This window comes from Bactrocera dorsalis, chromosome 2 (assembly GCF_023373825.1).
Source record: "Bactrocera dorsalis isolate Fly_Bdor chromosome 2, ASM2337382v1, whole genome shotgun sequence".
NCBI lineage: Eukaryota > Metazoa > Arthropoda > Insecta > Diptera > Tephritidae > Bactrocera > Bactrocera dorsalis.
Window position 1 is genome coordinate 104,136,951 of NC_064304.1, and position 72,089 is coordinate 104,209,039.

Sequence of the window (72,089 nt, forward strand, 5' to 3'; positions counted from 1 at the left end):
ATACCATTGGCGATGTAGATGGGAAAACACCAGCAACAACAACAACAATAGCAGCAACATAAACACAATTTAGTAGAATTGGCAAGGCGTTGGCGTAGCTTTGGCTGAGTGAAGGCGTGAGCGGGGAAAAGGAAAACAGTAATTTCATGTGAAAAACAACAACAGCAACAACAACTCGACGTACAGCTGTATTAGAACCATGTAAAGCGAAAACAACAACCACCAAACTGCTGGCCGTAATATCAACAATGCGCTGCTCTATGGCAAAAACTGTTTGCATGTGTGTAAATGTGTGTGTATGTATGCATATAGCGATATGCGTGATAGTGTGTGTGTCAACAATCGAAATAATTGCGCTGACACGTGACACCATGTGCGCCATATTGACGTATTGATAATTTAAATTTATTTATGAATTCATTTTGCAGGCGCATATGTGTGGCACAAAGAATAGCTTAGAACATACGTACATATTTACATACACCCATACATGCCGAAGCCTGTGTGCCAGACGCTGCCTTTGGTTACAAAATTTAACTTCTAATAAATAAATACATAATTGATAGCAACATATGTCAGAGTTAGGGGTGTGCGTTTTTCTTTGGGAGCTACTACACACACCCGCAAGAAGACAAGAGGAAGCTCTTGAAATAAGCTATTAGAAAAGTAAGCCGGAATGTTTCCTCAAATTTTGTGACGATGTTGCAAACAACGCCTGGGGGCTCGCATACAAGACCGTAATGGGAAAACTCCGCACGGGAAGTCAAATCATCATCATCAAATTTTGAAGGAATTGTTTCGGTTCCCTTCCCTACCTGACGCTAACTTTCTCGAGAGACCGTGAAGGAGCAACAAAGCCAGATTTTACCAAAAGTATGCAACGTAGAGATTATGGAGGCATGTGACCGGCTTGACGCATCTAAAGCTTCAGGACCAAATAACAAACCCAATATAGCGCTTAAAACAGCGATTGTTAGGAACATAGACTCCTTTAGAGCACTGTACAAAGCACAACCCAAAAAGAGAAAGCCAGAGCACATACGCTGAAACGCTGGCAAAAATGATTGGAAGACAGCCGAAATGGTCGGTGGACCTACCGACTAATCCCCACCATTGAACTATAGCTAAATAGATCACACGGTGAAATAGATTTTCACTAACCCAAATTCTCACTGGACACGGCTTTATCAGATCATATTTGAAGCGCTTCAAACACGAAGACGACAATATATGCGATTATTGTGGAGGCGAGATCACCGGGAATGTGGAGCACGCAATGTTCCATTGAGCGAAGCATGAAGAAAAAAGGCTAATTTGAAAAACGCATTCGGGATAGACCCAACCTCAGAAAACCTAGTGTATCAAATGGTGGGGATAAGTGGAAAGTCATGTGTGAAGTAGCAGCCAAAAGACAGAAACCATGACTGGAGCAGACAAGAAGGATTTGGAGACAAACAGTTTACAAGCGGGGTTATGAGACAAAACGAGGTAGTGTCAAGAAAATTCAACTTGTTACTGAATGCCCTAGAATCATCACATACATATGAGTAATACTCAATCATCCTGCCGATGTAATTCTTAACAGTGGTTCAGTGGGGGATCGGTAAAAAACAGTAGAACATTTAATTCAGATTAAAGTTCCACACGGATATGAGATTCAGGCTTTCGATGCTTCTTCCCCATAAAAAAAGAGACCTTGAGTCATATAAAAGGTTTTCCAAGGACTTGAGTTTGATCGGTCAATTTATATGACAGCTACAAGCTGCAGCAGTACGATATCGCGGTTCTGACAAATGATCAGCTTCTTGAAGAGCAAAGGACGTATGCATGATTTCAGGTCGGTATCTTAAATGTGAGAGAGTAATACACGCATATACAGACGAAAAGACGGACAGAGAGAAGGACATGACTCATCATGCTAATGATTTATATATATGTATACTTCATAGGGACACCGACCCACCACAGTTCAAACAAGTGGGGTATTCTTCCACACTTTTAAATATATAAATCTGCAGTTGCAGTCCAAGGAACGGCGAGATCCCAATTCAGACATAAACTAATAACCGTTCGAAGTTACTTCGTAAAGTACCTTTAGAAGCATAGACCTTAAAAATACTTCCGGACCCAATTTCTCGGTGAGATCAAAGATGTAATAATCTAGCTGTAAGTCCTAATGGAGCGTCAACTAAATTTAATAAGGAAGAGTTTTCCTTAAAAGTGCATAAGCTTACATAAAAAGACTCTACAAAAACTCCATCAGCACCTGAAAATTTAACGGAAATTTTGTGTTTGGTATACTATACTATATATGTATGTACAAATATTTGTTAAGTGAGAATAAGGTAAATTATTTAGGGACCACACTTTTGAGCTAAAGTATGAGTCATTTGCTAAAGCTAGTTATACTTATGACCCTGTGGCTCCCTGTTACACCAGCCGTACCAATTATATTGTTTAAAGCCGGTGGCGCGGGGCTGGGAAGGCGCATGTTTCAGCTACTAAACATGATTTGGTCGAATGGTGTGGAAGGTTTAATCTCATTGTAAATGAACTCATTGGACATTTTCAATGGGGATTTAAATCTGAGAATTCCACTATATACGCGAATTTTACTATATGTCAAATCCTAAAGAAGACCCTCGACAAACCGATCGCTTCATTATATATAAATTATGATTTTTTTTAAATTTATTTCAAATATTCATGGAGCTTGAGAGTTGAAAACATTAATTCTGATTTCGTTTATGGAAGAAGAAACTTGTTCTAATGTAGGCAATACCTCATCAGTATCTGATAATTATATCGGTTGTGATCACCAACTTTTTTGTCGAGGTTTAGAATCCATTTTGTAAAAAATCTTACTCTTGTCCATGTCCATGCTCTTTCGCGCCTCGGATTTATGGCCTTTCCGATTACAAGCATAAGCTTTTATGATCCTGTCATATTGCTTCTCACCATGACAGTTATTCTCTCAAATCGTCCCAAAGCCATGGTGTCCTAGTGCTTCAGCAAAGTCTTTGGTCTTTTGCTGCAATAATCCTGATAAAGGAAGAGGTTCATTTCAGCACTGCTTCATCAATAGATACGGTTTGTGAGGGAGCGTGGAGAAAGTGGGAGGGAAGGAGACAGAGTGTGAGAGAGAAGTAGGGAGTAGAGTAGAGAGGGACATGGTGTTTAAGATCAATTCGAAAAAAAATTACTAAAAATTAGATACAAAACGGTTAACTAACCTATTTGTATTACTATACATAATTTTCATTTAATTAATTACTGTTCGATGATTAATTAGTTCAAAGCCCCAAATGAGCCAGAAACTATTTCTCAACCAGCTTGCATCTAAATGTATACAGGTATATACATATATGGTATATGTTTAGGTATAACTGTGTATGTATACTCGTATATCAGCGCGACACATTTGTCAATAGTTAGTTAAATTGTCAGGAACCTAATTTCAAAACGCATTTGAAGCACGCAAATCAATCATTACTCGTTACCGATGTGGCACGTGCGATACGAAAGCCCGTAGCTAACTATGCAATCAAAAGTAGCAACAATAACAAAGGGCCTTCTCGATAAGAACAGCAACACCAAAAAGCAATAGGAGTCAATCACTTTCGCATGCAAGCCATGTCAGCCCTATTTATTAAACGCCGTCAATTTACTTACATACAAACATTCAAGCATAAGGGCATATATGTACATACAAGTATATAAACTTACAATTCATAGAAACATATACAAGTAAGTGAAGATGTCTTAGTATAGAAACGAGGCAACTCAAAAATCACGATTTCAAGAATTATGAAAGAACTTTCAGAACTGAAGTAAATTTTAATATTTGGAACCCTTCGAAAACAACTTTAATGTCAAAATAAGTGGTCTGTCTGACCACTAGTCAAAATATATTTTGTAAGACACTGAGTGCCTCTTAAAGACTGATCATTTAAGTGTTTGTTTTAAGTTAGCCGTATTCACAGCTTCACATATTTTCAAGAGTGCTTCCCAACTATCAGTAGGAATGACTTCATAAGCTTGCCTTTATTCTAGTTGGCCCAAATACCTTGAAAGTCTTGTTAGTTAGGCATTCGTCTGGCCAGGATCAGTTTGTCGCCATACAGTGCAATGGGTTTTTCATTAGTTGCAGAGCTTTCTCATGAGCCAAAAAAATAATTATCCAATCTTTCGCCGATAATCGGTTTCACATACCCATACGGATCCAAAAACGGTCATCTGAGCAGAAAGTCCTATTAAGAACTTCGCGAATTAGGTCCAGCCAGGAATCTGTCTAGGATTCAGAGAGTCGAATATAATAGAAAAATATTGAGATATGTACTGTGTCTTTAACAAGTCTGGTCTTTAAAAAAAGACTTTCTTAGTCTCAGCACCCTTACAAATTCAAGAATTGAGTTAGGTACTAGAGAATAGAGGAGTTCCCTGCAAGAATACGGGGATTCCATGGTTTTGTTTCCTACATCTACAAATTTCTACGCACTCTAGAAGCGATACTCCGGAGATTGAGGATCCGTGCTTGAGAATATGAATGTTTCTTGATCTTGCTTTGACTAGGATATATTGAGACAAGAGTACCGAAATTGTCTCCAGGAAGGTCAGCTATTTACTGTGTAATGGTTATATCCTACTAGTAGCAGCTTTATTTGGCCCGACTCAGGTGTTGCTGCCAATGATAGTATCCCTCTGCACTTTCCTCTTTCCAGAAGGTTCTCCCTAGGATTCCTCCATTGCACAGCAGGCCTCTAACTGTCGCCTGACTATCACTGAATAAAGTAATGCCCACAATCCAATAGTTGCGCTGTAGATTGATCTCTGCACATCGACTTTTTGCAAAAACTTCTGTTTGAAAAATGCTACCTGAAAAAATCTAGGCATTGGCACGGAGATCTTGATGCGAAGACCTTCAAATGTCCTTTATTTGGCAACTTCATCCGCTCTTCGGTGGATAGAGGCAGTGTATATTATAGAATTTTTGAGTTCAAGTCTCGAAAAAATAGTCTAAATATGAAATTAAATCGTTATAAAAGTATGCAATTTCGATTTATGCGCTTTTCCACATTCAGTATACAATTTGTGGTACACCTATACGTAAGTAATTACACATTAAGATGGCCTACTTTCCACAAATATTGCATTATTAGTTATCGCTAATACATTCACCTTATCTAAATTAATAACAATTGCGGTCAGCGCAGGAAATGTAATGCAAAATGATTTGCAGACAAGGGCAACACAAGCAATTCGAACATTGAAGCGGTAATAATGGGTGTTCGTGCTAAATTTGCCTCCAGACCGGAGAACAGATACACATAAACACTCGCGCATACAAAATCTTTCTCAGTAATGCCCCAAATATTAATGGCAACAATAAGAAGACACCGCAAGCAACAATAGCAGCAACACCAGCACGTAGTGTCAACAGCAATTGCTTGTCCAACCTGAGGTTAATTATGCAATATCGCTGCGCCATATTGGGGTCGTGGCGCGCTGAGAGCGCGAAGCTGAGGTGAGCACGCGTGCGATGATATGCGTTTGATTAGGTAACAGTTGTTACCGTCACCTCGAGCTTTTCAACTCACATTCATATTTACATACATGCATATATGCGCAGTTCTATTGTCCGAGAGTAGTGGGCTGCACTTGGCGAATAAACAGGTAGATCTCGTACTCATAAGGCAATGGTTAAATTGAATTTGTTTCGCTAGACAAATTTGCTTGTAGTAGACGAAGGCTAAAGTGACGTTAGCAAATCGCGAGACAACATTTTACGTAGATACGTGTATTAGGTATTCTCAAAATTCTAAAAATAAATAAGAAACTATCTGAATAAAGCTTTAAAATGGTCCATGAGGCTTTAGAAGCAGGAAAATCGGAAAAATTTAATGTTGAAACCACATAGCTTTACCAAATTTGTTATTTCCGAATCAATCGTTTTTTCCTCGACTCCATGCCGAATACCTTTAATTAGACGGTTTAATATTTTTAGTTCCATTTACACCCTATTTATCTACCAGATTGATGAAAACACCAAATTTTTATAACCAATGTCGACAAGCACTCTAATGTGTTGATGTTTAATCTCTCTTTGATATAAACCAGAGAGGTCATAACTGTTTCATATCACCTTGTCATGTATGCTGATTATAGAGCGCTCAAAGAATGTAAACATTTTCCTTAATAACGGGTGATTTTCTTTAGGTATGTGATGTTCATGGGCCGTAAGAGACTTTGGTGATCTCAAAGCCGGCTGGCTATCTGTATAAAGAGATATATTCCACGTTGTGAGCACTTCCTTGACAGAACAATAGGGCTTTCTTTAATTGTTGTGATCTCCGCTCTGACACTACGGTCGTCTGGTATACGGCAGGCGATTTTGTCTTTCCATCGCCTACACCCTTGTCTACATCGTCCCCTTTCCCACACTTCTTTGGAAGCAAAAACAATATTAGGGATCCTAGCCAGTGTAGACTCTGCAAACATCCTTTATAATGGAAAATTTAGCATACTCGTATGCCATTCGAGATTCGGTAAACCGCCACAAAAAATTACAATTTTAGAAGAACTGAGCTTGTAGTATCAAAACTGTAAATAATGTAACGAGCATATGCAAGAAACAATACTATATCTGCACTGCAGACTTCCTAATATCTTTTTCGAAATACTCCAAAATTTTTATGCCACATTCAGCAAAAAAACCATACTGTATCACTTTGTAGTGTTCCACTGAGAAAGACCGCTCGCGCACCCCGCTACTGCACGGCTACTATACGCCGGCAGTGCTGAGGCGGCATACGCGCGTGCTTCGATGTCACAAGGCGACAGCAACGGCGCCAACAGTAGGAAATGCACACATCCTTTTTTAGGCAAATTATCTAACAATCAGCAAGCAAGAAGCGCGCCGCAACTACACCGCAGACACGACCGCGCGTCCACGACGGACGGTGAGCAAAAACTCGTGTATATGGAAATATGGCGAAATCTGTATGTATATAAAGGAGTACATATGTAAATACACATGTTGGCCAGTGCCTAAAAGGCTAGCATATATTTACGACTATATTTGTATATCTATAATTGTTGTTGTTGCAGGAAAAAATATCGGCGACGTGATTAATTCATCGCCGGCGCTTAACAATTGGTTGCTTAACACACGACACGCTGCGACGCCAGGAGACACTAGCGCCAAGTGTGGCGTCACACTATGCTCTATGGACTACGGACTTGGCGTCGCACGCGTATGACAGGTGAAGCGAGCGGGCGGTCACGCTGTTGCAACACGCTGTGCGGTAGACGTTAGTAATCATATAGCGAAATATGATTATGAGTTCGATATTTGTGCGATTTAATCGCAACATCGTCATCATAAACGGCGCGCTGTTAGTCGACAACACACGCTACAACAACAAAGCCCATTTTTGGCGATTTTGTCGCTTGCTTATTGATTTCTTATGTTCAACGTTGTGGCGTTACCACGAATATGTGGTTATTGACAAAAACAAAAAATATTGAAATAATAAAATGAAAAGACCAAGCCGAAAGACAAGCAGCAGCAGCGGCATAACCTAAGTGGCGGCAATATTGTCAGCAACATATCGACAACAAACAATAGCAAAAAAATATATAAATAAAACACGCGCAAACAAGCCAACAAAAAAGCTGACAGCCAACTGAGTCAATAACATGGTTAATATGGTTTGTTGCAACGAGGGCGCTCCGATAAGTACAAAACCTGCAAAAGAAGACCAAAAGTTTTAGGAAAATTGATTATATAATATATTTCTCAAGATTGTCTGTATTCAGCCATGAAATCCAACGCAGAGTCACTCTTGCCAACAGGTGCTTCTTTGGACTGAGTAGGCAATAGAAAAGTTAAGTCCTCTATCTACCAAACTCTGCTAGTTACTCATCATCCCCCATTTGCTATATGGTGCAGAGGCATGAACGATGACAGCACCTGATGAGTCGGCCTTAGGAGTGTCCGAAAGAAAGTTTTGCGGCGATTTTGAACAGCTTCAAATAGGGAAGACAAAAATCTGTCATCGCTAATACGTCTGTGGGATTGTAGATAAAGATTTTAAAGATGTCTGATAGAGTTACTTTGTCATACAAAATTTGAGCGAGTTTTTTAATCTACTTCTCCATCCAGCTAAGCGTACGAATACACGGCTTAGTTTCTAAGCGTTAATCATTTCAATGTGATTTTTTTTCAAATCCAGCAAACCCAGACGTTTTTCTTGAAGCTTTGAATCCAAAAATTATTCTTAATACAATAGATTGTACAATGTCCTAGCTCAACAAATTCACTCATGCGGAGTTTTTTTCTGCAATTTCCTGTCTTGGAAATCATACTTCGGCACTCGAAGTGTAAGTGTAAAAAAGTGATCAGCGATGGAACTCAAACGTAATACTGTGATTGCTTTATAATTAGCTGGAAAATCTCCGCCAGCAATTGTTCGTGAGCTCAAACACCTTAATGTGAATAAAGTTTTTGTTTATCGCACCATCACTCGTTACAATGATACTGGTAGCATCGCAAAACGCCATGGAGGTGGTCATCAAAAGACTGCAACGTCACGTGAGATGGTTCGGAAAGTGAAGAAGCGACTTGAGCGAAATCCATGACGAAGTGCCAATCAAATGGCTAGAGAACTGAAAATATCCGACCGCAGCATCCGACGGATATTGAAAATTGAGCTTAAGGTTAAGCCTTACAAGTTCCAACAGGCCCATGATCTCCCACCGAAACCGCAACAAGTGAGACTTGAGAGAGCGAAGCAGTTGCTCTCAAAACGATAAGGTTTAATTGACGGACCGTTCATATGAGAATCTAAGTCATTGGCTGGCCACCAAGAGGCAACACCCACCACAAATAATGGTTTGGGCCGCTGTCACCGCAGATGGGTGCTCTCTAATTGTTTTCATCGAGTCTGGCGTCAAAGTAAATGCGACATATTATCGGGAAAGTGTTCTGGAGGCTACTTTGAAGCCGTGGGCAAACAAATATTTTGGTCGCAAACCATGGCCGTTTCAACAAGACTTAGCACCATCGCACAAAGTACGAGTGAACAAGAATGGCTAAAAAACGACGTTCCGAACTTCATTACGACCACAAAATGGCTCTCGAATTCACCAGATGCGAATCCAATGGATTATTCTCTCTGGACCTCTGGAGAGCAAGGTCCGAAGTAAAAAATACACCAGTCTCGAGTTGCTGAAGAAAGCCAGTTGCGAGTTGCCCGTTCACGAGGCGTAGATCCCTACCCGGGCTTAGGAACCTCACACTTGGGGGTAGAGAGATCGAGATGACCAGCAAGGTAAAATACCTTGGTCTCACGCTGGATTCCACTTTGCGGTGGAAGTAGCATGTGAACCAAACCCTGGTCAAGGCGACAAAGGCACTAATGGTGTGCAATCGGCTGGCAGGAAAATCCTGGGGTTGCAAGCCAAGGACTGTCAGGTGGTTGTACACCATGATTGTGCGACCGATAGTCACATATGGAGCGGTGTCCCGGGCCTCTGTGGCGGCACAGGCGTCGGTGGTGATGAAACTATCGAAGCTTCAGCGGCTAGCATGCGTCTGCATGACGGGCGCTTTGCGAACCTGCCCAACGGCGGCGCTGGAAGTCCTGCTGGAACTCACACCGTTCCACATAGTGATAGGTCAAGTAGCCAAGCATTCACTCCTGCAAATAACGGCAGAGGGATGCGGCAAAGGGAAAACAATTTCGTCCTAGAGGATGGAGATGATAAGTGGCAACAATCCAATTACCCTCCTTCCGAAGGACGGGATTACAAAAACAATAAATTTCACGAGGAAGTTCAAGGTTACCCTTGGCAGCAAGAGCGAGTGGAATGACTCCACTCTTGAGCTGGTGCTGAGGGATAGTACACTGCAGTGGTACACTGACGGCTCGAAGATGTCGGAAGGTATTGGTGCAGGGATCGCAGGTCCACGCGCAAGGCTATCCATACCGATGGGCAGATTCCCCAGTATCTTCCAGGCCGAAGTCTTGGCCATAAGTCGGTGTATAGAGATAAACCTCCATCGCGGTTATCGAAATGAGCGAATAACCATACTCAGCGATAGCCAAGCGGCACTAAAAGCGATCTCCGCTTACGAGATCAAATCGCTGCTAGTGCAGGAGTGTAGAGAACGGCTAAACAGCCTAGCTGAATTGAACCAGGTACACCTAATTTGGGTACCTGGTCATAGAGGCATGCCAAGTTGCTAATAGGGGGGTACAACCTTAATAGGTTTAGATCGATAATCAACCTCCCAAGAATTGAGCTCAGGCTCTTGGTCGCATTCTACACCGGCCACTGCAAGTTGAAAAGGCACCTATTCAACCTAGGACTAGCCTCTTGCGCTAACTGCCGGTTCTGCGACAGGGAACCTGAAACCCCGGAGCACCTGCTAATCGTCTGCAGACGCAGGGATCACATCGACTCACTAGCTCCCAGCAAAATACTAGAATTTATCGATTTGCTGGGGCTTGGCGAGTCCCTGTGAGTTAGGAGAAGGTACAATAGACCTCAATTAAATTCTATTCTACCAGCTTACTAGAGAGCAACGTTATACCAAAAAAGCTCAACCACATTCTTGAGCATCTTTAATTTTAAATGGATTTAAGATATGAATACTTATTATTAAGCTTTACGAAGCAGATCCAATAAATAAAAAAATATTTAAAAAAAGCATCTATACCGGCTCAGGCCCAGGCTCTGCAATTCTCAATAAATTCATGAATTTCAGTGTCAATCTAGAGATAGACTTCATCGGACTGCATCGATGCTTTCGAGAAAGTTATGTTGAAAATTCTGTCCATTTTTTATTTTTATATTTATTATGTAAATATTCAGATGCTCTAGGTTAGGTTAAATGGCTGAGCTAGAGGGAGTACGCGTAGACTGTGAAATGTTATTCTTTGAAAAGAATTAATTTGCAAAACGCTTGGTGGGCAATATAAATTTGCACTGGCGTTTAATTTCACGCCAGTTCGGTAGAATATCTGAGGGCATACGCTCCCAAGTATTTAAATCTTGATCTCCCAGATGCGGGACATACAAGAAGGATGTGTTGAGACGTTTCGACATCGTCGTACAGCATAGACGCCACTAGGGAAATGGTCTACTGAGCCACTTGATTTGATCTGAGTTCCCGACAATTGGAATATTTTCGGAAACGAAAAAGCTGACTTGTTGGCAAAGCAGGAGCTTCCCTAAACGAATACAAGGCAGAGCTTATACCAAGTCCGCTAGGATCGATCAGGAGAGAACACAATATAGAATTTTAACACATTGCAAATAACAGATAGAAAAATATAACTAAACAGTTATGGCCAACATATGACAAGAAAAGAACTAACGGCTTATTAAATATGTAGGTCCAGAAAAAGTATATACAGATGAACTGCTACGATAACTGGGAGAACATGAGTCCAAAATGGGTATGCCCTACAGCAACATCTGCCGATGCTGCGAAACAGTAGGGAATAAGGAAATAATTTTCCACTTTCTCTGTGAATGTCCAGCCCTATCGCAGATCCGACACAGAAAATTTTAGTAGAAAAAAAGGTGTTTTGTTGAAACACTTAGTAGTAGTGGCATGTTGGGAGCCGCAACAACTCCTCAAATTCTAGATCAGTATCAAAATGAACATGACATCGAAAGCACACAAGACCAGCGCCTATCCGCGTTGTAAATATGTTTTGTAGTACCTTGTACTATTCAATTGAATCATTATAATTATTAAATTGAAAATTTAGTTTGATGTCTCTTTAGGTCCTAATTCGGATATAACTTTTTAAAAACGCTCGAACGCGAAATCGAAATAAAGTTCGCGCGGCGACGGCAGTGAGTTGTTTGTAAAGGAAAGGCCGTATGCAGCAATCGAGGAGGAACTTCTTCGATGACTGATACTGAAAAAGTTAAAATACCAAGCTTTCGAAATAGTAAAATACGTGAACGGCTAATCCATCTGCTGGCTCTTAGGCGCTACACAAAAACGGAATTAAACGCAGTTCTAAAACAGGAAGGTTAACAGGATTGTGAGCGCAGGGTAATGGATATCATGCTGAAGGATATAACACAGATACGCCAAAAGGCATTTACTTTGCGTTCAAGGATGTGGAAAAAAGTGGGGGAAAACTGGTCATTTCAAATCGTAAAATACAATAACGATTAATCCATCTGCTGGCTCTTAAGCCCTACACAAATGCAATTTAAACACAGTTCTGAAACGGGAAGGTTTACTGGATTGTGAACGCAGAATAATGGGTACTATGCTGAAGGATACAGCACAGATACGCCAAAATACATATACTTTGCGTTCAAGGATGTGGATATATGTATATAACCAAGGAACAGCAGCAGCAGCAGCTGAAATGGCACAAGGAACAGAACTTACGACCACTAAATAGTTCAGATGATGTAACCTCTATTTGTAGTTGCAGTCCGCCAACAAGAACTAAAAACAGCCCACAACAATTGCGCGAAAGTGACCCGCTAAGAGGAGGTGACACATTAAAACGCCCTTGTGGGAATAACCATGAAACACAACCGTCGAAGCAAAGAGAAACTGATCATACGAATGTCGATAAATATTTGGATAAACAGCACACCAACTCTCAACAGCCTAGAACTCAAGTTTCTGGACATGATTGAAACGATTATTGATTACATATTATTAATGAGAAAACACGTGCGGCCAAATTCTAAGCTTGAACCGCCTGCAGGACAAGCCAGCGGCAGAGTTCAGCAGCACAAAAAAAAAATAATAAAAATAACAAAGCTTTCAAATTTCCTTGGAAATTTGTTTTTGGGTAATAAACAAAAAGCGCCCAAAAGTATGCACCACACTGTAAAACAAAAACTAAATTATTATAAAATAAAAAAAAAAATAAAAGAAGAGCTAATTGTGCAAAGCATAAAGCCTGATCTGCCGCTGTCCGATAACGATACTTCTGGATCAAACCAAACAGGATTAGATCGCCGAAATACCGATCCTCTGGGGCGGTAAAAAGAAACCGGGTCCATTCCGGTAACATAAAGCCACTCATAAAAGAAGAAGACTAAGTGTGTACCAACTACGGCGGCGCCGACCTAAAGCTGCATGAGCTGAAAAGGCGTTTCTGGCTCAGTAGAAGAGGAACTCAATTTTATGTCACCGACGGACGACGCATGCTTCAGCTAATTTTGAGAGGCCGCAGTGAGGTCCATCAAACATTTCGTCGTACATGAAACCGCCAACATGTTATTTACAGCCGAAGAGCTATAAACACTGCTGGCCGAAGGGAAGGGCGAACGCCCTGCACAGACTCATTGTTTTGCTGGAATGACAAAGATTCTGCTCAGGGTTTGCTTTATATCTATTTTTTTAAGACTTTTAATATTTAAATTTGTAAATAAATAAATGAAAATTAATAAATAAGTGACAATTAATATTTCATAAAACATTTTCTCATATATTCGGTAGCGCTTTTCATAGGCAAATAATAACCCTAGTAGCAAAGTGAATTTTAGGCGCTAGCAGCATTCTTTATTTTTTGTAAGTAAAATTGAATCATTGGTTGAGAAAGCAGCAGCGACCTCTGTGGTGTTATTATCAAAGCAGTGTTCAAATGCTACTTATTGTGGGAAGAATTTTCATATATAGTCATCATTTTACTTTTATTGGATAACGACAGTTAATATGATAACAAATGTACTTGAGTGAGGTGAGGGGCGGTGAGTTTTTTTACGGATGGATCAAAGCTTTCGGGGAACCAGTGCAACGTCTTCCAAGCGGAAATGGTTGCCATAAATGTAGCAGTAGATCTACTGGTTCTTCAGAGGAATGACACAATTCACAGGACAGGCGGTTTTACGTTACCGGAATTGACCCGCCAAGGACTGTTTTTTCGGATATCTAACCCTGTTTGAATCGGTAAGTTTTAGAATAGATTTGTCTTCACTGAAGCAACTCTTTGCAGACAAACCCGTCTGCGCTAAAAGGCTCCATCCAAACTCCACTTCGGTTCGGTGTAATACCTGCCATGAATGGAACTATATTAAGACCTGCACAGGCTGTAAGACACATCGGGGATGAACCACGAGTTCAATGTATCGATAGCTGTGGTCCAAGCCACCAAGTTAAACAGCCGCTCAGATCTTCTGAGTTCTACAGGTCTCAATGTCTTTTGTAAGGATCTCGATTAAGATAATGTTGACGGTCATACTGCACAAGACCATTCAACAGTGTCTTATGGATAGCGATATCGACCGCAGGGACACTGCTCTTTAATGTAAGGGTATAGTTATCCGGTCAGGCGAAGTAGAATTCAAAACATTTAATATATATAGCCCTTCAGTTATATGTTGCCTTACAGGGTATCACCCGAACATAGATGTGCTACTTCGTGCTGAAAACCTTAAGTACTAGATGACTTTAACGTGCATCAAGATCTTTGGCATTCATGTTCCTGATCGTAGGGGACGGACCTGCCGGAACAGATAGACGTTTCGACATTCTGCACAATGAATGGTGAACCCTCCACCTAACTATCGCATCAGACTATCTGCTCATAATTATCTCCATCGAGAAACCTCCCGACTTTATTTTTGTGGACAACCGTACCTCCCTTAACTTCCATAAAGCTAAGTGCATCTTCACCGCAAGGTGATCGCAGCTGCTAGCGATCGCGGAACTTCGCCCCGATTTCCCAGTCGAAGCAGTTGTTTTAGCTAATAAGCGCGACACCTTATACCTTATACCATGCCGACTCTGTGGTCCTCAAATAAGGGATCTAAATTTGGAGATTCGGCAAATGGTAACTCAACATAAATGAACAAAGTTGATAGAGCATCTGAAATCTTGCAACCTCTTCACTGGCGTGAGTAAGCTTTGGACTACGGTCAAGGCTTTGTCTAACCTGAAGATACATGATGACCGAGTTGAAATTCAATTCAATGGACATGAGTCTTCGAACCCGAAGAAGTGCGCGAGCTATTTTAGACGGCAATTCACACTGCATCATGCTGAAAACAGGATCCATCTTTCATATGAATTTACTAAGGGACTCATTAAGGAAAAATACTCGGCAGATTACAAACACACCAACGCTAAACAACCACTGGGTCATAATTTTTCTGGTACTGAGGAACTTTATATTGGCATAAATCGAGAGAAGGCTTGTCATTTATTGTAGGATGCCGTTTGCCATTAGAAAGACGAGTGCTGCAGCTCTACAATTTAGAATTTTTAAGCTACAGAGCCCGTCATATATTTTCGAGGTCACACACATTTATTATGTACTCCTACAGCAACATATTACAACTACGATTGTGTGCCATTGCGTCATTGTGTCACCATGTCGCCATGCTGTGGCGCTCTCTAGGACACTGTTTGATCAGTTTGGTCATTCGGCCAACAATTTTTTATGTACATTGGTGTTGACTTTTCATCAAACGCTGTGAGCCTACGCCATATTTGGCGAAATCAATACTGAAGACGCAGGCGACCATACTTACGGAGGTTTGCCTTGAGACTTTTTAATTGAACAAAGAAAAAAATTCATAAAATCGAATTTGATTTTTGAATAGGAGTGAATGTGCATCAAAATATATCATAAAGCTAACAATTACTCCCTTATTCGACTTAAATTATTGTGTTGAAAGGGACTTGTTCATGACTGGAAACAGAAACCTGAACTTTTATTTACATGAAAGATTCTATTTTTAATTCATTGTATAGAAATTTTAATCTAGAAGCCAATCATTTCTAACGGTTTGCAGCTAAATTTGCTTTCCAGCTGAAACCTGCGCAGCAAAATCACCAGCACGATTACTGGTGGAGGAAGAATTTACAGGCATATCTCGGAGGAAAATAACAATTTGGCAGGCACCGACTATGCAATCCCATTTTTCAATTATGAAGGAAGAGTTGAAGAGGAAAGCGAGTTTTGCAGACAGAAAAAGGCAGAGGCCGAAATGCGTGAGTATGAAGAGACAAGTATGACAAGCTGGCCGACAAGGGTAATGCTCGAAAATGCGGCGACTAACAGAAGGTTTCAAGACCGGAGCAAACTCTTATAGAACCCAAGTAAGTGATCTAGTAGCCGATGCCCGTATCATACTAAAATTATGGAGGGAACACATCTGCGGCCTGCTGAATGGCAGTGAAAGCACAACGAACCCGGTTCCCCAATCGATGACGATGGAGCAGACGTTCCATTGCCCTATCTTGAAGTTGGAATAGCAATTACCCGTCTGAAGAACAACAAAGTGGTGGGGACGATGGATTGCTGGACAGCGGCGAAGAACTGATTCGTTTCAGTCCTTTGTAAAATACAGTCGAACGAAAGCATGCCCAACGATTGGAATTTAGGTGTCCTCTGCCCAATCTACAAAAAGGGAGACATCACAATCTGCGCTAACTACTGTGCGGAAAAGTCTCCTAAACATTGCGTATAAGTTTCTTCTGTTTGGACCTTATCAGTGTGGCTTTAGACCTGGAAAATCAACAACAAATCTTGGAAAAATTGTCCACATGTTTTCGAAGTGTCACCACAATCTCCGGGTTTAAATATAATAGAAAATCGATGGGTCTGTTTCGAACAAATTTTCGCAAACATAAGATTTCGTTGAAAAAGGACCTTTGGATGCCTCAACACGCGGAATGGCGCGGAATTCCTTCCACATATAAATTAAAATTTTTGCAATCGATGCCCATCGCCTACAAGCCGTACAAGCTAAAGGTGGTCCAAGAAAATATTAACGTCTTATTTATGTGATTTTCAATATGTGGCTAATTTTCCTTGTGAGGTAAATTTGTGAAAATCTTTGGTTTTGATTAATTTGTTTATACTCAAAATAGATGCTGTTTGAAATTCACATTGAATTACTACAAATTAATATTCAGACAATAAAATAATAAAAAAAACACCTTCCAATACTTACGAGCTGTCAGTATTCCACTAGAAAGCGCTGCCCTCAGTTGTAGGCGGAGCGTGGAATCACCTCCTTTATAGGTGAGAGTAACTTTAAATTTCTTAATAAAGGTTACCTTCTTCATATCGTCGACTCTTGGAAGAAGAGCCAATGGTGTATCCTCCCCGAAGGCCTTCATTTGTTAGAACCTGACTCACTCTACTTATATTTAATCCTAGAGTTTATCTAAAGACATGACATTGCTGCGTGATCGAATTAAGACTTCTTACCTCCTCTAGGATTGATTCTATGACTGACCTTCACCCCGTCCAGGAGCTCCGGTATGAAAGCTAGCACCCCTTCCCGCTCGTTACGAGACATATTTAGTTCTCCTTCGACGACAGTGGCAGTAGCAACCTGCTCGACTGTGTTGATGGCGGAATGAGTAGTTTCCTCAAGCAGCTGTTGTTCTCGGCTGTCCTCCTCCGCCTACGCTTTAGGCTTCCAGGGGCTCATATTTACCGCTCTGAATCTATACTTCAACCGAGATCCCGACTGCCAGATGAATATTGTTAGACTCATCATCAATTGTGATGTTGAGTTTCCATCCAGCGCCCTCAACGCTGCTCCCAACTACCCTCCAAGCCGAGGTACTGATGCCTTCGTTTTGGTCCCTGATTACGCCAATCTGCAAACTCGTAAGCTCTTCCTGCGCTCCTGGGAAGAAATACCGCTTCCGAGCGATATCCGCTAACCTGACCTGACCTCATATAGACTCGAAGGAGGAGGTCTTAGGGACGTTATCTCCCCGGTTTTCCGCTTCGCGGTTTGTCTGCTTGCATCTGGAGGAGGAGCTCTTTCGCCACCTCGCCTCTCCGACGGGGTTGCGTTAAAAGGCGAAATATCTCTGTCGTATTTGAAAGTAAATTTTCGGAAGTCTGTATCGTCCGTTTTTAATTTTGACGTTAGACAACTCTTTATGTCATCGACAGTGGTATCCGCAGCATGTCTTGAGATAAAAATTGCCTTTTTCCGCGGTATTACAACTAAGTTTTTATTAGCTGACTTGGAGGTATTTGGAGGCGGATCTTGAGAAGTTTTCCGCTTACCGTGTTCAGTAACAGTTTTCTCAGTGTCCTGATCAGACGGAACCTTCTCTCCTTGAGGACAAGGGGATGAAAGATTGATGAGGTCAATAGTGGGTGGGGGCATTTTTTTAAGGAAGATGCAGTGGTATCTTCATCAGACGAACGTTTACGTTTAGATGAAGGTTTTGGATTCTCTTCTTGCACATTTAGGCTTTTAAATGATTGAAACAACGTTTCATAATGCCTATATTTTTCAGTAAGGGTTTCAAGCTCACGACTTTAAATAATTCGTTTTCTGTTGGTCTGAATTTTATGCAAGATCAGCGGTTCAGATATCCTGTCTGTCAGTCCAGCACATTTAAGATGGGAAAGCCCGTCACATAGCCAGCAAAAAACAAAGCCTTGCGACTCGCCTTTCAAAGAACAACTCGGGAAATTGCAAGTCATAATGATAAAAAAAAAACAATATTACATAAAAATAGAAAAAATTTAAATAATTAAAATGAAAAGAGTAATGACAAAAATATTTACAAAAAATAAATGTAATAAAAATAATTGGTTATCAAAGGTAACAACCAATGTAGCGAGCAGTTTGAAATGCACTGTGACATACGAAAAGTAAGAAACTCGCAAAATAGACAGAAACGAATTAAAACAAGAAAGAAATTTGAGAAAGCAATACAAATTAACACTAACAATTGCGCTATTTAAAAATGTAGCAACAAAACGAGAAGGGTTGCCAGAATGCAATATCCATCTGTTTCTTATGACTATAAGCTCCGGTGTCTGCATTTGCAGAGGAGTATTTTAAACTGCCGAACCACTATGTATATATGATATCAAAAAGGTGTTTTTGCTATTTAAAAATGCGCGGAACTAGCCTCTCACATAACAGCAGGTAATTCTAGCCCCACGTCATGAGACATTGGAAGAAGTAATGAGGTCACAGAACCTATTGAAATTCACACCATAAGTTTGAATCATAAAGGTGGACTACCCTTTCAGTTATTTGTTTAAATTGCGTTTTTAGCTCCCTACTGATCGTTCCAAACAGGCACGGTATTATCTTCGCCTCAGCCTCATCTAGAGAGACTCTTGACCTGGCCAACTCGTCTGCTTTTTCGTTTCCGAAAATGTGTTTATAGCCGGCAACCCAAATTGTGGACAAGAAGAGTTGACATGCCCAACGATAGAGTTTATCTTTCAATTTCGCATTAATCTCGACAGCTAGTTATTGTGGGATAGAGAAATTCTAGAATCGAGTTATGTTAGAAGACGAATGTGAAATAGCAGGGTAGCAATAAAATACGCGCGCCTGCATATCTCATACACATTATAACGAGTTACAGAAGACTGATTTTTGATACGGACGAAGGCCCACTATTATGGAACCTCATGTATGACGGAGTGCTAAGAAGACAGCAACCAACGGCCATAAAACTAATAGCACATGCGAACGATCAGATGGTATAGCAGTGGCTAAGCAATTAGTCGATCTAAGAAATAAATGCAATGAGTGCTTAAATGGTCTACACCAATGATTCTCTTCTGTGAGTTTGGAACTGGGGGAGCACAAAACAGAAGTTTTACTCATAAGCACCAGAAACGTTGAAGAACGAATATAGCTTACCATAGGGGAGTGCGATATTCAGTATTTTTATGGAATCTGATAGTTGTCGGAACGGAATTGAATTCTATAAAAAAGTAGTAGGTGTCATGAATTCAGATATTATTGGTTTTTCTAAATATCAGGTCATTCAAAACGAAGAAACTATTGTGCGTCTTTCTCAGTCGACTGAGAAATGGAAAGCTGTCGGCGAAACGTCCGCTTTCATTATGACAAAACTGAGACTTTTCAACAGATAAGATGTCCATCCGTCAATCCTCACAATAGATGAGACTTAAATGTCCTGTCCCCTAATACGTGGTTTGTTGTTCATTAGTATTGATCTAATGTAGGTCTTTCAACATGAGGGAGGTGAGGCATTTAGGTCTAAAACCTTTAGCATTTTCTTGCATTCTTCTACCTGGATTTGGTAGGAACACAAACTTGACTCTTGACCGGATACATGACATTCCTTTGCAGCCTTGGAACCATAGTTTTCTTTAGCTTCTGCAGCATTTGTAGTATGATCCCGCTGCCTTGTACGGGAAGCAGCTTTTAATGGCGTATACGTACTACACTTTGCTCACTTTGCATACTTTAGCGTACTTTTAGTGAAAATATTCCTTAATATCCGATAAGTTTACGAAACAAATATTATCTTTGCTGAAAATGTAAATTTCACTTAGTGTCATTTGCTTATCTCGGGCCTCATACCACATTACAGCCACCCAGACACCGCCTTCAAAAATTTTGTGGTTCAAATTCCGCCATTTAGATTAGTCATGCAAGTCACTCGCCATCTTTTCGAATTCATTAACAGCAAAATAATATCGCCATTAACTTGATTATATCAGGCAACGCGCCGAGCGAGTTTCCATTCAAACGAAATGTGCATATTCACTTGCGGCAAAGCGGTAGTGCTTAGGAGTATCGCTAATTTAATCTTAACTACAGCGTGTTGTATGCCGTGTCTTTGTGTGTGTATGCGCGTGTTCGTTTGTCACACTGTGCGCTTTCAATTATTGCGGTTACAAATCAGAAGTTATGTTCGCTTCAAAAGCCGCTGTTGCACGAGTAAATAGTAATTAAGAAGCGAAACGCGTACAAAATTCGATAATTTCGGTTAATTTCCAATTTGTGTTAAATCTCTACTTAGCACTTATGATGCGGCCGCGTTGCGCAGCGTCGCTCGCACCGATAAAGGCGTAATGTGTTTGCGGGTCGCGTAAGCCGATTATTTCGGCGAATGTTTATCAATAAATTCAGATGGAGATAAACATTTAGAATTAATGCTGCGACACCTTCCACAGAGTAGCCGTGCGTTCTAGATGTGGCGGGTTGGGCCAAACAGTTATTTTAAGGATTGAACTGAAATCACTTCAATCAACGGTGTGCCGCTTTTGACAAGAAGGTGTAGAGAGAAGTTTGAACTGGAATGGAATGCTTAAATATTTCGAGGATTCTCCTTCCTACGCTCTTAACAGTAGCGTGCGTTTTGTGTTTTAGGAACCTCCGGAAGACTATTTTGATCGAAAAATCATTATTTTCTGTATTACATATTTTAGACAAAGAAACAGTGAACATGTAAGGACAGATCCTGGTATAAACTATGCTTACTTTCTTCACTCTTTTTCATCATATTACATAGACCTGAGACGCCGGAAGCTCGAAAGAGAAGGTAAATGCTACCTCTATTATTCATATAGGCACAACTCATACAAAAAGCCAGCAATAAGGTGTAGATTATAGAACTTTTGAAGGAAAATGTTCGTTTCCAGAACAGCAGAAAGAGGAAGCTAAAACTTCATATAACGATGAACTGATAGTAACACATTACCTTAACCGATGTCTTATGTCTGAACACATTTGTAAATCCTCACATACTTTGACTTCATACTTCATATCACTTGGATCATGGAGTCGCCCAACTGAACTCTGGCGACTCTTTCTCTGTTCATATACCGGCGAGGGAGTTACGTGTGGAAAGAAAGCGTTGGAGAAGAGAGGCAGTGAGCTTCTTTATGGATGGATCAAAACTTGTGGGGAAGGTCGGTGCAGGGGTTTACTGTCAGGAGCCCTCCATCAACTCTAGGTTTAGATTTCCTGACAATTGTGTCTTCCAGGACGAGGTTGCAGCCATTAAGGTAGAGTGGATTTACTGCTCCGAAGTGCAGCCTCCTTCAGAGAAGTAAACATCCACTCAGATAGCAGGGCGGCGAAACTAGCTTTGAACTCATTAACAGTGCATTTAGGGTTGGTCAAGGAGACCCTAACTTCTTTATCAATATCATGCAGCGTATTTGTGATAAGACTGATATGGACGCCAGGCCACAGTGAAATCGCAGGAAATTGTAAACTGATAAGCTAGAAAGGAAAGGCACTCTACAAACTATATTAGTAGAATAGGAGCGGGTCCGTGCTCCCGTATCCTATTGTGTTTTATTACTATAACGTATAACTGGGCTTCACGAGAGCTTGGTCAAGTCTGGGCCACATCGGTTCATGCGCTGTCGCAAAAGCCTTTTGGCTAGCCGCTCTCTTGGTTGTGGGGCTCTTAACAGACCATTGTCCTATTGGCGTCCATACTGTAAGGCTGGTAATCTTACCAGACGCCATTTGCAGAAGCTGTATGGAAGAAAATGAAGTGGAAACAACTCAACTTTTCCTTCTTGATTATCCTTAATTGTCTCGCGTTTGGGTGGTCAAGACTTAAACACTTGGGAGCGCATGCCTTCAGACATCCAACCGAACTGGCGGGAATGGAAATTGAACATCTGTGCAAATTTGTATTGGCTACTAAGCGTTTTGCTAATTTATAAGTTCGAACACATGAATTCTTCATGTCTATGGCTTCTCAAAGGACTGCATAGTCAGTCCACGTGCAATCTCTCTAGAACAGCCATCTAATCTAACTTTAATAAGAAGACTAAATCGATAGTCTTTAGACTACGAAACTAAGCTGTCGTAGACGACCCAGTATTGTTTGCAGTTAAACACTTCATGGTCGACTATTTAAGTTTTGACTAAAACAGTTCCAAGCCCGCTTTCCTTGGAAAGGTGAGAATATGTATTACAGTTGTCCGTTCGATAGGAATGAGGTTTTCAACAAGATGACTTTAGAAAGTGTCGTGATTTAGGCCAGTTGTGGAAAATTGTGATAGCTGAAGACTAAAACGCTCACGGTATAACATCTGGCTGAATGATGATGCCAACAATCACGGGTTCGACTACATATTCGGGCAGAGAGCTACGCAAATACGAGGAATCAGAAATAAATTCAGATCTGGAACTAACTTTTCTTCAGGTTAAACGAATTGAACGCTTCGCAATGTAGGCACAGAGTAATATCATACTAAAGAAGACACGTTCATAATGGAATACAACAACGAAGTTAATTTATACCATCCGTAAGGTCATCTCAACGAGATTACATGGAATACAAGCAAATTAAGCGCTTAAGTACATTAGCTACCTTTACATACAATTCCGAATAAAAAAAAGCACGGATGGAAAAAATGATGAATGTGAGCGCACGATGTTAAGAAATCGTCAAGGGATTAATCATGAAACGACCGCCGACACGATGGGACGGTATTATGCGTTGATGTTGGGAACACACAGCATGTCACCGCAATTGTTGTGCTTCATGCCAGTTCACAAAGAGACAGACAGCCAGCAACGCCAGTGACACATTTAAATTCTTGTCATAACTTCAGTGTACAAAATTTCGGCGTCAAGTCGTTATTAACGCGCGAAACGAGATTTTTATCTTAACACACGAGGCAGGAGGCTACGAGGGATGCCACGACAAGGAAGATGAAAGATGAAGAACACAAGGGGCAGTCACGCAGTGATAAGCAGATAAGCTCAATCGTGCGCGTGTGTTAGTAGAACGAGAATGCAAAGTACAGGAAAAATGGTTGAGTGATGTCAAAAGCGAGGAAGTAGTAAATATGAACCCTTAACCCTTGAGAGCACAAAATATTTTTATATAATTGTTGTTTTCGTAAGAAATTATAGTTCGAAAGTTATAGACTGTTTCTGCATCATTTCTTAAAATAAAATCTAAAATATTCAGTTTTTGAAATTTTCAGCGAAGAGAACGGTGGTCAATTTTTTAAGTCCTCTTAAAAGGAACACTTGCCATCGGTATTCCAAACCCCAAGTGTGTTCTACTACTGGATAGCAGTGCTTCGCGAGAGCATGACTAGCACACGGCTTCCATCGGCTCTTGCGCTGTCGTAACATCCTTTGGCTCTCAGTCAATCGCAAGAGATACAGTGGGATGTTGTTGTTGTTATTGCGGCACAAAATATTCCAAAAGTAATTCGATTAAAATTCCATATCCGTTTCCGGTTACGAGACCCGACTGTCGTAGAGCCGGCAATCGTAGGGTGTGGGCTCTTTGCCTTCAGTAAGGCTAGCCTTTCCCTAGTTGTAGGGATTCTCTTTTTTCTTACGAGCAAATCAATGCAGCTGTTGGCAATGGAAAATAGGTCGACAGGATTCACTTTATAGTATAATGGAGTCTTTTGAGGTCTCTCATCTTTCACTATTCGCTCTCCGCGAAAACTTGTTCTTAGTTTTGGACCCCTTTACCGAAAGTGCGACGCGCTTGATGATCCTTCGGCTTCAGTTCTGGAACAAGTTGGAATTCGTAATCCCGCAAATCAAGATCTTTCCGAAAAATTTACCATAAAGTGAATGGGCGCAGCTCCAATTGTTGCGCGCAATAACGAATGGATTCGGATGTTCTTTGATACTCTGCTCCACAGCGACTGAAGACGGATGCATAGAACCTCGAACTAGCAGTGTGTTACAAAGACAACCTTCTTCGGTAGCTCTTGGTCCCAGTATCATCATCATATGTCACGTCTACTGGCGGGTTAAAGGGTAAAAGAATAAAATTCGACGTGTCATACAGAGTTCGGTACAAAACCTCCAGGAAGCATGTCAATTTGTTGTGAAATGCGTTAATGTAGCGAGGCGTTTCAAGGCGTGGAGCATTCTTAAAACGGAAATGCGTTTAGCGGCTGATGCCACAATGAAAATTCACTATCGAGCAAAGTTAAAACAAAGCGGCCAAAGTGAGAAGAAGCTTGCGTCGGCAACTACGCCTCGAAGCGGCAATTATTTTTAAACTCCAGCGCAAACGAGCATGTATATCGATTATGTTCACGTGTGCGTACATGTATGTATATACCGCAAAGCGTATGCGTGTGCGTGGGAGATAATATTGTGAAAACTGCGGCGCGTACGACATGCCCGTTACCACCGAAATTCTCTGTTTATACCATTAACCGCTTATATGCTTATACGCTTATAAGCACACCAAGTGGCCCGCACGGGTATACCGTTATACGAGTGAGTACGCATACACACACACACAGATTTGGCGCCTTGTGTAAATTTTAATTTATTTTTCACACTCAATAAGTTGAAATCCTTTTTTCGGCACGGCAGTCAGGCGCGCGCGCGCTCACACCAGCACACTTGCATACAGTGCGGCGGTGGAGTGGTGGCGCATTGAAGCTTACTACCCGGTGGCACAGTAGCTCATTCCATGGCTGCCAAACAACAACGTATGCGGCTTGTAATCAGCCGAAATGAAAATATATTGCCAAATTGCTGAAGACTGCACGAAGCAGCTGAGCGAGTTGTGTGGGAGTGTGCGGGGGGTGTGGTGCCGGGGAGCGCAAGCTCAATATTATGTATGATGAAATTTGGTATACCATATGATGTGCATTATTTATCATCCATTTGCTGCTATCGTGAAGCTGAAGCGCCCAGCAGCCGTCAGTCCACACCCACACACAGCAAATAAGTTAGCGGCAAATGAAGATGTGCCCTCACGGGACGTCTTCTCTTGGAAAAAGAGCAACTAAATTGAATTGAAATCAAAGGGAACAAACTGCATGCAATATGACCAACCTTCCCCAATATATATGTAATACTTTCGCTACCCTAGTAAGTACATTATCAGCAATGGTTCAAAGCTATATGTATATATTTTTAATCAGCTGTAGATTTCTCATTCCGCTAGAATACCATATCCTATGTACCGTATTGTTAAATACTAGGTACATATATATCCACATTCGTGGGGTTCGTGGGCGTAGTATGATGTCCATTGTTCCAAAATTCCTAACATGTATTAGAAAGCTATTATCCTTGTGCCTCCTTTCCAGTATATGATAAAGTGGTTTGCATGAAAAAATGATCGGCACTCAACACCTCTTCTAACTAAGTCCGAATTTGGTATTCCACAAAACTAATACGACTGTATAAACTGACGTTGCGTAATACCAAAAGCTCCGTTAGTATCGGGACGGACCTATCCGAGCCGTTCGATATCAAACGAGGTGCCAGACATAGTTCAACGAATTAAAAGGCACGCTGATACGCTGGATAGTTTATATCATTCGTATAGATGAAAACACTCCAGCTCTAGCAGTATCTGCCGGGGAAAGCAGGAAATTGGTAGATTTCCAGTCCGTGTTAATAACAGGTGGAGAATGACCTGGCTGCACCCTTGGTATCTTGAATTGCCGCCAAATTGCTTTAAGAAGAAACAATTGGCGCGCTCTTGTTAACTTAACTATATCCCCTTGTGAGTGATGTCTACACCAAAACAGTTAAGTTAAGGGTTCGACCGAAAGGTCAAGGTAATCCCTTAAAATTTTCATAAAAATTTCTACTGGACTTTTACTTATAAGGGGTGATCTATTTCGAGATTCCCCACATTTTTAAGAAAAAACACAGAAACTTCAAATTTAATGGAGTGTTTGTTATCATTTGAAAGAAATCGACCGGCCCAAAACGTGTAATTATCTGCCCATCGAATCTGTTCTATTATTAAATCCATTAACTGATGCGACGTGTGGGTAGTGATGCCGTCTTGTTGAAATCAAATGTCGCCGGGATCACGAATTTCAATTTCAGGCATCAAATAGTCAGTTATCGTGGCGCGATGCCAGTCACCGCTGACGGTTACATTCTCACCGGTCATCAGTTTTGAAGAAATATGGACCGATGAATCCACCAGCCCACAAACCACACTGCAACGGAGTTTTTTTCAAGATGAAATAGCAGCTCTTGAATCTCTTCAAGTTGTTTTACGCCCCAAATGCGGAAATTTTTGTATTACATGCCGTTTGAGCCAGAAATGGGGCTCATCGCTGGTTAAAATTTGGCTCGAAAACGTCGGATCTTTTTGGAACTTTTCAAGAGTCCGTAGAGCGAGGCGATGTCGTTTGGAAAGGTCGATCCCACCCTTTTCTTCCAAGTAATTTTTGATGTTTTGATTTTAGATGAAACCTTTCGTCTATTATGCTGACCGCCGAGAGTAGAGCATTTTAGGCGGCGCCAATGAAAACTTGCTGTCAATAGCTTAATTCTCAAAAGTTTTTCGTATGATAAATTCACAAAATATTACACAAATGTTACTCTTTGATATGATCAAAAGTTGTAATGAATCAATACATTTATTATATGAAAAAAAAATTGTTGAAAATAGAAATTTTTTCGGCCGTCAAAACCCACGTAACCCATTAAGGACTAGAAAGATTTGAAATATGGATCAAATAAAGGAATTTGAAAATCAATGTTGACTATTTTAAAACGTTTGACGGTTCCTCGTCGACCTCGACATAGTGAGGTGAATGGAGTTACATAAAACACGAGGTAGATATGATGCTATATGTAAATAACACTACATCCACCTCGACTGTCGAAAAGCAGTAGTTTTTTGCATTAAGCCTGACCTACATTAAAGTAGCAATGATGAAGAAACTTCGCACGAAATTCATTTCTAGTACAAAAACTCCCCAAACTTTTTAGTTAACCCTTATGCATATGAAATATTAAAAATTATGAGAAACTTTTCCAATATTCACAACCAACTTTTACAATAAACCACAAATTTCAAAGCAATTTTTAGAAAACATTTTTAATAAAACTCACAATTTCCCCTATTCATAGGAAATTTTAATATAAACATGCTGCACGGACTCTTCCAGTGAAACGAAAATGCCAACGCCAAAAATCAATAGTGACACTTCGCCGTCAAACAGAGCCACCAGGCAATGATTCTTCTGCTGTCTCTAAACTACTTATGTTTATTTGTATGTGTGTTAAAGGCGATGCGCACAGGCCAAGAAGGAAGCCACGAAATTGCTGTTCTGACGCTCATAAATATTAGCGTGGGACTGCCACACCCTACTCCCCTCTCCCTTACCATAGAGTGAAGTATATAGAACGCTACGCTATGCTTGATGTAAAGTAGAATTTTTCATTTTATTTGCTTCGACGGTAGCAGAAAAAAAGAATTTGGAAAAAAGCATGTGAAAAATGTGAAAAGTAATAAAGAAAATAAATCGAAAGCGAAATTGTGTGATATGTGCAAATTTATGAGCGCCAATGCTATTAACTGTGTTAACAGTTGAACGGCGAATAAAGCACTCCCAAACGCCTTAAAATACACTTAAGCACTGACACCATGCAATTGGGCTCGGCGGAAAAGCGGCGCTTATGAACGCAAGCATACATACTTACATATACATGTAAATATATATATAATTTGTATAACATATGAGTGTTTTTAGATACATGTTAGTAGGCATAATAACGATACATGAGGATGTATGTGTATAACCAAGTGCTTGTTTGTAGTATAGCACGTAATATCAGGTCGACCTTGTACGAAAAAATAACAACGAATATGAACTGAACTGAACAATTCTTTCGGAGAATGCAACGTCGCCTTTCATAATAATCGATAGCAAATTTTGTGAAGATATCTCATCAAATAAAAAAGTTTTCCATACAAGAACCTGAGTTTGATCGCTCAGTTTGTATGGCAGCTATATGTTATAGTAGCTCGATCTGAACAATTCTTTCGGAGAATGTAACGTCGCCTCACACAATAATCGATGGCAAATTTTGTTAAGATATCTCATCAAATAAAAAAGTTTTCCATACAAGAGCTTGAGATATCCGATATCGACGATTGTGGCAAATGTGCACCTTCTTGGTGAAAAGAGGGCATGTGCTAAATTTCATATCGATATATAAAAACCTGAGAAACTATTTCGTCTATATACTCGTACAAACAAACAGACGGGCAGTCTGACGAACCTGGCTAAATCGTTTAAGCTCACCACACTAATCATTTATACCTGTATATACTTGTACTATATACATATTTTATAGAATCTACAACGATTCTTTCTGTTGCTGCAAACTTCGTGGCATTCTGTTCCCTATTCAGGATATAATCATTTGTAAAGAGAAAACCTTTTATAAAAAATGGTTTACCGGATCAAAAAGGGATGACCATATATTCATAACAAAGACCATATGAAATTATTTCCATTTTTTTCTTATTGAATATATATTTAAATCCCACTCTATACCTCCTAAAAATATGTGAAGTATTTCTAAACTCAATACTCACAAGCTTTGATACTGAGTAGAGCAAAAGTTTAGCCGAGAAAAGTTCAAAGCTTACTTGAGCTTAAAGCTTACTTCTACTTTCCACAACATTTTCGAAAGAAATTATGAAGGTTGACATTTTACTGGAAAAATATTTGTTTCTTTACTAACAACTCTATGGAGCTTTTGAACTTTTACAACAACTGCTTATGAAATTATGATTTTTCAGCAGAAGCCCCTTAAATAATTACAAAAATACATACTTTGATTACATTTTCCAATAAATTTTTGGTTTAGGTATCAATCTTACAAAGCTTTTACCGTGCCGCGATAAGGTTTTGAAAATTTTCACTTTAAAATTACTCATCGCAATATGTCATAATTTAATGGAGCTTCCAAAATACTTTTTTTTGTAGATAAAACTGTTTCGTTAATTGATTGATATTTTCGGGAGTTTTTTAAGCTTTGCTTTCTAAAGATTTTAGGTATTTAGTTTTGATTGCTTTTACAATGTCCCCAGGTTTAGAAGTTTTCAACTTAATATAACTTCTCAGCTAGGAAACAGATCGTCACATTGGATCCATCTATAACCGTTTCGATAAGGATCGAAATCTGTAATTGTCATCATTTGCTCCAAATCTGCCGCTTTGCAGCTAAATTATTAAATCACCTAGAGAATTTGTATAAGAAAAAAGGCCATGGTACGAGTAGCTTTCGCTAAGCCGAAAAAGCGTTGCCTTCAGAAGTACACGGGATCCTTCGCTATTATCTAAGTTACTCAGTGTCTCTCTGATTGATTTAATACTCAACTATGAAGTTTTTGACCAGCAGCTTACAATCGGAAGAATTATAAAGCAATCTTTGAAAGGAAGATTTATAAAGTATTATCTTAAAGAGCTGCGCATCTAGCTTAAAATTTTGTGAAAATTTAGTTCTGGACTGAGTTTCGGACATTCGCTGAACACTTAGGCACCCAAAAGATGTTTGCTTCTTATGTATTGTTTCCTCTACCAATTAGATCTTCATACTTCTCATTAAGACATAGCCAGCACAGTCGCTGTCAGCTCATCGTTCCATTGAATGTGGTTTTCGCCATTACTAATGCGCAAGGGACCATTAATCTTCCGCAGAACCTTTTTATCAAAAACTTGTTAGGTCGACTCATCAGATGTTATCATCGTCCAGCCTCTCCCCTATACAGGAGGAGTTGAATATTGAGTGACTTATAGAATTTGGTCTTTGTTTGTCAGGAGAGGACTTTACTTCTCAATTGCCTACTCAGTCCGAAGTAGCATACTTTTGGCAACAGTTTTTCTGCGTTGCTGTTAGTGCTGGTTCCAAGATAGACGAAATTATCTACAGCTTCGAAGTTATGACTGCCAACCGAAACGTGGGAGAGCGACGTCTGTTTTTTTGATAACAGGAGATTTTTACCAGACCCAATTGCTTCGCTTCCTTATCCAGTCCAGAAAAAGAAGAGCCAACGGCGGATGGTATCAATATCATCGGGGTACACTTATGGTTTATGGACTACGAGTATATACTAGACTAATATCTGCGTTGGTAGCACAATTATAAAATGTAAGAGCAGAGAAAGCAAAGCAAAAAAGAGAGTCTAAGATCCCTTTTCATTTCGCTGCATTTCCGGCTGGGTAATCACACACTAACACATAAAATAGATGATGTATCTGTGTGTGCATACGTAATTCCGCTTCGTTTCGCTTTTGATGCTCAGCTGGCTCATATCTTATTTTAATATGCGAATATGTATGTATTTATGTAGATGTATGAAGCGGGCTTTTGCATATGGGGTGATTTGCTATTGCTATTGTTTTACGTCGTTAATATGCTTTTGTTGTTATTTTTATATTCTACGCGCTTATAAATTTTTAACTGTGCACTTTTTCCAGTAATAAACTTTCATGGAAAAGCGCAGTGCTATTCAACGTAGGGGAGAGTGCGTGAATAAAAATATTTTTAAAGCTAATTTTATTTCAACTTAACGGTATTTACGGAAAGCGTGCCGAGATTTATACTTAGTTCAGTTTTTTTTGTTTTTTTTTTTATGCAGAAAATTTATGCATTCCGGGACAATTGGCCGGACTTGAAGGGAAAATTAAAATACAACGCAATTATTTATTGAAAGCCATAATTGGCCCACCCATGAGGAGCCGGAGCCATTTCGATATATTCGCTGTTCGCTGAAGTATAAATGTAGGATCTTTTCACCAAGCGGCTTGTTATATTAATGTGTATAAAGCTTTATACAGCTCGTCTAGTGAAGTTGGGCGCTGGATTTAAGACCCGCCACGCAAAATCACTTCCTACAAAACGGAAAAAACAGCCTCGTATGAGAGACCCCCCTTTTAATGACGACCATTACAAATGTGTGAGAGATTACGATTTAAGGGCATGAACCTGAAATGTCTGATCCGTTAATTGGTAGCGCTGCCCAGATGCTGACAACACCGCCGTATAAGAAGTGCGATGGACGGGACTAGCACTGAGATAAGTAGGTCCTAGCGGCATTTGCTACATTGCCTATATACAAAACCGCAATTTCGATAAGGAATTCCTTGTGGATGAACGTCAGATAAAGAAGATACCTTGTCGAGAAGCTACTATCACAACCGACACTGAAACGGCTTTCTACTCGACTTGCACTCCTGCTCTCTGAGAGCACTCATCATTGACCTCAAGAACCGCGTCGTTTTTTCTGCTTTCTCCAGACTGAATAAGGCAGCAAGTCATATGGACCTGGTCTGCTGTCATCAAACAAAAAGTCATCGGAGTCGCTGGTTGGCCCGCACGTTACTCATTATTACCGTCCGACTATATGCTGCAGAGGCATAGACAATAACATAATCTGATGAGTCGAAGAATCTTATTTTTGACAGATTGAATCAGGCAGAGAGATATCAGGCCATATATCTTTTATTAGTCTCGAGTGCGTCAAAGTTGGGCCAATAAAACATTATGATTCAAACCATCTTGGTGGCTCGTATCTCAAATTCGCGAGAGATATAGGCACAAACATACATACAAATCATATACACGAGTATACTCATAGTAACTACCATTCTCTGCGCATTCAACTCTGTATCTACTTTTTTTCGGAACTTTGACCACTTTGGGTTCTATACATTCCTCTTTCATATGCTGCCTCCTTTTATATACGAAGCCCACGTACTGTATACTATATGGTACATATTTGCTCGTAAACTGGTGTCTTCCGCAATTTTGTTACGAACATTTTACGACGTACTTGACGAAATAACATAAAACTAGGGAAACAGTTATGCAAATGCGAATGTACGCTTATCCGCTCGCTACCGTGATACTGGCGCAGGAAAAAACAAAATAGAAAAATTGTGAAGTTCCGAAATTCGCTATAAGTGCTGAGTGCAACGAAAACGTGAATAAATACACTTCCAAGGGAATCAATAATCTTTTAAGTTAAGTGCCATAAATTTGCATCCAAAAGCAGAGATATGTATATCTCTACGTATGTATGTATATATGCCTAACGAGACTCTAAAAGAATTATGCTATTCAAGTGTATATTGCATCAAATAGTCTTACGTTATATGTTAAGCTTCGGCTTGACTTAGCTGAGAAAAAGCTCCCTCTTAAAGACCGTGGAACCACAACAGACACAAGCTCACTGCTCTATCTTTTTCTGGTTGCTTTCTCCGTTTAGTAAACTCGTATTTTTAAACCATCATTATTTATATTCCAAAGTTCCGTGCCATGAGTAAACGCTGATACTGATCCTGATCCTGATCCTGATCTTCATTCTATGGAGTTTTTAAAGACCAGCGTTCCGGATTTTTGGACATGCCTTCAAGACCCATCCCTACACGCACCACCAATCAGACGAAAATATCCGCAAATCGTAAACTTTACCGAGGCTAAAAGCTACGGATCGCCAGCCTTTGTTCACTCAAATCGGATCGCTGAAATCATGTCATGAAGACATAATCTTTAGTGCTTTAGAATCTATCCAGGTTCAGCAATAATATGGATTTACGGACCGTAAATCACAAATATTTGGATTTTACAGTTCCTTACGCGACAGTTTTGCCTCAAAAAGCACTCTCATATAGACTTGTTGGGCATGCCTTTAAAATCCATCCCGGCACACTCCATCAATTAGAAGAAAATATCCACAAATCGCACAAGCTTAACTTTAGCGGAACAGCATCGCGAACTTTGCGCTTCAATGCAACTGAGGCAGTCAGCAACCAGCAGCCGTAAGCCTATAGTTGGAGCAACTATTGGTAGAGGCACGTACATGGTTGCTGCTATTGTTGAACGCGTTATCCCGCGTAATAGCACCCAATCGGGTAATAAATAAGTGCTAACCATAAGCAACTCATTTCATTTGCAGCAAATTGCATGCGCTTGCAGTTTTCAACTAAGCAGTTGGACTCCCAGCTTCTGAAAGCTTACATAATCGCCACATTTGCTAGGCAGTAACTTTTGAAATGATAACGGAGCGGAGGCGGTAGACAAATGTGGATTTGCACTTACAATAGATAAATATGACGCGGTCTTAGCGATGGCTTGAGGTGCAGGCATGAAGGGCTGGAAAGTATGCCGGGACTCTGTCAAAGTGGGGAGCTTTAGCTGCTGCGAGTGGCTTACGCTGTTTCATTATTATTGCTGCAACAAAAGTGCAGTGACAGCGCGAAAGCAACCAATCAACCCCATTTAGGCGCACTTATACACACATTACAGCCATACTTTCTACGCTTCCGGCTGGCTGTTGGGCCAGACCTGGGAACAAGGGGCCGGTTGCCACACAATAATAACTGTCATAGAAATTTATCCCAACGATTTATGCAAACAGTTGCCGCCTCTTTGCCCCCGCAGTCGAGATTAATAAATATCTCGACAGGCGCCATCACCCGGCGACCCCAAGTAGCCCACTTATTGTGATCGGCCGCAAATACAAAGCTTGCATTTAGCTGTGTTGGTATTTGTTGAACCGTTAGTCAACCGGAGGCCGCTGACGTAAACTGTCAGCTAAAGTACATGCAATTGCAACAATTTATTTGTCCGTGTAAGCAATGTAATTTTGTTGTGGTTGTAGTATTTGCATTGTCCTCTTAGCTTAGTGAGAATTTTCTTGTTTTGATTTTTCTCTCTCTTCCCCACGGTATACACATGCAGTCCGATAAATCAGTAACTTTTAGTTAATTAATATTTCTTTATTCGAAGACTTTCAGAAGTTGTGTTTCCTCGGCTAGAATACTCCAGTATTGATCTTTCTGGTTTGAAAAAGGCTTAATCGTTTTGATACTGGACCGTTTTTTGTGTGGCTGTGTTATTCGGAGCTTCTGAAGCTTGAACTTTCGATGTAAGAAGTGTAACCTCCTCATTTTATGAATATTTCTACCGTTGAAGCATTAGTTTACGTCTTTAAAGTAGAAGAAGGCAAAGGGAACTAGTCAAGAGAGCACATTCTTTAATAATTTCTTAAGTCGTCTCAGGATTTCACTTATGTAGCATGCCTAAGGACGACAGTCATCCTTGGCTAGACTAGTTGTGATTCAGACTCTTTCAGCCAACTTAGACAATTTCTAGTTCCCACTGTCTAAAACCAAACCATGCACTATTTTATATTATAAAAGTTGCCGACAACCATTTTTCGTTATCAAGAGGGTTCAACAGTAATGTAAGTAGAAGATCTAGAGCCTCTCTCTAACCTTGGCTCAGCTGAGCAAAAGCTTATTTCTCAAGACCATGAATCCACAATAGATACGATTGTTTTATCTTTCCTGGTTGCTCCCGCGCTCCGTAAATTTGTATTTTTTATGCCATCATAATCTGTACCGGAAAGGTCCGTACCGAGAGCAAACACTGATATTGATCTTTATTTTATACTTCAGCGACTTAGCTTAGTTCGAAAAACAGCTTTCGACTTCTCATGTAATTGAAGAAACAGAAGATTTTGACGTATCTATCGATGAGCTCCCAAATTTTATATCCAAGGCCTAAAGTCCTATACTCGAACAGTGCTTAATGACAATGAGATCCGGTTTAGTTTTCCTTCCTACCCTTCGGATCAAGAAGTGCTTTTCAAGTCATGAACAGCTTCTTCGTGTGCATTTCTAGTTGTATCGGCTAGTACTGTAATAACCCGAAGCACACTATATTTCATAAGTACTAGCTATATCTCAAGGGGTAAATTTCGTATACAAACAATCGGCTTTTCTTTCAGGGACGACAAAATAAAAATTTGAAGTAAGAAGAGCACCAGCAATTTAAAATATAGTATTTCGTCGTCTCAACAAGAAAATTCGAATTTCTCCATGAAATCTGTCATTTTGTTCTAAATTTTTAGGATTGACCCGCCAGAGCGTATTTTATGATGCTGTTCGCTCCTTCTTCTCAGTAGCCAGATGACATTTCCAGGTTTGCATTCGCAGAAACTGTTCTAAACGCTGTACGCTCACTCTTCAAACCCACCTCGTATGTGCTCGACACAGCTAATCACAAAGCGGCCTTGTTATTACGGGCAGGATTTAGCGGCATTCAAGCGATGTCAGCGATTTTGACGGCAACAACAAATGACAACAACCACAAAGTGTACAGCCACAATAATATGTAACAACAAACTGCATAACGAATGTTGCCTACTACAGCATTATAGCCACAACGCAAAACCCTGGTAGACAACGACGACCGCTACAGCTGTTCGTATGCCTGGTAAGTCACCATCGTGTGTCACTTCAAAAATGTTGTCAGCTTTTGAACTTCAAGTCCCTTGCCGAGCGGAAGTCTTTTCGCTGTTGTCAGAATAGAATTTCGAAAATGCAACAGTGAGTGTCAGCGCAACGCGTCGCCGCCGCTATTGTCATGGTCGCCGCTGCTGTTGCTGCTACGGCGCTTAAAATTACGAGTTCACGCGCACGTTTGTCGCCAAGTGCCACCTCAGGGCAACATAAAATTTACGATTATTACTCGGCACACCTACAAAAGTTTGCCGTTTCCGTGCTGCGCCCCATCCGCTTCGCTCTTCAGCTGTTTGTGTGTACTTGAAGTTATTTTTTTAGTGTTCGAAAAATGCCGTTATGACCTCATTTTGTTTCATAGAAATAATTTTGATTGTCTGACTTTATCGTCGCGCCATTTCACATAAGTACAGAATAGACTTGTTGTAACGTGGAGGAAACCATATGGTGTGTCATGAAACTTGGTATGTTTTCTGATTTATTAAACACAGGAAAATAGAATTGGTCGTGGCGACGTCTCAGATGTAAAACCGATCCGAAATATTGAGTCTACATTTATAAAATGATCCACTTCGAGTATTTCGACTATAAAAACAAAAAACACACAAAAACTTCAAATTTAATGAAGAATGTTTAATATTATTTGAAAGAACATTATTTACATATCCCCACACGAAAATCGACGGACGCGTGAAATTATCTGCTTACCGAAGTGTTCTCTCAATAAATCCATTGACTTATGCAATATGTAAGAAATGGTTCCATCTTCTCGAAACTGAATCTCGACGATTCACATGTCATAATTTGGAAGCCGTCTCTAGTTTCTTAATAACACAACTAACCGAGGGATTGAAGTCTAGATATATGCATAAAACAACATTCAGTCTCTTTATTCTTCAGTTTAAGAAATTATAGGTATGCTTTACATTTTGCTGGTCGATCCCATTTAGTTCACATACGAGTATTTTTCGAATAATTTTGGTTCCGCAACAGAATAACTGGTTGTCCTTCTAAATAAGATCAATATTATTTCAGGTCTCTGGCGCTTTTACTGGAGTGTTTTCTCCTGTCATCGACAACTTTATTTCAAATTTGGGTTTTTTTGGATACTTCTTATCAAAGCCGTTCTACGAGTAGTTGAAAAGAAGGGAACAGAAGATTTGGAGAACACAGAAAGCGGAGGATGACGTAAAGGTACTGCAGTTGCGTTCATTAACTTATCCGGATGGCTCGAAATGGGAGTTGATGCGCAGATGTACTGTCCGGAATTAGGCATGAAACAGCTTTTTAAACTGCCGGTCAATGGGTAAGCCGCGGAGTTAGCCTCTAATGCATCTCCAGAGTTAACAAGGAAATAGTGAAGCGTAACGCCAGGAACAAGCGGCTTCATTACTACTGGGTACCCGGATGCAAATGTATTAAGGGTAATAAGATAGTGGACAAGATTGCCAAGAATCGTGTACGGTTGTCATACGGCAGTCATTGTCCACATGTTAACATTAATAAGGACACAGGACTTGTTGAAATTCGCGTCAAGCGCTAGGAAGCTATCCTAAAGGATGGATACTACTCTAAGTCACAAGACAGCCGGTTCTACGATACCGGAATTGACTAGAATTTTATCCGTTCAAGAGAAATAGGTAAGGATCGGTAATTAACCTTTTAACACTGTCATTAATAGAGGAACACTTAGAAGTAGTGGGGCTCGGAGAAATATTTCTGCTGCGTTTGAGCAAAAAGGTTCCAACATAATTCCATTTCGACAGCATCGGAGTTATTTCAAGGAGAAAAATCAAAATTAATCAGAGTGAAACAGGGGGTTCCCAAGAGTGGTGTCCTTTCCCCGTTACTGTTTAATGACTATGTTTCGAAACTCCCACAACCACCAGAAGGAGTCTATATAACCTCATACGCAGTTCATTGTACGGTAATGACGTCGGCTAATGGAATTTATGGCATGTGTTCAAAGTATACGCCTATCAGCCAGAACTTTCTCACTTCTTCACTGTTATGACCCTGACCTCTCCCTTATTAAATCCACGGCCAACCTATTTACAAACTGGAGAGAGGAGTTCAGATTGGATCTCAACATTTCCGTTGAAAACCGCACTCCGAACAGTCACATCATGTCTCCCATTGAACACCTGCACAGTGAAGTCCGCATGCTGTTTGTAAAGCAGCGTAAAACCGTCCTCTCCATGCAATTTGTGCTCGGATGTTTTCGCGGGAACTATCCCTGCTGTCACTAGCTTGAATAGGAATCGCCTCTTAGGAACAAAAGAAAAACAATTCTTCAACACGTTCTCGATATACAACAATATTCCGCAATTCACAGTGGACCTTTTAAAACCTTATCGGACCTCCTTCCAGTAAATGGCGTACTTGGAGCCCAAAAATCCTTACTAGCAGAACAAGAGCTCGAGTTTCCGCGTGTAACAAAAATGACCCTAGAGCAGCTTAATTTTGGATATTCTAGCATGATAAACTCCTACTTATCCAGAATACATACAATGAGCACCCAAACGAGACCTCGATGACCTGGCTTGATTAGGACAATTTGATCCTTTTAATGAAATTTGTGAAACTTTCAATACGGTATTGTAGCACACCACAACTTTATTGGGATTGGGATTGAGAAAAATGCGTGGATTAATAAAACTCCATTCGTATTTAGTCGAGGTTTGCACTACAACACAATGCCTTTTTTTGTCCTCGGTATGAGATATACGTTTTGTTCAAACATCAGGTAGCCTCCAATGAATCAGCCGTATTTAACACTGATCCGACCACGCCTTCAGCAAATGCTTTACGAGCTTCACGGGATTTGAATTAAAAAACTCCAAAATAAATCATTATAGAGCTTTTACCAATATTACCTGCCCTTAAGGCACCCCGAACCACCAGAAATGAATCAACTTACCCACTGCAGACGTTCGTACTTACAAGTATACACGTTCTACATACATAAAAATAAATATACCGAAAATTATAAATTCACCTGGTGCACGTGCACGTCGCATCAGATTGGATCGCAGCTTCCTTCTTCTTGTGTACATACGAAGCAATCCACCGTCGTGCGGTGTGCCGCATTGAAATTCCGAATTTTCATTTGGAATTAACATTTTTCTGTGAAGCTGTCACAAAGACTTCTCAATGCGCGTAGAGCTAAGGCACGCTGCCATGGACGAAGACATGGCTCTGAGTATGGCTGGGAATGTGGACCATGATGTGAAAGCAATTGCGGGCGTAGCGGTAATGAAATAATAATATGTACAATAATAACAACTATAGTGGAAAAGAAAGCTTCACTAATAAGACAGCAGGTGTAGTAGGAGGAGAAGGAGACAGAGGCAGAGATGAGAGCGCAATAACATAAACAATAAAAGCAACTACAGGCAACAACAACGATGAAGCGCAATACGAGTGCATAAACTATTGTATAAATAACAAAAGATCCAACGGTATCAGCGGAAGGCAATAACAATAAGGAAAGCAACGAATAAAGGTAGAATAAAAATCAACAATGCACAAAGTGCGTTGCCGTAATTTCAACAGTGTTGCCATTTGTCCATGTATGTCTGTCCAAAGAAATGACCAAAAAAGGAGCTAACTGGAAGCGTTCATTGGTGACGTCGTAATCCACGGATTTTAAAAAGAATAATCGTAGCACTTTTAAACGGTCCAATATACCAAGAAGAGGATGTTAGAATCAAAAAGGATGATCCAGCGCTAATTGAGCCCAAAGAGGCAGCACTCCTACCTACCTACCATGCAAGAACTTGATTCAGCACGGGAACTTTATGCTATACTGGTTCAACCCGAACAAATTCTTCGGAGATTATGGCGCTGCTTAGGAGAATACTCCATGAAAAATTGTGATGAAGATGGCCTCGTCACTCCACTAATTTCTTTATTTATTTTATAGGGTCTACAATGTTGCCTTCTGGGTCTTGCAAACTTCGTGCTAAACTTAACCTACCTTATTCAAAATTTAATGCTAGTCGTACGATCAGAAGAACACAGCCAACTAAACTTTTCGTCAAACTGAAGGAGAAGGCGTCACGATCTCTGAATACAGCAATCTCATTCGACAACATTTAGGTAGATAGTCTCTAACAGAAAAAACTTGCTTCATGCGTTCGAAGTGTTAATTTTAGCTACTTCCTCGTTAGAACCAGAGGAGTTCAAACAGAAGCGAAACTTGCGTCCCTCCTTTTCGATCTTCACTGCACATTTTTTCACGGCCTTTCCGAATACCTTACTTTAACCTTATAGTTGTGGTAGCTGTCGCAGCTAACCTCTGGTTCTTTGGACGAAACATTTTGTTGCAAAACCAGGCAACCCTGAATTCTAGTGGTACAACGCTTGCAGTTGTTTTGTTATAAGTACTTCGTACTACCGCTTTTTTCAGGCTTCACTCTGGCAGGCGACATTTTAAGTCAGGCAGCAGGCGACAGCCAGCAGTCCGAAGTCAACAGGCTTAAGTGGTTAATGTCGTCTGCTGCAATGCTGTTGCATAAATCAAGTCGGCACGACTGCGACGACACTGACAACAAAGCCAACCAAGCAGGCAATGTAGATTTTCGGCTACTGTACGTATGCGCTGTGTTGTTGTTACAATACGTAACACAGCAGCGGGCACACACACAACCGCAGCGCGGTGATTATTTGCGTAAATAAAGTAATTGCCCAGATCTTTGCTGCGGCAAGCGTTGAACATATTTTTTTACGGTTGCTTTTCGGCTGCATCTTCTCTACTCGCTTGCACACTTGCCTTGCGCCTTTATTTCACCTGCAGCACATACACAAACGCACACGCGCAATTGGGATGGTCGGACAGACGGACGCGCCTGCCTTTGTGCAGGTAATTGCTTCATTGATTCGCGCAGATGCGGGTGGAATGTAAAGGCTTATGCACTGCGGTCTGCCTGAGCATGTCAGAAGAGGCGCGCCGCTGCCGCAAAAACCAATGCGCGCGGCATGCAGCGCTCAACATCGTTCGGCCAACTCAATTGGCTATATATCGAGCAAGTCGTCAGCTTTTACTGGCCTTAATTTTCCCCCTGCATAATTATGTTGCATTAAACCTTATTGAGAGTAAATTACGCACAAACACACGCACATACAGATCTTAATGGTTCAACACTTTTTTGCGCGCCCGCGCGTCAACCAACATATGCACACTTACACCCACGCGCTGGCCTGCGGCAAACTTGCGCTGAAGAGTTGAAGCTCATTAATGCTGGCGCACACGTGAGAAATGACGTTTACGAAAAACAAAAACAACAAAAATAAATGTGCCACGAAATAAAAGCATAAAAGCGATAAGGTATGCAAGCAGCAGCGTGAATAAAAGATAAAAACTGCGCTTAAGATAAAGTAAAATGCATTAAGTACACTCATGTGGCAGGCAATTTTCGTGCGCTGGCCTGCAGTGTGTGGCAAGTGGCAGGCAGCATGCGGTTTACACGCGCATCCACTCGCACGCCGCTGATAGAGCCAATTTCTGTGCGTCTCGATTTATCGAGATATGCTCGCCTGTTGTTTTTGTTATTGTTGTTGTTGTAGCTTCATTGATGTTGTGTGAAATTGATTTTGGAATGAAATCGAACAATTGATGGGAAAATACGACAACAATTTACTCCGTAAATTTGATGAAGACAAGATGTGACAGTAGAGAGTGACCACAACAGCAATGGCGAATGGTGGGTGTATAGCAAATGCTGCAAGGCGCTGCTCAGGTACAGTGTGGTCGCAATAGTAAAATAAGACTGAGTGAGATATTATGTTATACAAAGAAGTCGGTGATCTTGCGCTAAGAATCGAAATATGGTGAGAGGTACTCCTTAGTTATTCCACAGTCAGTGATGACAAGTGGCGCTAAACATTCAGCTGGGTTAGGTTTCGAGGTCGATCCTAACAGGGACCGCACTTGGACTGCTTTGAACGCTGGTCCGTTCTGGTACCTAAAAACGCCTCTATATTGGTTCGGATTACTCTCAATGACTCGATGGGCAAACTCGCACACTCTTGCTATATTCAGGAATTCAAGAAGCTCGATGAAGTTTATTTTTAACCATACCACTTATTCATGAAAAACCTAGTTAATTAGAGGACATTTTTAACCCAACCTCATCCCTTTGGATGTGAGTCGGTTTTCCGATGTCCTCTTATGTTCAAGCGGTAGATCTATGAACCTTCAGTGAGCTCGGTAAGCGCTGGTCAACAACCAGAACTGGTGCGAGTTATGGAGAAAAGAGAGGTGGAAACTTCTTGACACTTCCTCCTTTTTTGCCTGGATTTCGCCGGACTAAGATTAAAATCATTCGTAGAAACACCTTTGACGAACTTAGCCAGAATAATATTAACCGCCCTAACAAATTTGGCGTAAACTCAAAACGTTTCGTTGATCTGTGATATGATGGATAAGGTGATCCACTTTTAGGAGTTTAATGAAAACACAAAGCACGAACATCTGTCCAAGTGCGATCCCTCCATAAGGATCAATCCTACTACCTAACCTAACTTACTTAGCTCTACATCCCAGATTAGACCCATGCAAAAATCAGCTGATGCAGAAGTGTCTAAAGTAAAAAAGAACAGCTTTGTGGAAGAGATAGTGACCGATCTCCATTTTTACAAGAAACTTTTGTTCAGCGATAAAATCAGTTTTGGTTGAATGGATAAGTTATTAATCACAATTGTTATATTTGGATGGGATTAGTATTGTTTAGACCCTATTACATCCTCAAAAAGTGACTATGTGGTGTACTTTGTGGACTGAGGGAATCACTGATTCATATTAAAAAAAAAAGCCGGTCATTATAGTCATTTGAGGACGCTATAGAGCTATGATTAATGACTTTTCGTGCCTGAGTTGAAGTTTATTGACGTGGAAGACCTTTCGTTCTGACAAGTTGGCGCTACATACCACAGAGCTAGCGAAACAATCATTGTTGAAGTCATTCGACGTTATTCCGAAGAAGGAAAACATAGTCACAAAAACAAGCAGATATTTGTAGAAATCTATAGAAAGGTCGACAGGTTTTTCTTTTTATATATTAAGACCAATAGTATTCCAGAAGATACCCAAGCAGCATAAAAGGAAATCGGGTGTGTCTCTGCTCAATTCCAATGAGTCGAGTTGTTGAGGAGAATATGAATAAAATTTCAATAGAAATTTATGTGGATGTGAGTTCATTAGAGGAACAGATGGCGGAGTTTTTCAAGACTTTAGTGGCGTCAAATATATGTTGAAATAGAGTAGAGGAACGTGTCCGTTCTATGCAGAAAATTATTTTAGTGTAATATTTATTGAGAATAAACCAAGATGTCATCATAACGCGCTAATTCTGATTTAAGAAAAATCATAAAAAGTTGTAGTTTTCATCCAGGAAAAGAGAAACAACTGCAAAAGGAAGCGGTTAACAGTTTTGCCTACGCTTTGTTGGGAATCCTTTAGCAAGTCTAGAGAGCCTCTGAAAGAGGCATGTGTTGCCGGTCTTTCAAAGACGAGGGTTTTCTCTCCAATTTTGACACACTGTAAACGCATTGCTGCTTGACCGAAAAATGTCTACCAATACCGCTAGCTACTTTTCTTCATTTCAATATGTGTCTGCATCTTCGTTGCTCCTTGCTTTCGCCGAAGCGAAGCCATTGCGAATTGCAATTGGAATTGGAATTTCATAACCATTGCATTTTTTATTTAACTTATATAGCATTCTGTTTATTTACATTTATTTATACAAATAAATTGTATACATTGTATGTGTATGAGTGTGTATGTGGTGTGTGTGTGTGCTGTATTTTTTCGCTAGTCGCATGTCAACAAGTTGGATTGACAGCTGTCAAGTGATAAGAATAAAATGCAAACGAATTCAGATGGTGCCGACAGATTCGACTTTGACTGCAGCAAATGCACAGCAACGCGTACAAACACGCATACACGTGCAAATACATACACATATACAATTATAGGAATATATGCAAGCTAACGGAAATTTAAGGCGCCCACATGCCAATTTATATGTGTTTGTGCGGCTGTGCGTGTCCTCCAGCAACGCACAAACTATAAGAAGTCAGATGAAGCAGGCGCAATTACAACAACAATTTTGCAGTTTATATCGTAATGTTTTTGTAATGGCATGGGCGAACTGTTGCTGTCAATTGCCTGCCATTGCTAGCCGTTGGCAATCAAAGGAAGCGTGCAAGGGAAACGCGCTGAAGGTTTTTCGGGTTTCATTGTTATTGTTGTTGTACTTTAAATTTTATATTGGCACATTCGATTTTCGGACGCACATACGCTGCGCGTTACGTATAAGTGTCGCTTGACATTTACCGTTTGTTGGACATTTCACTGTCGGCATAACGGAACTGCCGAATAATATATGCATGTATGTATGTATATGTGCGAGTGTGGGTATACGTGTATGGCGGTGTTCGTACGCAAGTTGTGTGGGAGAAGATATCCATTTAATACATACTTGTTCAGATATAAGAATGTATATATGTATGCTTCCTCGTATATAAAAATTATTAAAATGAAAGAAAATTTTGATATTTCATACATAATATAAAGGGTGACACAATAAGCAGTTTCGTAGTTAAAGCCATCGTCGATGCAATTCAAATGCTTGAACCAATTTCACCAACACCCGGGAAATATAGTCAAGCTGTTCTTCATTATTCATATTTTTATAACCTCAAATAACCTACTACAACCACTTCCTGGAATATATTCTTCTTCTTCTTTACTAGCGTAGACACCGCTGCACGGTTATAGCCGAGTTAACAACTGCCCTCAGTTTGACGCCAATTTGAGATACCAAGTGCAGCGAAGTCCTTTTGTTGAGGAGGCTTATCCAACGGTAGTTAGCACAAATTGTGGGGCCTCCCTTTTTGAGGATTGGGCACTGCACACTTAAATTCCAATCGTCGTGCATGCTTTCGTCCGACCATATTCTAGAAAGGAGCTCATGCATGTTCCCTATCAGTTCTTCGCCGCCGTCCAGCAATCCATCTGCCCCCGCCGCTTTGTTCTTTAACGACCCGCCATTCGCTAGATTGCTGAACAGCTTCGGCTCATCAGAGATATAAAACCACGTTTTCTGAACAGTACTTATGTGCTTGATATATTAAAACTATGTTGATAGACATCTCCCTTCGATCTGTAATGATACTTTAAGCAAAAAAATAACAATGGCGACACGTTTAATACCCAAACGGTGTTTAGTCTCAACAAGCTCGCAAATAGTTTTCAGTTCATCTTAGATGTTCTAGTGATTAGAACAGGTGGCTGGTACGATTAAATTAAGAGATCGCACTTGGACTATTACCTCCAGTTCGATGGGATATCTGAAAGTGTGAGTCTCCAAGTGTTTCAGCAAGCCAAACCTTGAACTGGCAAATGGGGGATAATTAAATTGCAAGTGTTGTTGTTGAAATATTTCCATATCATCTTCTTCCACTATCTTCTGCAGTTGGCTTCCGGGAAGATTCCCAACCTTATGGTGTAGACGATGATTAAAATCGCCACAACTATGAGAGACTAGTCTTGCTGAGGGAAAAGAGCTCACTGGAACTCTTACAAGCGATTTTGGGACAAATCTCAATCATTTTCATTGAGACACCTTATATTGTTGTCTGTTATATACAAGTCTTTGTATTTTACGCACACCCACTTTCACCAAATATCAGCGAACCATTCACAACCCTCCCAATTCGCATTTCCTAGAATATACACATATACATATACCAGAAACGATTGACAATCAGTTATCCCGTTTCCATATTCGTTCGGTTGGTCAATGGTTGACAATTTCTTTATTGTTGGCATTCACGCAAAATGGCTTTGCCTGCTGTTGACAAATTTGATTTAGTCCGCAGGATTTATATATTTTTCTCTAATATTCACGAAAATCAAATCGAGTAATTCTTGCTCACACACACAAAGCTGTAGTGTGTTTGTGACAATTGCATGCCATTTGACCCACATCCAATGCCATAGACTCATCGACAGCGTTGCCATAAAAGAAAACAATAAATAAAATAAAAATTGTCGAACAAATGTGTGCAATATCCAATATAATTTGTCGTTGCGTGCAAAATTTCTATGAAATTTCCACAAATATTGTTAAACAAGTTATGACCACCTGCTGCGTTTTTCCCACAGTCCGAATATTTGCATGAAATTGTGGAATGCGTAGTTTGAAGTGAACAAATACCGATTAGAGACAATAGTATGTGGAAATGTGGTAAAATTCACAGAGTGAGAGGAGAGAAAAATATGAAAAAGAGTGAAATGGAAACAGGAAGAGTTTGAATGCGGAGTTGACCAGCAACGATTTCGACACTATTCAAGAGGAGCAACCAAACCTCTGAATATATTGCTGAGATAAACAGGTTTTCCATTACAAAAAGTTGATGTCGAAGAGGCTTTAAAATTTTAGAACCTGAGCTTATAACGACGGTATCAGGACAAATATATTCTAAGACTTCTAGATCAATTGAAAAGTCTCCAGTCTACCGTAGTAAAACAAATTTTCCTGGAAAAGTTAGTTCCAAAAGGATGGCGCCACAAACCATACAGTGAATGTCACAATCGATTTATTGAAAACCAACTTTAGTGAACTTGTTATTTCATGAAAAGGCCCAGCCAATTGGCCCCTTCGGTTGTGCGATTTGGCGCCGCGGATGCCGAGTGATTGCCTATGCAGACGATGTAGCACTTATGGTCAATGGAAAGTGTACCGAGTACCATGTACGAGTTGACGCAGGTCGGAAGTGGTCTCGCCTAGTAAAACCGAGATGGTTTTATTTACTAGAAGATATAAAACCCCGGTGGTACCGCTGCGGCAAATGGGAGACATCTGTCTGCAACAGGCTGATACATTAAATACCTAGAATCGAATATCCAAGAGAGAGCAAAAGAGGCACCGATTGCCTTACACTGCTGTAGTGGAGCCATTGGCCAAAGGTGTGGTCTCTCACCGAAAGTGGTCCTCGGGCTCTATGAAACCATAGTCAAACCCATTATGTTCTATGGAGTCTTTATGTGGTGGAGGGCACTAGAAAACTCACCACACTTGCAAAGTAACTCAAGAGCGTTCAACAGGCGACGCTCATCAACATGCGTGATGTACTAAAGTCCACATCAATCATGGCACTTAAAGTCATCTTCCACACATGCTGATCGAAGACATCGTCGGAAGGGGTATGGCTGAACATCGTGGATATCCTCACACAATTAAATTACAAAAGTTGGTGGAATGGTTTAATGTCAGAAGCTCTCTGTCAACTCAAGCCATTAAGTTAGCAATAGATCTGCTATTCTAGAGTGCGCTCTCCTTCAGAGAAGTGATCATTCAGTGCATTCAGGGCTGGTCGAAGAATTCCTAACCGCGCTATGAATAGTAACGAGTGGCTTTTTGATAAGACTGGTATGGGTGCCTGGACAAAGCGGAATCGCAGGAATTTGCAAAGCTGATGAGCTGGCAAGGAAAGGCAACTTAGAATCGCTATCGGTAGAATGAGAGCGGGTCGGTGCTCCCGTATTATCTTGTGTTCTACTGGGCTTTGCGGAAGCTTGGCCAGCGCTGGGCCACCATTGGTACATGCGCCGCCGCAACAGCTTTTTGGCCCAATATCCATCGCAGGAGAACTAGTGATCACTTTGCCCGCAGTAAGGTTAGCCACTCTCTAGATATGGAGCTTCATCTAGGCCATTGTCCTATTTTCGTTTTCAGGCTGTAAATTTGGGAATCTTACTAGACGCCATTTACAAAAGCTGTATGGAAGAAGATGAGGTGGACACAACTCAACACTTCCTTCTTGACTGTCTCGCGTTTGGAGGGTCAAGCCTTAAACACTTGGGAGCGCATACTTTCGGACATGCCCCGAACTGGCGTCATTGAAAATTAAACGCCTATTTTTATTGGCTACTAAGCGTTTTGTTAATTTATAAGTTCGAACACAAGAGTTCATCTTTTCCATGGCTTCACAAAGGACGACATATAGCAATCCACGTACGATCGTCGATCAGCCATCTTACCTAGCCTGGTACAAGGAACAATATATCACGCGAGTTTTCGCAAAGCTTTACCTACTCATTTTCATCACACCCATGGACGACGCCCAACGGCACGATAGTTCGCATACATTTGCTTTTTGGCTTAACTGCAATATTAGCAGTATTTATTACCACCGAAGCCGCTACCATAAACTTACACACGTACAAACTATGCCACCGCAGAGAAGCGAAAAGTTTCCGCAAAGCCAAATGCGCTAAACATCTTTACGCGAGTTTGAGGAAACTTACAAATCTGGCGAATCTTCCAAAACATCTTCTGCAACTATACAATCACTACACAATCTGACATTTGCCGCCGCAAAACTCATAATACCAATGACGGTGGTCATTAGCTGCATTGTTTAATTGCAGACAGAGCACTTAGCGCGCGCGCGCGCACAAATGCGAATGTTGCGCGCTGCATGTGGCCGAACGCCTGCCGTTAATATTTTCTACTTTCATAGCCATACTTTCCCAACCGGCATACTTGCCATTTAAGCACTTCAAGTTGCTAAAGTACAACTTGCAAGGCAGCAACGAAATGAGCGCGTTGTTATGACCAAGAAGGCAGCGCGCGCCAGCGCTACGTTCCGGTCCGCGCGCCTTAGTACGGTAAGTAATATTAAAAAATATTATATATATATTTGTATGTATTTGAAAAAGTTACATCAATTACATTTCTACGCGATAAATCTAAAACTCATTTGCAGTTGAAAGTAATTTCAAACTTAGCGCTGAGTATATGTACGCGTTTGTGGGTGGCGCCAAGCGCGCGCCGCCCTCGCGGATGTGCCGCGCGCTAACAATAAAGTACAATGTCAAGCCGTTAAGCAACGTCGGCCAGACGGCTCAGCTAAAATCCTGAGTGCGCGCAAACTAAAGTTTCACTGGATATTGCATACTTCAAAAACTGCTTTAATGAAACTTACAACAGCAGTTTATACTTGTTGTTGTTGCGTTTTTTGTGCTGGCACCACGGCTGCCTGATTGCAGTAGCACAAATGTGCTATCGAATGCTGTGGCCAAGAACACGCTAACTATCACCAACGCGTTGGCTAGCACGGCGGCTGTGTGAACTTTGTTAGCAGTGTCGGGTAACAATGCGCGCGCGAAAGAGGTCGCATAGTTAGCGGTAATGGTGTGAGAAAAAGGGGTTTGCGCTGGCTGAACGCACGTATAAAGGGTGAGTTTAGTGAGGGCGCGCGAGGACGAGGACGCGTCGGCTGTGCCCAGCACTAAACACTTGTTCCAGCTGCTAAGAACTAATTACGAAAACTCCACGCGCTGCAGGCGTTTCACCAACGCAGCTGTCCAGTGCTAGCGCATACACGCACACACACACCCGTGCTTCGAAAGCTAGGAAAATGAATAGGCAGCAAGTGAAGCGACCACAGTCACGCAACGTAGATTGCGACGCACAACAGCCGCGCGCTCGTTCGCACGTCCCAAGAATATTGGTTAGCTGACTGGTTAGTTGGTTGGTAAGCCGTACGGCCGGCTGGTCATTGCTTGTGCCATGCGACCGTAAATGAAACGTTTAAATGCCGATTGAAGGATAAAATGTTGGAGAGTAGAAATCAGATATCGGCAGAAGAGCGCGAGGCGCGTAGCAAGGCAGTAAGTATACTTTGGCGTTGGCGTTGGCGGATTCAACAGGATACCAAACGCTGACACTGGCACAATAGCAATTCAGACGCGCGCACAATTCGTGTAGGAAGTGGAGTGTGTTGCGGGACGCGCGTCATATTTTAAGAGTTTTGCCTTCTTTTCCGCTGGTCACCAGCAGGACGCCTGGTTATGACAGCATTCAGGCGTGCAAGCATTTGCAATGTCATAATGAAAACGCAAGCGCGCCCATAATAGCGGCGCACGTGCACACTGTAAGCGAGTGAACGCGTTGCTGAAAATGAAAAACGTTGCAAATGGTGTTGGTGAGCGAAAGGCAGAAGCGTAAAACATTAACTCGGCGACGTAGTGCAAAGTAAAACATAATCATAATCAAGGATATCGGACGTAAGGTTAAATATGTTGCGTTAATGAGTGCGCTGGTGTGCGGACGGGTTTGCGGGCGTATTCGACAAATCCGTACGCGTTTACGCTGACCTCATCTTGGCGTTCTGCCCCATCAAACGACAAAGATTTGTCGCTTTTAAAATTAAGCACTTACGCGATTACCTCGAGTTCATTGGCTTGGTGGCTGAAGGGCCAACTGAAGTACCAACTTACTCTGCACTTTACTTACAGCCGAACGTCATTTACCGGGCGGTGGCCGTTGCTTAACAGGCAAGCAGATTGCTACGACAAGCGGCACGTAATCAACATAAACTGCTGTAATTTGTTGCTGTCCGAGCACTGACAGCAAAGACAAAATGGCACAGCAGCACAACGAACAAACGATGGTGATGGTAACGGTGACGAGGCAGCGCGAAGGGACGAATACGAGATGTTGTGAATGAGTGACTAAAGTTGGGACACGCCGAGCAAAGTGTTTCAAGAAATGACAGAGAATTTGATAAATTTAGAAGGATTAACATAAAGCAGGAAGACAAAGGCGAATGGATATTAAATTGCAAATGGGTCACGTTGTCGTTGTTAACTGGATTTAAAGAGATACGCACTTCGGCGTTAACACGAACATTGGTGTGGTCTGTAAGATTTCTGGATTGCGGAGTGAAGTGATTTTGTGGTGTAAGCATAGCGTTAACCAAATAACTAGGTGTAAACTAATTGGAGGATTTGTCGGAATCCGAACGCGTTCGCAATGCCGCTTCGGCTACCAAAATCAGTTGGAATACCATCCTAAACTCATATTTAACCGGATCTTAGTATCAAACTGGCGAACTCGTTAATCTTATAGCTGTTGAGAGAATTTCTTCTAGCGAGCTTTCTTTTGAGATCTAAAATAATTGCTGGGAGCCAGAACTGAATAATACGGTGGAGGCAGAAGCAATTCGAAGCCCAATTCATGGATTTTTGCCATCGTTTTCACTGACTTGTGACATGGTGCATTACCTTGGAACAGCACTTTCTACTTCTTCAGATGCGGACGTTTTTCGACGATTTCGTCTTTCAAACGGTCCAATAAAGCATAAAGCAGTCCATGTGCATCCCAAACTACAGACGCCATAGCCCTGCCAGCCGACTGTTACATTTTTAGACGCTATAGAGCGGGGTACCGTGTAAATCTCCGTCAGGGTAGGGAAGGACCTCGCCGTGCCGTTCGATACCAAACGTGGTTTCAGACAAGGCGACTCCCTATCGTGCGACTTCTTCAATCTTCTTATGGAGAAAATAATTCGAGCTGTAGATCGGAATATAGATGGTATAATCTTCTAAAAGAGTGTATAGCTGCTGACGTACGCCGATGACATCGATATAATTGACCATAACAACTGCGCCGTTAGTTCTGCTTTCTCCAGGTTGGGCAAAGAAGTGAAGCAAATGGGTCTGGTAGTGAACGAGGACAATGCGAAATAGCTCCTGTCATCAAACAAACAATCGTAGCACTCGCAACTTGGCTCCCACGTCACTATTGACCAACAACAATGCTTGAAATTCAACGTAGAATAACTCTTGGCAACAGGTGCTGAGAAGTAAATCTTCTCGCGACGAACAAAGACCAAATTCTACAAGTTCCTCATTATTCCCGTCCTGCTATATGATGCAGAGACATGGATGATGACAATATCTGATTAGTCAGCGTTACGAGTTTTGAAGAAAATAATGTTCTGCGGAATATTTATAGTCCTTTGTGCAGCTGTACGAGATATACGATGACATTGACATACATAGTTCAGCGAATTAAAAGACAGCGGCTACGATGGCTAGGTCATGTTGTCCGGATGCACGAAAACACCCCAGCTCTGAAAGTATTCGACGCAGTACCCGCCAGAGGAAGAAGGTGTCTTCCACTCCGTTGGAAAATCAGGTTGGGAATGACCTGGCTATATTTGGAATCTCCAATTGGCGCCAAATAGCGAAAAGGAAAAAGGACAGACGGGCTGTTGTAAACTCGGTTATAACCGCGTAAGTGGTGTCTACGCCAATAAAGAAGAAGATATTCTCACTACTGAAGTAAACCATTATATCATATCCTTTGTACCAAACTCAAACTCAAATCCTTAAGTGCCGACCATATTAAGGTGTATCTCAAAATAACTCAATTACAAGACAGTAGGATAAAGGCTCATTACTGCTTATATTGTATATATTGTGTTGTAAGTACGTATGTAATTGCATGAATACGTTTGGTAATATTTTAAGAACATTATTCATTATTTCTTCATTAAATAACTGCTACAAGCGATTATTTACTCATTCAGACACACACATGGACATTCACACACATATGAATTTCGGTGAATACGAGTTGTGAAAAAGTGGAAATGAAATTGTATGCCGTAAATCCATTTCAATCTGGCAATTACTTGCATGCACGCAGGCTAAAAGGAAGAAGCACCTGCGAATGTGTAACTTCTGGAAAGCAAATACCCAAGCAGAAATTACCAAAGAGAAATGTTAACTTTCGTTGCACCGAGGCTATAATACCCTTCACAAAGGAATCAACGACTCTTTCTTGGAATTCGATACCTAATGCACGGGTCCATGAGTCTCTCCAGAGACTTCAATAGAAATAGGGAATCAACCAACTGTTCTAATTAAACAGTCTTCTGCTTGAACATGTTATTTTTGGGTAAGGTCATAGTTATCTCTTACTCTATATATCGAATGAGCATGAAACCTCTAGAACTCTTTTTTCGAAGAGAGCGCGACCTTAAGAACTTGTCAATAAGACATCTATTGACCTAACAAATCACAATTGACCGTTGTTGACAGCAATGTGTCTAATAACTATAAGAATACCTCCTGCTTAAGATCAAGATATATTCTACTCCAAGAAGGTTTTATATCTTGAAATCCAAAAAGTCCAGAATGAGTTCGTTGATGACTCAAAAATTGAATAATACACTTCCTGCTCAAGTTAGAGTTGTCTCTTAATCATAACAGAACATGGTATCAAAATCCTCGAAGAAGACTCTTCCTCGAATTAAGCAAAAGGCAAAATGCTGTAAGCTTCAGAAACCTACAGGGCTTTAGCAAACCAGACAGCATTTGATTCCGGCTTTCTTTGTCGATGAAAAATCAAAAAACTAATTTCTTTGCCGTTTTGACGTACAATGAACCGCTCGAAAATAATAGAAAGTATGCAATCTGGCGGCTTTAAAAAATTGGAATTTTAGCCAAAACTTTAGCTGTTTCGACCTGACGAATTTTTATTGTATCGAAAACTAGCCACATGCAACACATTAAGAAAACAAGTAAAGAAGAGCCACGGGTATAAGCAAGAGCACCTTAAAGATTTTCGTTTAAAGGGTTACATGGTTTTCTCATTAAATTCTACCATACCTGTAGAATATATTTATTCTAATATATTTTTCAAGTTGATCCGAGTAATGGTTTCGGAGATACAACCTTAAGAACTAGGCTAGGCTAAGTGAATTTTTCTCGAAAAGTCGGTTGGCAAGATTTTTCGAAAACTTCTCAACCGTTCTTTATGAAATTTCACACAGGTTTTTTGAGATTCTTAAAGACTTGGACAAAGGATTTTTTTTCGAATACAACTATTTGAAAAAAATATCGCGAAATTTTCACCGAACTTTTCATCTTTTTGTGAAAATTTTTCCAAAAATCCAATTTTCATTTTTTTTCACTCGCCTAAGTTCAAAGTTTAAATAAAACGCTCATTTTTTCATTTTAAATGATCCTGTAAGGAATTATCCTGCCAACGCGGGCGCATCTTTTTCCGAGGGGTCACCGGAAATGTTGTCGCAATAACCTAGTTTAAAATATTTTTCTACAAAAATTCAAGAATTTCTGTGTTAATAGAAACATACACTATAAAAATAAAAAATTCTAATAAAATATTTCATTTTTCTATGAGAAAAAAATTGTTGAAAGAAGGCTGTTTTTTAGCCGAGAAAACTCATGTAACCCCTTAAGGGAGTTTTGGTGGCGTGGCAGTGGTCCGATTACGCCCATCCACGAACTCGTTCTGCACTTTTTGACAAGGAGGATTCCTTAATTTTTTACTCAAGTAACAGCTTGCATGGACGGACGAACAATCACTCGGATTTCCATTCGTCTCTTCATCCTGATCATTTATATATTGTATATAAAGTTAGTTAACTTTTATTTCAAAGCATTTTGGACGCAGTTTAGTATATTTTCGAAGTTCGGTGCTAACCAAAATTAATGAATTCAAACAAGTGTTTTTTTTTCCTACAGGGTTGCTATGTACATGTACATGTGATCAACATGTTTATATATATACATGTGCACATATTAAGGTAGAATAAATGTGTATTATGTGTGTGTATATACATACTTATATATTCATATGTATGTGTACCTGTCAGCAGCTTGGCGCCATAAAATCATTTTCGCAGCTCAACAAATTTTCCAGCTTCACACTGCTGGCACTTGGGCATTCATCAGCAGCTCATTCATAGCAACACGCATGCAAAAACATATTTACTTGCTTTGCTCACAAGTGCGATTGCTTAAATATGTAAGAACGAATTGCTGACATATGCTGAAACATTGTAATTTAATTTAATTTATTGCACGTACCACGTACCGACACCTCCAAGCCGTGACCTGCCGGTACGGCAACAAGCCAAAACAGCAACAAAAACAGGTGATAAAAATAAACAAAAAACCGACCAAACAGTGTGCCACAAAATTGGTCTTTAAACGGAATCTGTTGCAAAAATCAGCTAACAAACCGATGAAATCAGCCCAATTCAAATCGAAAATCGACGCTGACTTCGGCGTTATGGCTAGTGCGAGCGGCGCAGCAATATGAAGCCGCCACAACAACAGCAACAACACTGATTGTTAACAAAGTTTATTAAAGCGTCGCATTTAATCATCATTTAATCTCCGCTGAGCCTTGAGTATGTGTTTGTGCGTGTGTATGCGACGCGCAGCCGAATTGGGCAAGCTCGTACGCCCGCTTCGGCGCTTACGCTTACTCCATGTAGCTCCTCCTCCTGTACCGATTCCTGCTTCCACTCCTCCACCTGCCGCTCTGCGCGCCGCTTCCGCAGACGCCTGCTCGAATTCGATTTGCCGGCGTGTTGAGCTTCGGCAAACTATATTGCAATTTATTTCAATTTAATTCCACTTCCATGCGCACATGCTTGGCGCCCGATAATATGTAAGCGCTGTCTGTCTGTCTGTCGCCTGCCAGCTATATGCCACAATGCTGCCGCCACTCCGCGCTGCGTACGTCACTCACCGTGTGTCCTTCATACGCAGTGGCGCAGCGACTAATACAGCGTTCATGTTGTTGTTGCTTTGTCGCACTTTTGGCACTAGATATGCATGCTATCGCGTTGCTGTTATTATTGCTGTTGTTGTTGTCGCTCTATGCACATTGTAAAGAACGAATTTCGCGTATAATCAGTCAACTATGTAAGCAGTGCGCTCGTAAAATGTCAATTAACTTCGCTAGGTGTTAAGCTAATTTTCAGCATTGCAGCTCGGAGTACAAGTTGCTGAACGCGCTCGAGTTGCAGTGTATGAGTGCAGGAGCGCGCGACCGTGCGTGCTTCGCTGCGTGCGCGTGACGTGCGTCGCGGTTGGCGTCACCGGTCATGTTGCGGAGTTTGTGGTTTAGTTGTTGTAATGCTTGTTGTTGTTGTTGGTACTCTTATTGTTGTTGCTTGCAATGTTTTTGTTGTTGTGTGTTTTGCTGTTGTTGTCTTCAATGTTTTTTTGTTATTCTTTTTTCATTTTGTTGTTGTTGTGTTTTTAGTATTGACACCATACTTAAGGATGTTGTTGTTTCCGTTTTTTGTAGTTTTCCACCTTTTTGTTGTGTTTGTCGAACGTTGCTTTTGTTGTAATCCTATAATTTTTGTTCTAATTTTTCCAGATTTATGTTTTTTCCAACTTTTGTTGTTGTTTTGTTTTCAAACTTTTGTTGTTGCTTTCAAAATTTTTTTTGTTATTTTCAATCTTTTCTGTTGTGGCTTTCAAAGTTTTGTTGTTGTTGCTTTTTCGAGTTGTTTTTGTTGTTGTTATTTTCTCAAATGGTTATTGTTGTTGTTGCTGCTGTTTTCGCTGTCACTATCATTACCGCTGCCAGCTTTGATTATGTTGTTGGCTGCCTTCGCTATGGTCGTTTCACATTTTCGCCTTTTTGCCCGACCAAATTGACACATGACAGATGACATGACATGAACTGTGCGAGGGAAAATTAGCGCCATACGCACATAAATACGCACATCACATTAATAGGAGTAAAACAAACGTTTGCAGCGAACTGGAAATGTGCAACAGATTTTAACTGCTGACAGTTGCCGTTGCGGCGATGGACCGTTGAACTCATTCGTATGCTAAGCAGGCACTTTACAGGTGATCTCGTATCGATTTCGAGGCAATTAATTGATGAAATCGTTCGGTGTATGGTTTCTGAAGTCGAGTCACATATATGTATGTATGAAAGAGCGAAATACTGTCCAATTTGTTCGAAATAGGGGCTTAATACTACAGTACCGTTATGTATTAAGCGTGGACATAGAAGGATTAAAGCCAACATACGAGTATGTTAGAATTAGCATAGATTTTACCGCCCAACAGAGGGGTTCACGTATTTAGTCAATAGTTTTTTAAAGAACGAGCTAACCCAGGGAGCTGGTACTGCCCACCATATATTTCTGATATAAGAAAGCTTCATATAAAGTTTATGAAAATGTTCAAAAAGGTTAAAAAAATGGTCTGAATCACTTGTATTAGAAATAACCAAGTCTACAACAGCGCACCAGTCGTTCTTCCTTTCGCTGTTTGGCTCCAATTGTAGACTCCAAGTGCAGTGGTGGAAGTGATCCTTCTTTACCTGGTCTTTCCGACAGAAGTGAATTCTTCCTCTCTTTCTCCTGGCAGATACTTTGGCGAGTACTTTCAAAACTGGAGTGTTTTTATCCATTTGGACGACATATCATAGCCGCAGTGTCTTAACACGTTCGCTGACGCAAAAAATTTTAGGGAGCTGCAAAAATATACAGGCAATTATTTTTGAAACTAGTTGTAATATCCGAAATCTAATTAGGCATATATTATACGAGTAGTCGAACATCGTATTTTAACCGTTATATACAATGAATGCTATAGCATCCACGACGATATAGATAATATTTTTCAACCAGAATGACGTGAATGAATTTGTAAATACACTGAGAAAAGATAAAATAATATGAAAGTATCTAATGAACCAATTGGTCATTATTTCTAAATGTGTATTAATTACAAAAACTTAAGATTGTATAAAATTAAATGAATTAAAATTGGCTTTAAAGTTTGAATGCTATAGCATTCACGTCATTTTGCATCAGTATGAAAATGAATGCCATAGCATTCACGTCCGCGAACTTGTTAAAAAGTGGTGCGAGTCGATTCTTTTTTCACAGATCTCTTCCAAGATTTGACACAGGGTCAATATCTGGTCAGTTGTTGTTTTTCCAGGTCTTAAGCTACACTGATAAGTTTCAATTAGTTTGTTGAAGGTGGTTTTCAGTTTGCCATACAATACGCTCGATAGAATTTTATAGGCTACGTTGAGGAAACTTATGCCACGGTAGTTGGCGCAGATTGTGGGGTCTGCCTTGCTATTCCAACTTCTTCCAGGTCGGGCAATGGAACGTTTGGCCCATCGTCATCGATTGAAGAATCGGGTTCAACATCTTTAGGGTGTTATGCTTTCACTGCCATTCAGCAGGCTGAAGGAGTGTTCCCTCCATAATTTTAGTATGGTCTGGAAATCAGTCACTAGATCACCTCGGGGGGTTTAACAAGAGTATCCTCCATTTTTGAAACCTTTTGTTAGTCGTCGCATCTTTTCGTAGAATTTTCGAGCAGTGCACCTGTCAGCCAGCTTGTTAAGCTCATCGTACTCACCAATTTTCTCTCTTTTTTGTCTGCAAATGCGTCTCGCTTCCCTTTTCAATTGTCGGCAAGTATCACATCCCGTAAGTTTTGTAGTCGATTGTAGCGTTGCGAGGTAGGCACTCTATTTTCTCTCCTCCGCGACACGGCACTCCACATCGTTCCACCTGTTCTTTTGCCTTTTCCGAAAAGCAATAGTTGCGTTTGCAACTGTACGTAAGGAGCTAGAAATGCCGTCCCGCAGTTCTCTCATCCGGGACTGTTGTTTCCTTGTGGCAGGTCCCATAACCATCTAACAACACTGGGGAGGGATGATTCGACTTCTCACTTTATCTCGCTTTCATACGGATGTTTTTTAGCTACCCAGAGGAAATTGGTCTAAGACCGGAAGTTGTGAGCTGCTTGAGCCATATGTAAAGAATCGTTTCTGGCCACTCACAATTGGAACCGTACGTCTTAGGGAATAAATAAGTTGGGGAGACACGATCCATTGCTGTTGAGTTCTTACTATTCAATACTCCTTGCTGACTAAGTGGCTGAAGATTTAGGTCTCATCAAGTTTTTATGGGTTATAAATTATGAAGTATAAAGGTGGAATCTTAATTTTGCATGGAAAAATAAAATTGTATGAATAGAATAAAATTATGAGCAAACAGACATAACGTTTACTTACAAGTTTGCTCAAATTCGCAAAGAACGGAAGAGGTCTTCGTCATCCTCAGACGCTATCAGTTGGAGCTGTGTTCGCGTGGAGCTATTTTAAAGATTTATACACTTCATCCGTTTGGACTACTGCTTCTAAAAATTTTAGTCACTTAACTCAATTTCCTAACAGATGCGACGGTGGTGACGGAATTTAGTTTGCAAAGCTCAAAAGCTTGTAGATATACGATATTCATCGTCCTAGACCCATAAAGATTACAAAACTTCTAGAGAAGTGGTAAGCAGTGCTAAGCGGGTTCAATAACCAGCTTTAGATAACCAGATCTGGTGCAAATGAAGACAGAAAGTCATACTTTTTTAGTTGATAGCTTTCGGAAGCCTTGTCGAAAACTCTCGTGTGTCTTCTGAGATAAAACTCTTGTGCAACTGCTGAGGGCTCTAGCTTCTCCTAGCTCCAGACCTCTATATAAATATTGTATTGTTTGCTGTTATCTTTTCTCGCTTACGCCTATACAAGCGAAAAATTGTTGTAATTGCGTGCCTTTGAAGTGCTGCCAACACCTGGGTATAAGTACAAACTCCATAGATATAAAGTTTCCAAACTATTCGCTTGCTCGTCAAGTGGGCGAGGAAACAAAAAGTGTAACATTGTTAGGGTGTTAATTTGCGTGAGTTTTAACGATCCACCTGTTGCTCTTCAACACACTGACACACTTTGAAGGTACTGTGCATTAAAGAATACTTGAATGCTTTTCAATACGTATATACACCAATGAAATTTAAAACTTAGCGGAAAACAGTATACCGTGATGGTTTACAAGAATTTGTTGGTATTGCTAAGAGGATTTTTTAACAAATCATCAACATCAACTGATGATTAACACTTCAATAAAGTAAAGGCACTGATGCTTGAGAATCGACGATAAACAGTCAGAGATCTTACTAGCATCATTGGAATATCGGAAGGATCAGGAACACCATTTGGAAAGATCATTTGAGACTAAGAAAATTAAAAGCACGATTGGATCAAAAATCACTCAATCTTTTCAAAAAAACAGCGTCGCGCAAAGCCTGTGAAATAATGCTTTCCGACTACCAGAATGTCACGATCCGATAAATAAATAGAGGATCTCAAATTTTTCGCTAAAATTTTCGATATATTCCTTGTTGTAATTCAGCAGATCTCTTCTATTCCTCTCTAGTCTAAAGAATCTCCTAGTCGCACAGGCGCTAATCGTCGACCAGGAATTTCCTAAGCGCAGGCGAGGTCCTTTGGTCCAGTGCTAAAACGCAGCCCACCAATGTCATCGGTCCCATTCCGATGTGAACGGGACAAAGGTACCCCTGAGCTGCTAGCGATTCCGCTATGACCAAACGCGTCCAATGAATAAGTAGTTTGATGCAATTTCTAGTGAACACAGATCATTCTTGTCTCGCTTTGAGCGCACATTTAGCGAGCTCAATGTTAACACTGCCACTCTATTCTTGGAGTACTACTCACCTACCTGAAAGAGGCTGAATGAAAAACGCTACAATCAACCATCCCTCCTAGCCTCGACACATATATGAAAAAGCTCAGTGCGCAACTTCTCGCTATCCACATATCCTTCCTTTTCCTTGATATTACGTTTCCATGAAAGCATTCTATTAAGGATAAGCCCTAGGTTCAACAAGCTGAAGACGAGAGTGTCCAGAGGAGAGAAATTGTTTCAGTTTTACGTTGTCGGCTTAGCCGTTTCTATTTGCCCCGTTGAAGAACCCTTCGGTTAGCCTGTGGACAGTATTTAGAAAACTTCGATTTTACAAAACACCTGGAAAGGACTGGTATCTTGGAAGAGGTTTTTTCTTTTTGATGAAACTTTTATTGTTATTACTCCTTCACCAACCGAAGGTCATTTAAGTACAGTTAAGAGTTAATGAGCATCTCCCTACGGGGAACAGCTACCATGTATTATATTCATATAGTATATATCAGAGGCAGTTAAATGCGGCACGCGAATGCATTTCGATTACCACACGCTCGAGTAAAGGCAGTTAAATGATCAGCAACAAGCAATTGACGACGAGACAAGCATTTAATTATGACTCACGCGGCTGCACGCTTACATATGCACATACATGATGGTGCTGGCGATAACGTTAAAGCGCCAGTAAGAGCGCTATCAACTCGTGTGATGGTGTATGTCTGCATGTGTGTGTATATACATATATGCAAATGGCGGTAATGTTTACGGGGTAATTGTGTCGACAGACACTAACCAGCAGCCACCAGGCAACAGCCAGCAGCCAGCAGCCGTCAGTGCCAATGCCAATTCGAATGAGTGAAGTCATTCAATATGTTGCCACGGAACGATATATACATATACCATACAAATATGTACAAATATATGGGGAGTTGCATGTATGTGTGTCTTTATTGCTCTACAAATAAGTTTTCAATTTTTTTCCATCGTCGTCAATTTTATTTTTATATTAATTCGTTCATTCATTTGAATTAATTGCGTTCGGTTTGTCAGCGAAGGAAAATCACAAGTTAATCCCAAATTGATGCAAATCTCTGCGGGACAGGCGAACAGGCAGACACAGTCAACAAAATACATGAGCTTGTCAAAATGAAAACACGCACGAACACACAAACGAACACACACACACACTCACACTCCTGCCAGATGACAAAATCGACGGTTAAGCTGCCAGGCGAACAAAATGCTATAAAATATAAATCATACACACATACATATGTACATATAAATACACATAAACACATATATGCAATGGCTGGTAGATTGCGAAGACTTGACACGGCCTGGCATAGCTTGGGTGCGCGTTGCATGCGCCACCACTAACTAGTCAAGCGCACGCGAAACAGCAATGATGACGACATTTAGGCTCGAGCCCGACCGTGCTCTGTAGCTCCATAGAGTAGCCACACAACCACACACATACATATATACACTTCGCAGTAGCGCCAACGTCAAGCGCCGGTAGCGGCAATCAGCAGCTATCGGTAATCACAGCGCCGCAAAGCAGTGGAGTAGATAGATAACTGGTCGCCAGACTGGCCAATTATAAGCACATATGCATGAAGATATTTGAATAGGTGCCGTGTGAGGGGGTCATTCCAGGGCAACGGCTGCAATAAACCAGCTGAGTTCAAGCTTCGGTCACTACTAAAGACAATGAAATTCACTGCAGCCCAAAGTTGCGACTATTAGCGATGGCGGAATTTTTGTCTTGCCACAATGGACATTGTTCCGTTCAGCTAGCGCGGAGCATCTTCAATAGAGTATAAGTACGTCTGGAGCTAGACACCTCTCCGTAAACGTCGCATACTGACAACCTCGAAAGGACCACGATTTGCGACAAATATCTCTTGAATGTCCGACCAGATCAGTGTTTTCGGCAACACAAAGTCTTTCCTTACCGCCAATACAGCTATCTTCGATTCGCCAAACATTGGAGAGTAACGAATCGAACAAACTATATCAGATGATCAAATAAACCGCCAACACTTGTGGTGTAACCCTGCGATAACCTGACTTCTGACTCTTTCACGAATTCAACTCAACAAGCGACTTCAATAGAAGTGACTCCCTTATCCGACCAAAGACGAATATAGTTCGTGTATCACTAAAAACACTGAGTACACAGAATTCGCTCTCTCTGCAATGGTTTAAATAAACATCGGTCTCCACCTTTGTTTTCGACAGTTTCTTTATCGCTGAACTAAAAGCAAGGCTTGAAAGTCGATATTGAATTCGAAATGTCTCTTATTGAATAACCCTAAAATTTTGTGCGAGGAGAAGACCTGAGTTATTAATAGTAATCAGCACAAAAGATGGAAAGATAAACTTCACGAACTCCTTGTTCACACCAATAATTGTTAGAACACATAGTCTCTATACGAGTACATTCAAGCCTTCCAATTCTATACAAATACAATAGGGTTCGAGCTGATGATATTGGGACAATAGTTAAATCTTAATTAATATTTTTCTTTCGTATTGAACATACACACATATATTTGAGAATATTATTGAAAAATTTAAGATTGACTCGTCGTATAGTTTCGGAGGTTTGAGCATATTTCTAAACATTTTTGAACTTAGTGTAATCGGCTTCCAAAACTTTAAACACTTGGTTATTGGTTTTAACTGTAGGCGGCTGTTTCTTCTTGAACAACAGACAGTTCCTTCGGTAGTTTTCAATAATATCAAAGAGTTCTTCGAGCTGCGCTGCGCCATTATTTACGTCGAGACGTGATGTTTCTCTGCCGTTATCTGCTTAATTTTTTGAACCATGACTCCACATTTTTCGATGGACTCCTCTTCTACCAGATGCATTATGTGCACAAATTCCTGTCTTGGCGATTTCTGTGGATTGCAGATGGTTTCGCCTATGTTGGAGTGTTGTGTTCCTTCAAGAATCTTGTCATGTTTGCGGCTGTGGTCGACGATGTGGGCTTGATCAATACCAGGCTTTCTAGGAGGGGCTTCGCGCTCTATTCTCACACTGGTGTTAGTTGTAGCACTAGTATCTTTTATATTGGATTTCCGCTTCAAGTAGCTATCATCCCATGTTGTATAGTCGCCCTATAGAAAAGCCCGTGGTTGTCTATACATGTGATAGGTCACGCGAGAACTGACACAAGTCCTCATTGGAGATTGCGTTCAGAGTCAGTCAGGCGCTAAATAGTAGTTATTTCAGCTGAACCTATACAGCCAATTTAATGGTGACTTGCTTAGAACGTACTTGAAGACCTGTCCATATTTTAACGCGATGGAGACAATTGTGGTCTGCTGACCTGTCAGCCATTTCAGTAGGGTACTTACTATTGTGACAGAATACCACTCTGTGAATATCGAAAACAATGAGGATCGCCTTGCTTTTGGGCGGCTTGGGATAGATTTTTTGGTTTCGACTCGTTTGTTTCCCTTCATTTCAATGATTGTTGACTTGTTTGCATGTCAAACTAATAAACCCTTGTCTCATTGGCAGTTAGAATGCCATCCATGAAAGTGGGATCAGAACTTTCACGACCAAGCATGTCCAAAGAGACCTCTTCACAGTACTTTTTTTCGAAAAAATTAGCTTTATCGGGACGAGTCGAACAAGAACGCGTTTCATACCTAAAAATCCTTCGAACGGACATGCGAGAGATGTCGAGCCTCTCTCCATCTCTCTAACACTTTCTTAGCGATTTTTAAGCAGCGTATCCTTCACTTTTTTAATATTTTTATCAGTTGAAGAGGTCGCAGATTTCCAGAACGAGGCATGCCTTCAATAATATCTCGACCACCCTTGAAGGCTTTGTACCATTCGTAAGCTTGTGTTTTTGATAAAACTGAATCGCCTTAAACCTTTTCCTACATCCGCACACGAAATTTTTTAGAAATACAAAATTTGAGACATATTTTTTATTGGATATTTGTATCTCTTGTAGAAATCGGTACTCCCAGCGTGATGGGCCAAGACTTGCTTCCGAAGCAAGCTTCTTTTTTGCAAGCCCGTAGAATTTTTTATAGAATGCTTTATTATAGTAACAAAATATATTTTTCTCTGGAATGCGACACACACATTTTTATTTATTTTAACACATTATATTTATACGTTATTTAAGTGTGTGTGTGCGTGTATGTGTGTGTTTGTGAGGGCACATTGCATGATAGTCACTTCGATCGCATTGGGAACACAATGATTTATCGCCTGAATCCACCGAAGGCAGCGGCGACACATCCACTGAGAAACATTGGCAAAAACAATAATACCAACAACAACAACAGCAACATGATAGCAAACCAATCAACAATAACAACATCGCCAACGGTGGCAGCAAACACCAACGGTTAGCTGTTTTATTGGCTACTATTCGTGCAGAGCTGATTAAATGGCTTGTATTGCAGGTATTAACGGTAATGACATGTAATAAGCCCAACAATAATAATTAAAGTGACATGAACGAAAATGAAAATGGAGCTGAAAAGAAAAGTGATGACACTGACCGAAAGTCCCCATTACCTATTTGCACGTATTTATCTGCCCGGTGTGTATGTGTATGCACTGGTGTTTGTGCACACGTGTGTGTGTGACTTTGTAAAGATTTTAATACACTATAATAATGTTTAAGCATATAATTATCACTTGATAGCGACAAACGACGGCTAATGTTGTAATCTGCAGTAGTACATTATATATTATAGTATATATACACATATATATATATGTGTCGACATGTGTGCTTGCACTAAATATGTCGGGCAAGACTTATTCATGTTGCCATATTATCTGGCATTGCTTACTGGCACACATGTATTTGGTAGCGTGACAAGTTGATCCCATTTAGTTTGCCTTGGTTTAAGAAGGCTTTAGCGTGTCACAAGTGCATTTGCCACTTTGATCTATTTTAGATCATTGCTTAGGTGAATGTTGGATAATTTGGATTTATTTTTTTTTTTTCAGTGCCTAGAGAACCATAAAATTATGCTCAAGCAAAGTAAATTTTCTTTTCAAAATTATGTTATAGCATGGATGTGAATTTGGAGGACCTCGAGGGCCTTTATATTATATGTGAATCATATATACAAATATCTATGTATCTAAACTTTCAGGTGTTTTGATTCTTAATCGATAATCTTCACATCTCCCTCAAACTACTTAAAAAGAGGAAATGAAGCTTTGAAACACAAGAGATAAGAAATTTCAATTTCATATTTCATAATCCAAACAACGAGGGACGCTATAAAAGTAGACCGATAGGAACAGCAAATGACAGCATATTTTTTCTCGCTCTTTTGAAATATCTCTTCAGTAAGGTTTGCATCTCTTCACGAAATGATACAAACAACGAGTCAAAACTATTAAAATTTACCACCGAAATTCGGAGTCAATGGCTTCAAATTAAAAAGCGCTACATCCAATTTATGATCGTCATAATCATCCTGTCAGATCAACAATTGAGCGTCTAGTGTCAAAATTTTAAACCACAGGCACTGGATAAAATGTTCCCGTGCCAATGAAATGAAAAAGTACCCGTAGTGTCGAGAATATTGCTGCCGCAAGCACATCAATTGACGAAGACCCAAATCAGTCACTCACACATCGTTCTGTAGCGTTGTGTATCTCTGTGACGTCGTTGTGGCGAATTTTGGGAAAAGATCATGACCTACATCCTTACGAGATCAAATTGACGCAAGAACTGCAGCCGCTCGATCACCAGAATGGTCGTATGTTCGTGAGTAAGACTGAGCAACAACTTGAAAATGATCCGGATTTTCATCAAAAAATCATTTTCAGCGATGGCGTTCATTTCTGGCTGAATGACTTCGTCAATAAGCAAAATATGCGTTATTGGTCAGGCAGCAATCCGCACGTATTCCAAGAGTCTCTATGACATTCCGAAAAAATTACGGTTTGGTGCGGTTTATGAGCCGCCGCCGTCATAGAGCCGTACTTCTTCCGTGATGATCAAGACTGGCACGTTACTGTGAATGGAAATCGCTACCGCTCAATGATAACCGAATATTGTTGGCCCGAACTTGATGATATGGACTTGGACAATATGTGGTTCTAACAGGGCGGCGCCACAAGCCACACAGCCGTGTCACAATCGATTTATTGAAAACCTAGTTTGGTGAACATGCTATCTCACGAAATGGCCCAGTTAAATCGCTGCCTCGGTCGTGCGATTTGACGCCGTTAGAATATATGGAAGCATTTGATTTTCACTAGCTTCTCTTAAGTCGACTTTTTTTCGAGCGACGACTTTTTTTCGCCATAGACAAGAATAGTTAGTATTTACTTTTTCTTTTATACAGACCAATACTTGACAGTACAGATTCGAATTAAGAGTTTGGCCATTAAAGTGCAGGTCATGGTAAATAATTCCCGGACAATCCCATCAGACACCTAGCCGAATATGGAGCAATAGTGTCCATACATAGGTCTTCTTTTTGTACGTAAATGGTTTCATAAGATTTTGTGAAAGGCTCAGCTCTGGACAATCGACGTACTTACATGACGGTCGGCCTCGACGCTTTCGACGCCGTTTATTTCGATGATATGGAAGCTTTTTTATTTAACTTCAATTTTTTTTGGACCTTTGATGTTTCGATGTCCAAATTCCTTATTCAGGTAAGAACGATCCGGTCATATTGTCTGCATCTCGCCTCAGAACATGCCTGATCCAGTCCCGCACGACCCAAGTAACCACAGAATAGATGGTATTGGTACACATTTTTTTGATTTTGCAAATGTTAATTCTCAGTACTACAATTGCCACAGTTTCTTGCATCATAGTTAGTTTCGTGGCCTTGTCTACAAAGGACTGTGCCAATAAATATAGATATGTTCCGGTGTACCGGTATGAAAAGAGCGTTTGTCGCAAAAATAAAGTACTAATTTTTGATGAGAGAGTGTACAGTATTGATCATTGCTCCTCATATCATCCAGAAATCCAATGGCTTAATGAGATTTATGAGCCGGTGGCATTTTCTGTCCATATTTCTTCAAAAATGATGCCGGTGAGAACGTAACCGTCAATGGCGACCGTTATCGTACCATGATAACCGACTATTTAATGCCTGAAATTGAAGCTCGTGATCTCGGCGACATTTGGTTTCAACAAGACGGCGCCACTTCCCACACATCGCATCAATCAATGGATTTATTAAGAGAACACTTCGGTGAGCAGATAATTTCTCGTTTTGGGCAGATCGATTGGACACCAAGATGTTGTGATATCACACCGTTAGCCTTTTTTCTGTGATGATATGTAAAGTCTTAAGTCAAAGTAAGTAAATAAAGTTAGGATGCTCCAAAGTAGACTCTCCCTAACTATTTATGTTGTAAAGCAGCTGATTTCCTAGATGGAGTCCTTCTATTCAAACTTCTTATTTGGTTATTCAGAACACTATCTCCTTCTCCTAGTAACACCATTACCATAGGTTATTTATGCCTCTATGCGCCACCTTTGGCTCTAATTGACGTTGGTAGCCCGCTTCAAAATATCATATTGCCATTTAATAAATTCTTCGAGAGATTTTCCTCCCTCACCGAAGAGTGCACCGTTACGTATACATCTTATGACATTATCAGCAATGGTTTATGCTTTAGCAAAGCAAGTGCCAAACTTTTTACTTATCCCTAGAGTTTAACCTGCTCGTAACTAACGAAAGTGCTCTTCGTTTATCCACCGCCATTTGCTGACTCCATTTAAGTATAACGTTATTTAGCACAACGAAGCTCTTTCAAGTGACAGTTTTGACAAACTTCAAATTGGATTTAATGAATAAAAATTAATTCACCTAAATTTGCACAAAACGGGGGAGCAAACTGCAGCACTATTATACGCATACAAACATACAAACACATATATATATATACAAGTATGAATATGTGATGAAAATATGCTAACGCTTGCAAATAGTTTTATCGCCTCAAGGGTTCTTGCTTCTAGCTATTGTCTTTGCTAGTTTCCAAGCTGCGCTCTCCCATTGTGATAAGCTGCATGCAATTTTATTTGCGAACTTCACCACTACACACACATATAGATACATACATACATACATAGAATCCCACGATAACGGCGAAACTTTGTTCGAGGTGTCGTGGTTTTAAAGCTGCATGGCAATGTGGGCGAGCCAAAGTTTCGAAAGCCACAAATTCTTTGCAAATTCCGAAAATAAAAATAAAAAAAAATTAAATGGAATAACGGGAATGTATCGTAATGGCTGGGACGAAAGTTGATAAATTCTATGGCTGCTTTTGCAATGCGCCAGTCCATACATATAAACAGGGATATAATAAATATATGAGTAAGTATCCCATGTTGTTTGACAGTCCCCTTCGAATTTGTTGCAAGTGCCAGCTGAGGTGTGGTTCACTCTTCAATAAACTCGCGCGTCCAAAACAATGTCACAAATAAAGAGTGCAAAATAATGAGCTTCGATTGGAGAGGACAACCCCAACACCACGTGGTCCTTATCAACGTCCTCAAATCCAGTTTCAATTTTACATAGGTTGTATTTTATATTTCGGTATTAAAGAAATCGCTTAATTGTTTTTCAAAATATACCTAATTAAGTCGCAAACTACATTGATTCTTCGTGAATTTACGCCAAATTTTCGAGCAATATCGTCCCGCAACCACCTGATTCGACTTCTTTGCTCTGCGGAAACCGTTTTGAATCAATTGAAGACATTAAACGTGATTCGCCACTAACATTGAAGGCTCTTCCGGAAATTGGCTTTAACAGCTGTTTCGAGGAACGTTGGCACAAGCATATTGAGGCCAAGGGGGACGACTCTAATTGAGGTATCTCCGAAACATGCACTCTGAACACATCAACCGCCTCTTCACGGTGGATGACTCAGGAAATCGATATTTTAAGTGCTCAAAAATGAAGTTCTTTCTACCGATATGTAAGAGATTGCATTGTCAAAGTTGGCGGTTGGTTTTCCAGATTTCGTGAAAAGCAATTGGCAGGCATATGATTGTGAAGCACTCAGAGTTTACTGCTCAGTATTGTTTTTTTTTCCGTCTCAGTGCTGAAACACAGTTTGGTTTGCGAATTTCACCTTAATACTGCCCAGCCAAATAGTGAACGTATCATAAGTAGAAAATGAGTTTTCTACCGACTGTTACAAGCTTGATGCCAAACTTAAAGAGTATTTCGTTAATGTTTGATCATAACTTCAGTCATAGATCTAAACCTCAAAAACCAAAATATACGTCAGTGAATGTTTTGTGAAGTATTTGATCGAAAATGACTGAATGGGGCTAGAAAAAAATCCATTGCCGTATGGTTACCGCGATGACGTTAGCGATTCAAGAATCAAGCCATTTTTCGATGTTGTCTTGGGAGTGAAACTTTCTGTGCCATCGAACGGAACAAATAATAATCAGACTTTGCAATATCTGGGGAATATGGCTAGTGGGGTTGGACTTCGCATTTAAGCGTTTTCAGGTAGGTAGGTTTTAATGGATTTGGCAATATGGGGCCGAGTGTTGTGAAGCAGCAGATTAATTTTTCGTACCTCTTCTAGTAGTCATAAAGAACCTGAGTTCCTTGTCTCCCAGCACATGTACTCGTTTTTAAATGGCTTGGCGGGAAACTCCTAAGCTCTTCTTGCGTTTGACACAGATTCTCATCGAGCAATGTCTTCGAAGGCTTTTAGCCCTTCTTCACGCGGCGGTCGTTAATATCGAAAACGCCATCTTTGAAACGACGAAACCAATTGCATCATGTTGTTTCACTTGACGCAGCACTTCCGAGAACTTTTTGGAGCTCCGATGTGTTTTAGCCGATTTCTTTGAGTGAAAGCAGGAAATTGAAACTTCCCGCATTATATGGCAAAAATTTAACAAATTCGCACAATCAAAAGTAGATGACACATAAATAGGTTACTAATGTGGAAACACAGTTTATTTTCCAAATATCTAGGTTAAGTTCATCACATTTTGGATATATCACAATGGATCACCATTAACTGCTGGAGCCATGTATTGACAAGCAGCGGAAACTTTGAACCAATTGAACCATGCAATTTCTCAGTTTTGATATGATTACATTAACTTCTCCATAGAACAACAAACTTCTCTTTTATGCCTCAAGAAAGTGATAGAAAATGAAATCCAAACATAGAGCGCACAAACAAATACGCTGCCTGTGAATGATGCGAGAGTACAACATGAAATATGCGGCAGCAATCAACGCAAAAATATCCAACTTAAGCACCTGACGCTAATGACGCCAACGCTGATGGTGATGGTGATGATCATGATTATGGCACCAGCTCGCATGAAACACAGCGAAAAAGAAGGAGCACGACCGATGGCAAAAGCAATAACACACAGTGATGATGTGTTGATGCTATTTCACCTGCGACTGACTCTAGCCCTTAACGGCATTAGGAGAGATGATGTGAAATCGCGGTGCTTTCAATGTCGTTGCGCAGACACCACACCCGCAACACATCAGCAATGTCATCATCTTTCGAATCACCGCCGGCAAGGACAATAAAATTATGGCACATGGTATGGAAGTGGTGTGCTTCAAGTGGCTTGTGTGGGCAACAGGAACACGTATGATGTTGCTGTTATGTTTTACTCCTTCTCTACCATATACCACACCGCGTATTTGGTATATAGTATGTGTATGGATATAAATGTTATAGCTTTGGCGGTTATAAATAAAATAATGCTCGGTATTCCTGTTTGTAAGTTATTTTGCGATATGCAAATTTGTGTTTTGTTCGAATTTTCTGTTAGGAAAAGTTATTATGTTTATTTTGGCAAATTTGCTATTATTGCTGTGGTTTCTTTTTGTTTTGTTTTACTGAAATCATAAATATATGCGAAATCCATTTCAACTTTTGAAGAATATTTTCGTGATTCGGTAAAAATGTGTTCTTCTGCCACAGAATAGTCAATGGTTCAGGGCTACAATTTTAGACGACAAAATAAAACGAGAAAAAACCTTAACTTCGGTTCCTCAGAAGCTAAAATGTAAAGTTGTCCTCGTTCATTGCTCTGCACCATATATCTGAGTGACTTATAGAGTTTGGTCTTTGTTCGTCGAGATAGGGCTTTACTTCCCGATTGCCCTCTCACTCCGACATAGCCCCGTTTGAAAAGAGTTATTCGACGACTTCGAAGTTATGACTGTCAACAGTGACGTGGGAGCCAAGTAGCGAGTGCGACGACTGTTTAGTTGATAAAAGGAGATAGGAGGATGGAGCCATGTGTAGAAGTTCACGCAATTGAGGTAAGTTCTCTGTGCGCCATTCACTTGGAAGTGGCCAGAAACGGTCCTTTTACTTATGGCTCAAGCAACTCATAGCTTCCGGTCTTAGGCAAAGTATCCTCTGGGTAGCCTAAAAAAAACATCCATTTGAAAGCAGACAAAAACAGAAAGGGGCCGAAACGGGTGAGTATGAAGAGCTTAAAAAGCTGTCGAATATGGACCTTATCACTGCGGGCTTAGACCGGGAAAATCTACAAACATCCAGATTTTCACCATGCGCCAAATGTTGAAAAAGACCGGAGAAAGGTAGATCGTTACACACCTCATATTCGTCGATTGTAAAGCTGCCTTCGACATCACGGAAAGGAATTGCCTATATGCCACTATATCTGAACTTGGTATCCTGGCAAAGCTAATAGGGCTGTGTTAGCTGACGTTGGAGAACATCAAAAGCTCCATTAGGATCGGAAAAGACCTCTCCATAACGTTCGATAATAAGCGAGGTTTCATACAGGGAAACTCCCTATCGTATGACTTCTTCAATCTATTGTTGGAAAAAACAATGCAGGCTGCATGGCTAAATAAAGAAAGTATATTCTTTTATAAAATTTATAACTGCTAGCGTATGTCGATGATATTGATATTGCGCCTTATGGGGCTGGTTGTGAACGAAGACCATTCAATTGAAAGGTAAAGTCATCTCCCGATGAACGGTGGCACGGACAATGACATTGTCTAATGAGTCGGCCTTAGGAGTGTACTAGAGAAAGGTTTCGCGGAAGATGTATGGTTCTTTGCGCATTGGCAACGGTGAGTACCGCGACATTGATAGAGTTCAGCAAATCAAGAAGCAGCAGCTGAGCTGGCTAGGTCATATTG